The sequence below is a fragment of the Vigna radiata genome, chromosome 8 (assembly GCF_000741045.1).
Source record: "Vigna radiata var. radiata cultivar VC1973A chromosome 8, Vradiata_ver6, whole genome shotgun sequence".
NCBI classification, from domain to species: Eukaryota; Viridiplantae; Streptophyta; class Magnoliopsida; order Fabales; family Fabaceae; genus Vigna; species Vigna radiata.
In genome coordinates this window covers 34478996-34538839 of record NC_028358.1, presented here as the reverse complement: position 1 = coordinate 34538839, position 59844 = coordinate 34478996, and the positions used below count along the sequence as shown (strand labels likewise).

Sequence of the window (59844 nt, the reverse complement as noted above, 5' to 3'; positions counted from 1 at the left end):
GGGTCCTTGTCTACTTCTCGACACTGTAATTTTTTTCTGTTGCGGTTGAATAATGGGAAGTAGCCATGGACCCAGGTTCGGTTTTGGGTTGAAAGCACTAGAAGATTCAAAAGACGCAAGCTTTTTTTGTGGGGAAACTAGCGAGAGGAGAGTGTTACACAATGCTACTGAAAGCCTGGATCAAAACTGCACTAAAACACAAAATTGTTGTTAGACGTCGGTTAAAGCCATGTTCGACGTCTATAACAACATAGACGTCAGTTAGTGTCATTTTAAACCTCTTTATATATTCATGTTGACGTCGGTTTAATCATAGGTGGACGTCTATATAGAGTAATTAGACGTCGGTGTAAGTATAAGCAGACGTCTATATAGACGTCGGTGGATATTGTTAACCGACGTTTATATGGACGTCGATTTTGAGGAATTGCGACGTCCATAGACGTCACCCGTATAGACGTCGGATGTGAAAGTGACGTTAAAAGCCCAAATTAACCGACGTTAAATAGCGTTTTTGTACTAGTGAGAGGTAAAACAACGTTGTGAATTATTTTATAAATTTTATTTAAAGAAAATAGAAATCATTATTTCAAAATTTATTTTAAAGTTAAATATTAAATATAATGTTGTGCAATATATATATATATATATATATATATATATATATATATATATATATATATATATATATATATATATGGGGTTTGCTAACTTGCGTACGCCTGTTTTTCAGTTGGTACATTTTAGCAATGTGTACTGGGTTTCAGTAGACAAAAATACCCTTATATCATGAATTCTAAGTTTTAAGGTTAAGGGTATTTTAATAATTTTCATTCTTATAATTAAAAAAATAAAAAAAGAAACCCCCAAACCCATATATATATATATATATATATATATATATATATATATATATATATATATATATATATATATATATATATTATGACTTGTAATTATATATATTCATCTATATGATATCTTAATACGGGAATGTATCTAGTGTAAGCTATATATTTATGCAGAAAAATTAATAACGACTTTTGAAAACATTAAATTTTAAAAGGTGTAGTCTTTCTTGTCAATAATTGTATTATATTTCCGTCCTTTTTTTTCCACTGAATTCCGAAACAATTTATAAATCTAAAAACAATTTTTTGCACTTTCCTTTAAATTAGTTGAAAGAAGCAAATATTGTGGTATTAAAAGAAAGTAAAATTTATTCTTTTGTGGAGTTAGCCCAAGCAGAACACAACCTGCAAGACTGAAATACATGTCAATCTAAAAAATCTATGACTAATTAGTAATGACCACGTAGTCAATAACATACTGCTGTTTAAACTATATAAAAGAAATTGTTAGCAATATTCTGAATATCCAGGAAACATCCAAATGCATTAACAACTGCATTTATGATATGTCGGTTGAGTCATAGAAACCTCAATTTCAACGTGACGAGGGAGGAAGCTACCGTGAACCATTTTAAAAAATCCTCTATCGTGTAACACTTTCATCCACCGTAGGATACAGTGAAGCAAAATCTCATCATGATATCAATCCCACCTGCTAAGTGGTCCATTTTTCATTTTACTATTTATTATAACCTTTCGGAGAATATAGCAAGAATGCATTTAATATGAAAATAAAATTAGATTAATTGAAAATTTAATAAAATGTATTTTTTTTTAAAAAAAGGAGAAATTAAGTATATTCTGTGGACGATGAATTGAAGTAGTAAAGCGATGTATTGTAATTTGCAAACACGAATTGTCATGATTGATTAATTGAAAAGATTTGAAAATAATAGTCCAACATGGGAGGACAGTTTTGATAGACATGTCTGTTTCTTTGGAAATCTCATTAAAATCTATAATATATTTATCATCTATATGCCCTTTTCACCAAACCTAGTCACCACACTCCTTATTATATATATAGATAGATAGACGAGTTTCTCTTAGAGCCCTGTGTACTAAAAACTTAATTAGTGTTGTTAATGGTGCTTAAAATTTCATCTTTATATCCAACTATTTATCATTTTGTATTATTTCATTCTCAAAACCTACTCACTTGTCAACTATTTCAAATATAACAAACCCACTCTAGTTATTTAATAATTTAAATAGGTTTTGATTTAAAATGCAGTAAGAGTAAAACCATTTTATACTATTTTTTGAAAATATTCGATGATTTTATCATGTTATACGAAAATACATTAAATCTGTGTTATATATTTACATACAAATATTTGTATAAATTACTCTCCTGAGTCAACAATATGAATGAGACTAACGTGGAGTATATATATACGTTTATAAACTTTGTCTATTTAAACGCGGATTTATTTAGCTCACTTGATCAACTCGTATTCATTCATTGAAATCAGAGACGAAGAAGATAAGTGTGTTGAGTAAACAATTTTTCCAAATTTTAAGTACATCTCCATTGTACTTTGAACTGGAATTTCAATTATCATTCAAAAGCAAGCTATTAAATTTATTTTTTATAAAGAAAAAATAGGAAAAATAAAAGAAAGGGAAAGAACGCACGAATGGGATAGAGACCAAAAGGACAAAGAAACAGAAACAAAGTGGGTTGGGTGTTGGAATTGGGTAAGTGTGTGTCTCTTTCTGTACCTCACTTTCATTCTTTTCACTCATCACATTGCTTTTACATTAAAACAATTACATTGCTAATAATATTTTATTTTATAAAAATTCATCAAGAACACAAAATAAAAAACTAAAAACAATATTAATTAATTTTGCACATTATTTATTTATTTAAATTTCGGAATTGAATAATCGAAGGAAGGAAGGGTAAAGGGTTTTGTGTAAAACAAAATGGTGGGATCAGTCTCTCGGAAATGTCATTAGTCATTTTGGTCGAATATCATATCATTATGAAATTATTGCTATGTCTCCAACACTGTTAGTTTCAAACCCATTTCAATCACCTAATCCAATGCATTTCCCACTTGCATAACATTCATTGAATCCTAATTCCAAATACACCACCTTTACACTATCAAAAAAATTCACATTTTCCTCCCATATATTTCCACCTTAAAATATAATTTCTATTATTATAATAGTTATATTAAAAAAAATAAAACAATTAAAATAAAGGTAACAATAAAAAAATGGTTTAAAAATAAATAAATAATATTAGAATTTTTATTAAATTAAATTAAATAATTATTAAATTTTACGTAAAAAAATAAATTAAAATTAAAAATTTAGTAGATATCGAAATCCGTTAACATATTTTAACAGATAACGGATTTCGATATCTGAGCAAATTTTCTTAAAATTTAGTTTTTATTTAAAATTTAATGATTATTTAATTTAACTTAATATTTTGGTATAATTTAATATATTAATTCAAATTTTAAATATTATTTTTATTTTGAATATTTTATTTTTATATTTTAATATAATTATTATTATAATATAAATCATACTTTAATAATTATTAAATATAAGAATATGTTAAATAAAATTAAAATTTTAATTAAAGTAAATAATTATAAAATTTTAATTAAAAAATAAAATTTAGAAAAAATTGTTTATTAGAAATCCGTTAACATATGTTAACGAATTTGGATATTGGATTAACATTTTTTTATATAAAATTAAATAATTATTTAATTTTAATTTAATAAGTAATGTAATTTAAAATATATAAATATATTTAATCAGATTCTATATTATTGTTTTATAATATTAGAATTTTAAATTAAATTAAATTGTATAATATTAAAATTTTAAATTAAATTTGATTATTATTAATTTTAAATCTAAAAATGAAATTTAAAAAATTTATGAATTGAATTTTAAAATTGGTATAGATTTAAAAATCTATTAAAAGGGTGAAGGGTGACAGAAAGAGAAAAAATTAAAAAAAAAAATATTGGTTAAGGTTAAAATGAAATTTTTGGAGATAAAAAGATACAGTATGAAATATTCACTAATTCATTAATTACAAATTTTTGTTTTAAATCTAAAAGAAATTACAATTTCTTTGTAATTTATATCTAAATAAATTTTACACTAAAATATATTAAACTAAAGACAATTCAAAAAAAAAAAAAGCCATGCAATCCAAACATAATGCAAAAGCAAATACAAAAAGTGAACTAATAAGTTTTTAATATTAATCATTTTTGTGTTATTTATTCATTTATAATATCATAGTCTTGAATGGATAAATCTATAATTTTTTTTCTCTTTTGAAACATTTTTTTTTCTTTATCTCCATCTACAATACCATAAAAAATATATGTTAACTAATATTGAAACACAAAGTAATAAATAATTAAATTAAATTAGGTGAATTGGTGAATCAACTCGACTCACTACAGATTCAGCTCAGATGAACCGAGTTTAAGTAAACCAAGTTAAAATTGATCAGTATAAAAAATTACATTTTTTTTCAAACTTAATCTTACTCAAAGTTGTCATAAACCGAATGGAGTTATTGATTCTAATCTATTTGGAGAACAGTATTATTTTGCCGTTTTATTTTAGAAAAAATAAATTATGCATTTATATTGTGGTTTAATTTCACCATAATTTATAACTTTTACATTTATTATCTATAGAGTCACGTGACAGATTATTTTTTACTTATTAATGCATAATTATAAAAGTGTTATTTTTTATGACATAAAGTTTTAAGATATATAATTTTAGTGTGTGTATATGATGCCGTTTTGTAGCATTAACTGCAGAAGTACTTGGATCTAATGGAGCCACGATGTCATCTTGGTTATCATTAGTTTTTGTTCTGAAAGTTCTACAAATAATGTTGTTTTGAATTGAAGTTTATTACTATTAAACATCACCTTCGTTTTAATTAATTTTGTCTCTTGTCTCCAAAGTTAGTGACTTAAGCCGTTAGGCGACCATTATCAATTATGAATTTCCCAACATGTTTGACTTAATTCCGGTCCCATATATGTTTCATGTTTATACGAGAAACACAACCGATTCATGCACGCATATTCAACAAACACACAGATAAGATAATTAATATCTACCACTTAGATAAAGAAAAATATTTATCAACTAATTATAATTAAGTGCTTAACTATGACACATGTCCATGTATTAACTAACAAAATATAAGAAAATAGTGGAAAAAAATATCTTATTCAGAGATTAGTCAAACTTCTTGCAAGATCGATTATAGATAAAATTTTAGAAGATTCCTTTATAACATATTTTGTGTTTGTTTTTCTTGTTTTGAGACGAACATTTTTAATCTGTTAAATATATTATCTTTATCTTTTATCTTTATTAGTTAGTTTGTTGTTATTTCTTATTTGTATTTTGGACTTACCCCATATTTGTTCTCTTATAAATAAAGGACCCTATGTGTGTATTGAACACAAGAGTTTTCACTCTATTCAACTTGGTATCAGAGCGGGTCGATCCCGCTCTGGTTTCTGTCTCGTATCTATCTGGTGTTGGTGTCTGCTGTCGGCCACCGACGCCGACACCGTCTTCGGCCACCGCTACCGGCCGTCCGTCGTCGCCAGCCGTTCGTTGTCGTCGGCCACCGTCGCCGACAACCGTCTCCGGCCACCACCGTCGACCGTCCGCCGTCACCGGCCACCATCGTTGGCCACGATGGTATCTTACATCAATCTACTTGTCCTCATACACCACAACAAAATGGTATAGCAGAACGGAAAAATAAACACTTGGTTGAAACTACTCGTACCCTTTTGCTTGGTGCTCATATTCCTGTCCATCATTGGGGGATGCCATACTAACTGCATGTTATCTTATTAATAGGATGCCCTCCTTCTCTCTTGATAATAAAGTCCCCTTCTCCATTCTCTTTCCTAATGATCCTCTTTTTCATACATCTCTCTGAGTGTTTGGTTGTGTATGTTTTGTTCATGACATGTCTCCAGGTCTAGAGAAACTTTCCGCTTGCGCTCTCAAATGTGTCTTCTTAGGCTATTCTTGACTCCAAAATGGATATCGGTGTTACTCTCCTGAAACTAAGAAGTATTACATGTCTGCCAATGTCACATTCTTTGAACAAACTCCTTACTTTTCTCCATCTGTTCAGGATGTTTCTATCCTTCACCAAGTCCTTCCTATTCCGGTCATTCCAAGTGTTGATCCCAATCCTCCTGCACCTGTCTCTGTCATTCCAAGTCTCGATCCCAATCCTCCTGCACCCGTTTCTCCACATAATGCGATCATTCCGCATAGGGCTCCAATGAATAGTCCACCTCCCCAAGACAATGGTGAATCTCCTACTTCAAATTCTTCTCCCTCGTCACCTTCTCCCACGCCTCCTGGTGTAAATGATTCAGCATGGCCTATTGCCCTCAGAAAAGGTACTCGTTCCACTCGAAACCCTCATCCTATTTATAATTTTCTTAGCTATCATCGAGTGTCGCCCTCCTATTTTTCTCTTTTATCCTCAGTATCTTTTGTTGCTATACCCAAGAATGTACAGAAAGCACTTGATCACCCTGGATGGCGACAAGCTATGATTGCAGAAATGCAGGCTCTTGACCATAATAATACTTGGTAGCTGGTGCCCCTTCCCCCAAGCAAAAAGGTGGTTGGTTGTCGATGGGTATATGCAGTTAAAGTCGGTCCTGATGGCAAAATTGATCAGCTCAAAGCCCGACTTGTTGCAAAGGGTTACACTCAGATTTATGGTCTTGATTATTGTGATACTTTCTCTTCTGTAGCCAAGATGACTACTATTCGCCTCTTCTTTGCCATGGCAACCATTCATCATTGGCTACTTCATCAATTGGATATCAAGAATGCCTTCCTACATGGTGATCTTGAGGAAGAAGTTTATATGGAGCAACCTCCTGGATTTGTTGCTCAGGGAGAGTCTGGTATGGTATGCAAATTGCATCGGTCTCTATATGGCCTCAAGCAATCACCACGTGCTTGGTTTGGAAAGTTTAGCTCTATTGTTCAAAATTTGGGCTAAAGCGCAGTGAAGCAGACCATTCGGTTTTTTATCGTCATTCTTCTGGGAAATGTGTTTACTTAATAGTATATGTTGATGATATTGTCATTACAGGAAATGATGTTGTAGAAATATCTCAACTGAAAGAGTACTTGGGTAGACATGTTCAAACTAAGGATCTTGGAGGTCTCAAATACTTCTTAGGCATTGAAGTAGCACAATCAAAAGATGGAGTTGTAATATCCCAAAGGAAGTATGCTCTTGATATATTACAAGAAACAAACATGATTGGTTATAGACCGGTAGACAATCCATGGACCCAAACCAGAAATTAAGGACAGAAGAAGGTGGGTTATTCTCTGATCCAGAGAAGTATAGGAGGCTGGTTGGAAAACTGATTTATCTCACTATTACAAGGCCAGATCTATCCTTTGCAGTTGGAATGGTTAGTCCGTTCATGCAGACTCCTTGTGTTGACCATTGGAATGCTCTCATTCGCATTCTAAGGTATATCAAAAAGGCTCCTGGGCAAGGATTGTTATATGAAGATAAAGGAAGCACTCAGGTCTCTGGGTATTGTGATGCAGATTTGGCAGGTTCGCCTATTGATAGACGGTTTACTCCAGGCTATTGTGTTTTTCTGGGAGGAAACATTATTTCATGCAAAAGTAAGAAACAAAATGTAGTAGCTCGATCAACAGCTGAAGCCGAGTATAGGGCGATGGCATCACTCACATGTGAACTCATATGGGTGAAACAATTTCTTCAAGAGCTTAACTTCTGTGACATCCATACTATGAAGATGTATTGTGATAATCAAGCTGCTCTCCAAATTGCATCAAATTCAGTGTTTCATGAGAGGACTAAAATATAGAAATTGATTGTCATTTTGTTCGTGAAAAGTTGTTGACTAAAGAAGTATGTCTGAGTTTGTTGGGTCCAACGATCAACTCACAGATGTGTTGGCTAAGTCACTAAAGGGTCCTTGGATTGAGTTTATTTGTTCCAAGCTTGGTACATACAATCTGTATGTTCCAGTTTGAGGGGAAGTGTTAAATATATTATCTATATCTTTTATCTTTATTAGTTAGTTTGTTGTTATTTCTTATTTAGTTTGTTGTTATTTCTTATTTGTATTTTGGGCTTAACCCATATTTATTCTATTATAAATAAAGGATTCTATGTGTGTATTGAACACAAGGAAGTTTTCACTCTATTCAACTTAGTCTTATTCCTTTATTGTCTCTCTTCTTCTTCTTGTATATATAAACTCATCGAGAAATATTTTTCTTTTTTTTGTATTCCATCAGCAACAAACATATTAAACATCTGGTTTTCCATTTTGAAAATGACCTCATTCCTCACTCACTACAAATACTCTTTCAAGCTAAGTTCCGTTTTTTGCTCAAATTAGAAAAGTTATGTTCCCTAATCATCTATTGCAAGAATTCCATACTAGACTCAGAATTGGACATTTTACACATAGGATTTCCCACACTGCGAAGATTATCTTCCGTTGTGACTCTATCTAGGCCCAATCATCATGTGAAATGAATTGCATTTGGCATCACATGTCATCTCCCATATTTCACTGAAAACCAAATGAATATTTGGGATGCTCTGAACCATTTACAAAATATATATTTATATATATTGTTGTTTCACATCTGCATCACATATTTAATATTTTTATCGAAAACTCAATAACATGTTACTTGTTGACAAATATAGAGCATATTTTTTTTTTTACTACATGTCTTTCAAAAACTTGGTTAATTGTTCAATGTTTGCATCAATAGGTTTCTCTTTGTACGTTGCATCTGTGATGGCATGCTGATCAATTTTCATGTGTCTTCCTGGTCAATATTACGCGAATTCTGCTTTCCTAGATGCAGTTTTCAACTTTTAAATCCTAATCCTTTCACTAAAAAAATACCATACTACCAATTGAAGAAAAAAGTTCGTAAAATAACATTTATCAATAAATTCTACCTATTGAAAAAAAAAACATTTGTAAAAGAAATTTTTCATATGAATTTTAGAATTTTAATTACCAAGAGATATTTCTATAGATAATGATGCATCGCCATTGATAAAATCTATTGATAATATAAAATTTTTATTACTCACGAATATATCTATCAATAATTTTTGTTGATAAAATAAATGGGAAAGTTTTCACTTTTACTTTGATCATGTCGTGATAAAAGTCATTAAAAAATCATTGACAATTTCATTAAATATTTCAATAATTTGTTGTTAATTAAATGTGTTGAAAATCCAATATGTTAATGATTGAATTTTTGAAAATTTATTGATAATTATATTTTTTAAAATCCATTAATAATTTCAGAGTAAATGAGTGTCAATTATTTCATTAAATTTGATAACATGTGTTTTAAATTAAATGTAGATGAGTGAGAGAAGGAGAAGAAAAAGAATGCGAAAGACAAACTAGAGAAAGAAGAAGCTATTGTAATGACGGGTAGCATCGATGATGGAGGTGACACTAGTAGTGACAATGACATAAAAGATGAAAAAGAAAAAGAAAGAGAAGAAAGAGGAGGAGGAAGAGGAAGAGGAAGGGGAGAGAAGAAGGAAGGTAGGAGGAAGAAGAAGAGAAGGATAAGGAGTCAGAAGTTATGATCAATGGTGACTTCAATGACATCAATAAAGAAAGAAGAGAAAGAAAGAGTAAGATGAATAAGATGAGAAAGAGTAAGAAAAAAAAAACAAAATATGATACTTACTGATCAATTTTATAGATGAAATTTTTTTATCCATAATTATAATAGATGATTGTAGACGGATTTAAACTATTGATAATTATCCATAATAATGTTAACGAATTTTTAAACATTTATAATTACTACAAATTTTTTATCCATTAAAATTTATCAACAAATATTTCATTGAGGCATTTTTTATCATCAATAATTTTGTTTTATGGATAATTTTTTTTCTTTACTGACAAATGTTGTCAATGTATTTTAAATGACATTCATATATTAACAAATTAAATTACTTATATTGAGTTAATATAAATGCAACTAATTAATATAAATCTTAATATAATATATTATCCACACTAATAAATATAAAACCTTGAAATCTCGTGTAAGGATAATATACCTCCAACAACATTGTAAATTAAACTAATTATCTTCAAATACCTTTTAGTAAAATTTGGGCAAAAAGAAGAGAAAAGTGGTATCAATTTATTTCTTAAAAAGCTGATGTAATATACACTTTACATTATTTTGAAATTTTCACTTTCAAAAACAAAGTATAATATTTTATGAATTTTGTTGAGATGATAGGAATGATGAGTGACAGTGGATCATGTTTAATGTGGGTATAATTTTTTTAGTATTTAATTTAAAGTGTGACCCAGTTGATTTTGGAAGAAAACACAGCATGGCAATGAGTCACCGACTCGTGACTTTTACTTGTAACCAACAAATACAGCTGAAACATTCTGTACAGTGGGTTCCTGGGCTTGTAATACCAGGACTTTGTTCTTTTGGTTTCATTAAACAACAACACCTACCTAAACATTTGTCATCTTTGTCCCAGACGCTAAGCTTACATTCTTATTTTCTTTATTCACTCAATCACTATACTGCTTATAGTTCCATCCATCCATCCATACTGTTTCGCTATTTTGGAATGCACTTCCAAGAACAACAAATTTTACAATTAATAAATTATACTTCATATGTCCTGTCCTCTCTATCAAGAAACTAAGGAAATCTTTCTCTATATAATTGGATGATTTAGCTGCTTTTTTTACTTCTCTTAGTACCAAAATTAAATGAGACATATTATATTTTGTTGTAATTTCGAACATTTTAAATAAGAGACTTTTGTGTGTGATTTTTATAGTACAAAAGTTATTCTCAATGTTTAGTTTTAATGTTAGGTTTGAAACAAATTGAATCCTTCTGATTGTAGTAGTGTCCACATATACCTTTTGGGTTTCTTTCATGGTGAACATATCAATTATCCCTTATTTACTGGCTAGGATATAACCTCCTTCTCCTTCATTGGATTCCTATAATTGTTTTATGATTATGTACCCCTATATATATATATATATATATATATATATATATATATATATATATATATATATATATATATATATAAATATTAATGCTTAGTATTCTATTAATGCATATACATATATTATACTAACTATTTATGGTAGACACGACATATTATTAACATAATAGTATTATATAGTTAGCAATTAAATACTTTGTATAAATTATTAAATCTAAGAGTTGGTAATGTGAGTTAATTTGTTTTGTTTGGACTTGTTTCATATTTGAAATGCTACAAATAAATCAACAATTGACTTACAATTCTATACTTACATTTAGAATAATTGTAAGTTTAAAGACCTACAAATTGTTTTTTTATTTAAAATTATAACAAAGTTCTCTATGATTTTTTTAAACCCAAATTTAAATATCTTATAAAAAAGATAATTTTATACAAATATAAACACTATAAGAAACACTTAAAGATAAGTTATTTACTTATAATTATTAAATACTGAATATTACTAAATATTTTTATTTATTATTTTACCAAATAAGAATATAAATTTTATTATTTAAAAAATCTTGCGGATGTAGATGAAATTAATTTTACATTCATACTTATAAATATATAATATTTATAGCATAAGGAATAAAAAATATTTAATTATATTCAACGTTATACATCAATAAAAAGTTAAAAAGAAAAAGAAAATGTAAATTGTGGCACATTTTGGCTAGTACAAAACTCGTTCCACAGTTTCATCTCTAATCAAATTCCAAAATTTGTATAAAAGATATATTGAGATTCTATCCATATATTTTATAATTTTTTTACAAAGATTGGATATCCCATATAAGTCTCTGGATCCAAAAGTTTGAGGAATACTGACAAAAATAATAATATTGAAGAATGTTGGCAATGATAATACTAGTCATCACAGGAAATGATATTTTAATGATAATAGGTTTAGGCCTAACTCAACCTCACAAAATCAATTTGTAAGATGAAGTCTGCACTTCACTTATATATTATAAATTAGTTTTATCTCTAATCGATGTAAGACTTCCAACAAATATTAGTCACGAGTAATGATATTTTAATAATAATTTTTTTACATTCATTTTATATTATTTTTTATTACATATATTTTTTTAATAAATATAAACATTTACATTTTTGTGTTATCTCTCCAATATATTATAAATTGAATGTAATGTGTCTGAAATTATCCTTAATGCAACGAAGGACAAGACTATTTCATGTGAGATAGATGTTCCAATCCTTCATTTTCTGGAAGTTTGTAAGCTGCCAAACACAATAAATTAGAATATTTGTTAGCCACCAGTATTGCATTGCAAGGCATTACTCATTAAACCTAGCTATCGCACAAACCAAACAATTTGAGATGAACATGGTCATAGTCCTAGACATTAATTTTCCAACTACTATTATATATGATAGTATCTTAAATAGAGATATTTTATTATTCCAGACATTCCCTTTTCACATTCCGTGGTGGTAATGCCTTCCTCAGCTCTCATAATAAATTCATAATAAACTGATACACTAAAAATATGTGCAGGCGAAAGTAACATTGATTTGTGGAATGCAGAAAATGATGGAAGAAGCAAGGTATATGAGTGATTGGAATCATTAGTTGAGCATCACTATCTGAGTTCTGTTTTGAATTGTTCATATGCCAAGTGCCAAACACCACACGTCCTGTAGATATATTGCCAGCTTAGTACACAGCCATGTTGTTGGATTTCATGCCACAAATTCTAGCTTCATTCATTAATCAGCGACAGTGACAAAAATCCGACACACCCAGCACCGAGAGCGAAATAACTATCATCACTCCTTCACGGCAACCAATGTTACAGATTCGATATAACCGATGTATGAGATTTTGTTCATCACATGATATAATATGCTTAAGAAAGTGGATCTTTGTGATCATGTTATTGTAAATGAAAGATTAGGAGATGAATGGTAATAAAGATAAGAGTGTGAATGTGAAATGGCCCCATTCTGCTGATTTTCTGACACCTTTTGGTTTTGATTTTGTAAGGGAGAGTTAGTGGTCCTCTCATCTGAGCCATTGTCGATGTGGGACTCATCTCAAAGTCTCCATAAGCAGTAGTGGCGAAGCATGAAATGGTCCTCCAGTCGAACTGTAAAAGGGTTTCGCCCGCTTTGCCTAGACATTCCAAAATTTCTATCAAATTAATTTCTTCTTTGTTTTTTTTTTTTTTACTTATTTTCTATTTATTGTTAATCATTCTCTATTTATTATTTTCCATCGCATTTAATTTTAACCTCATTAGAATGCTTCATACAAGTCAAAACAAAAATAGAATTCCGTCACTTCAAAAATCTTATTATGATTAACAAAGTGAATCAATATATCAATGCTTCTTCTGGTATGTGACTTTCTATAAATATCTTTTTTATAGTCACTTATATTTTATTTATGACAGTGAATTGTATCTTGATAAGGATTAAGTAATTATGTTGAGAATAGGAAAAAAAAATCATATTTCTGGATATTTATTGGTAAAATTTGAGATGAATATTAAATAGATGTTTTTAATGAATACTTGATAATAATGAATATAAGTATTTAATTACTCATTTATTTATGGAACGAATACGAATATCATGCTATAAAACTTGCGGTTACCAGTTTATAATTATTAATAATTCTTTTTCGCATCTAAATAAAATTATTAATGAAAACAATATTAATAATAATGGAATGATTGTTTAAAAATTCAACTTCATATATTTTTATTTCTTTCATTAAAAGAAACAAGTATTTCTAATATGTATATCAGAAAAAAAAAAATTATCTCTTTTGTGCGTGCAAGATGTAAAAAATGGCACGTGTGAGCATGTGTTTTTCGGGTTAGAATGAATCCAATGGTATAAGTCATCATTGCTTTGAATTCCCATGGGATGAAAACTGAAAGGTTATATATGTTTGCAGGAGTTTAAATTTACATTAATGATATACAAATTTGAATGAATGTTACCTTAAACAATAACAATTAAAATTTAAAACAATCTAAAATATTTTAGAAAATTATAAATAAAAAAATTACATTTTTAATAAAACAATTATGAAAATAGAAAGAAAAAATATATATAAACTTTAATATGATTAATTTTTTCTGATAAAAATGTTGTCTCTCTGTATATGCTAAAAAATAATTGATGGGGAAGGCCCCCCTGTTCCTGCTGTACGTGTCAATAATTTAAATAATAAGTACGCCATGTTTAGTCAATTAATAAATACCATAAATATTTTAATCAACTTCTCCTTTTCTATTTTCATACAGAGTACTTGGTCTTGTAAACTTAAATAATATATATATAAGACAACCAAACCTGTTTTGTTATCTTTTAATGAATAAGAAAGAGATTAAAATTTACAAAAATTAATAATTGGAGTAAGTAAAATTGTTTATGAATTTGAAACTTGAAAATATACATTGATATTTATACATCAAAAATAATATTAGTTTATCATTTAAAAAGAAATTTTTAAGGTCATTTATAAAATTGTTTTACAGAACAAAATCTTACTTTGAAATTCTTAAAATAAACTTTACCAAAAAATGAATGAAATGGATCCGTACAATTAACCATCGCGGACTTGACCGTTGAAAAAAGTTTGACTTTTCCCATTTTTATTGTTTGAATATCACTTAAATTCATCAAATTTTAATCTGAATAGAAAAAAAAAGTTTCCAGAAATTTTGTCTGACCATAATGAATTAATGGTGTCAGCCATTTTTGAATGCGAGTTTTTGAGAATTATTTGTATTTCAATAATTTTACTGGTTCAATGTTCATGCCTCTGTTATATGCTATTTATCAATAATCGTAACACACAATCTTGCAGCTATTTTTCTTTTCTGATTGTTGTTCAACTTTAACGCAGCAAAATGCCTTAGATTCAGCTCCAGACTTCTTCACAACAAATTATTACATGATATTGGCCCATCACCTAATTTATAATGTCTTTCAATACACAGACATTAATTATTTTTTCACCATTAAAATCACTATTTAAACTTCATTTAATATATCTTTCATTTTATAATAAAAAACTACTTTTTCTCAAATTATTATTCAAAATATTATTATATTTAAATATAAAAGTCTTTTAAAATAATAGCATCAATAGAATTTACAAAATTGAACTTGGTTTGGATTTACGTTTAAAAATATTTTTTTTTTATATTTGGTTTAGAAAATAGAGGATAGGTTCACTAATATGTTTTAGTTTGAATTTGAGTGAAAAAAAAAACAAAAACAGAAAAAAAAAAGAGTGACAAATGAAATTATTTCAATTATAAGAGAGTAAAAAAGTTTGAATGTTTATAAGTGATTGTGATTGATTTAAAATAAAAAAGAAAAAAATAAGATGGTTGAATCATTTATTCAATTATCACAACATATATTACGTGGCACGACATAAAATTAATAAAACACAACATTACCACATGTTTATAGTAAATGAGATGCAACACGAGAAAAATAATCAATTAAATGATTGATTATTAGTAATTACATCATCATTTACTAGGCAAACCAGTTGCGTTTTGGTTATGCGTGATCTATTATAACTTCAAAAAATTGATTATCTAGTTATTTCTTCTTTACTCACTCTAATGATAAACACCACAAAAAGTTAAAATGAGAAGAAACTTGATTATTTACTAATATAGCTACTAGAATTGTAGTCACACTTGTAAATTTAGAAGCTTTTCACAAGTAAACCAAGGGAAAAATGATTGTCTTGTGAGTTGAGAAGTTCTGAGACAATAATTGTTCGGGTTAAACATAAATAATCTATATGATTCCCAACAAAAAGTTCTACTATGTGTTAGATTTATTGGATATATCATATATGTTAAAAAAAATATTCAAAGTATTTTAAAATTTGAGAATATCTGTAATATTTATAAAAAGATATTTTAATTTTTTTAAAATAAAATCTAAATAAAATTACAAAATAATATAAAATATAATATAAATTAAAATTTAATTTTAATTTAATTTAACTTGATAAAAATATAAATTAATTTTAACCAAATTTAACTTACTCATAGTTAATGTTTATGAGTATAAATAATATGATATTACACTCAATTTATTTATAAATGAATATTAAAATACATATTATTTACTAATATAAGTGAATTTTATTCATAAACATAAAAAGCATAAATATATTTATCATCTCTTTCTTAACAAGTTATTTAAGTTGATAGTTGCAAAAGAAAAATTATACTTTTACAACTTCACACTACTGAGATGCAACTTTTTAATAATAAAAATGTATGACAATGGATTCTGAGTAAAAAAATATAAAAGTTCTTGTAAAAATTTTAAACATAATAAGAAGCGAATTGACTTTATTCTGAAATCTTAGTTATTGAGACAAAAGAGTTAGTGGTTGATGTAACTTGCCTTGTATTTGAGCTTCAATCTTGACGATCCTGCAGTTAATCTCTTCTCATTCTTCTTACATATGCAATAAAACTAAAATATATTTAACTTTTATAATTTAAAATAAAATGATTAATAATGTGAAAAGATATTACTAGATGGATGTTAGAAGTTGGAAGAAGAAGAAGGTTGAGATGTAATGAGGATGGAGAATTAAAAAAATGAGAGAGGCAGATGGGTATGGAAGCTCATGAGTTCACATGGGTATGTCCCCTTTGCCTTTCCTTAAAGCCAACGCTCCTCATTTATCTCCCAAAACTCTCTTCCCTTATGGGACACTCACCCTGTCCCACCCTTGTCCTCCATTTGTGGGGACATCTTGCTTTAAACTTGCTGCTCCTGCTACCGACACCTTACCCTGTCTTTCTCCATAATTTATTATTTCCTTTTTTTTTTCTTTTTTTCTTTTTATTCTCATTCATATCATTCCCCATACCACTACTTCTTTATCTTCCCATGTCCCTATAAAACATACCTTCCTACACTTGCATCACATCTCAAGTCTTATCATCATCATCATCATCATCTCTCAAGCTACCTACGTACAAAGAGAAGAACAGACCAACCAGCCACTTCCTTGTATTTTTCAGTTCAGTTGTTGAATAAGAAACCTCTGGCAATATTGGCATATAGGCTGTTTTGGATAATAGACTCTACTAGGAAGAGATGGAAAGCAGTGTCACCTATGAGACCGATCTCAACCTCAAGGCAACTGAGCTTAGATTGGGCCTCCCAGGAACAGAAGAAACTGTTAGAATTACCAACAAAAGACCATTGACTGAAACTTCTGAGGAGACTGTTTCTAATGCTCAAAAAAATGTGGAAGCTGAGGCAGCCCCTCCAGCCAAGTAAGTTTCATTATTATTATTATTATTATTACTAATTAAAACTCAAAGGCCTTTTTTGATTGAAGGTGTTGACATGTATGACAGGGCAAAGATAGTGGGGTGGCCACCAATCAGATCCTATAGGAAAAACAGCCTTCATGAGAATGAGGGTGCTGGGATTTATGTGAAAGTAAGCATGGATGGAGCCCCTTACCTTAGGAAGATTGACCTCAAGGTATATGGAGGCTACACACAACTTCTCAAAGCTCTAGAAAACATGTTCAAGTTGACCATAGGTAAGAAGAGTTTTATTGAGATGATGAGATCAATAAAATGTTATGATATTATGAAAATGACCTGGGTTCTGTTATGGGTTTTCAGGTGAGTACTCTGAAAAAGAAGGTTACAAGGGATCTGACTATGCACCAACTTATGAAGACAAGGACGGTGACTGGATGTTAGTTGGAGATGTTCCATGGGAGTAAGTCTTACATCTCTGATCTCTCTCATCATTAGGTTTGTATGAGTTGAACTAAATCTGACAGAACCGTACTTTTCTGCAGCATGTTTGTGACTTCCTGCAAAAGGCTGAGGATCATGAAAGGATCAGAGGCTCGGGGTTTGGGTTGTGGTGTATGAGAAAGAAAGGGTCTGAGCTGAAAAAAAAAAGTGTTTTGGGGTTTGGGAAACCATGGTTTGAGCTTGGGTTCTCGGATCTAAAGGGTTCTGACTTTTGAATCACTCTAGCTTATGCAGTTTGTTGGCTGGAGTCATAACTCTGAAGGAGGAGATGAAAGACATAGTGAAGTTTGGCAACTTTTATGGTGGGATGCTATGCTATTCCGTGTTCTTCTTTCCACTGATCCTTTTTCAAGTTTCAGAATGACAAATCTCATTGAGATTGCAAATGAAACTTTGTGTAGAACAAATATAGAAAAGTTTATATGTAATATTAATTGTTTCCTCCATGTTTTTTCTCTTTTATCTTCATACAACAATACACTGTAATATACAGTTTTCGTATGTGTCTGTGTTATTCAATGGAGCGCTTCATTATTAATATCTCTCTTTTACAGTTGTCTGCCTTAATTTAGATACAATCATATTTAACAGATTCAATATCAAATGGTTAAGGCCTTAATTTCAGGATAAAATAAAATAAAACAAACTAAATTCTTTATACTATTATCATCTCTTTCTTATACTTTATTTCATTTTTTATGTTCCTTCTTACAAAATGTTGCATAAAATTATTCAACTCTATTTATCGTTTTCCATGGCTATGCGGGTGCCATATTGTTGAAGGAAAAAAACTGCAGAACTCTCTAAATTTTTTAACACCCTTCCAAAACACCGATTACAAAAATAATATTTTTTACCTTTTTTTCGTTGTTTCATCTTAAATCATTTCATATTTTAACATAAAAGTATTATTTTGTTTGGGTAAAACAAAAAACAACACCAAAGAAACATATAATAGTGAGTAAAATGCAATAGAACTAAAAGAGTAATATTATTAAAATATTCATTCCACTATTTAAATACTTTATAACAGAGGAACGATAGGTTGAGATTATACTCAACATCATTTTTACAATAGAAAAATTAAAAATAACATGTCAAATGAACGTAATCCATGTTCAAATATATTTTCTCGTTAAAATAACATAAATAAAAAAGGATTGTTTCATCCGATGCTCTAAAAGTAGAGGGATATGTAACGAAATAAAAAACATTTAATCATATATATATATATATATAATTAAATATGTTTTTAATTTTTAAATTTAAAAAATAATATTCATTTATTTTTTAAGTTTAGAAATTAAAATGTATTTATGTTTTTGAGATGAGAAAAAGTTTTAATTTTATATATAAATTTAAGAACTACAAAACATATGTAAATATTTATTTTCATATTATTATTTTTATTGTAATCATTGTATACTATTCCAATATTTATTTTTGTTATTTTTCACCATAAACTTTAAGATATTCATATTGGTAGATGATAACTTTTTATATTATACTTGCCTTAAACTATTATATATTAACCTAATGAAAACACCATATCTACCTAAACCTACGGTATTCTATTTTATTTTAAATCTGACTAAAAATAGTCTAAATATAACCAAACATAGTAGAATATATGATCTAAAAATAAATAATAATTGAAAAAGGTATGTGATTAATTATTATATATAAAAAATTATAAAAGTTTCAGGCCCTTTTGATGTTAGTAGTGGTTTTATTTTGAGAATAAAATTTTTATTATTTTTTTTCACGTAATTTATTTATTTGCTCAAATATTATTTTGTAAATATGAAATGTTTGTGGAGAAACATATTCTAGAAATAGCTCCTGAACCCATCTTATTTTTAATACTATGAAAGAGTTAAAGTGGTTGGAACTAAAATAGTGAATGATGGAAACTATCACATGGCACATGAAAAGGAAGAGGATAAGATCCAACTTAAAATACAACTTACCCATCAACACAAAAATCAACGGGAAACAAGGGTATCCAAATAATGACGTTAGTGCACTCAAATATACGAATTAATATGTAATAACTTGTTATTTTATTTTTATAAAATTATTATATAATTTATTAATACCCTTCAATCACCAAATCTTTTAGCAAATCATAAGTATATACTTGATTGAATATCAAACAAACTCTGAATAAGAGTATATTAATCTTAATATTGATCTATAATTAATTTAAACTATAATTAAAAGTTTATCTCAAAACCTATAAATTGAGGTTTAAAAAGTAAAAAGATAGATTAGAACATTTATTATTACATTAATTGCTAATGGTTAATAATTAAATTAATTTTAATATCAGAATGTCTTTTACAAATATCCTCGTAACACTTTAGACTAACAATTTGACTTAAAAAAACATTTGGATTTCGAACTACACAAAACAAGCAACCCAAACTAATGATCTTGAGTCCATACATGAAACATATTCTATCTTTCATAATATATTCTCTCATTTATGCCTTTTTATTTTATTTTCTCACAGTCATTAAGAATTTACTAAAAAAACGAAACAGAAAAGTATATCAAAGAAAATGGGATGAAGAGTGGTAAATTATTGCATAATAGGAGAGTTTGAAAAGTTGGGTGTTTGACCGAATATTGTGATAAACATAACTATGATGAGAGTCAAAGATTAAAGCTTGAGATTGAGGAAGTTGTGGTTTTGAATAAAATGGGAAAAGAAGAAACATGATAGAAATGTCGTTCTATGATTTGAATTTTGGTACAAATGGGTCCTCTCTTGAATTCCACCCACAGACAATGACTACATTTCCTGCCAATTGTTCTGTCTAAGGAATCTCAATACCCTACAAATTATAGATATTCAAAGAATTAATCTCATCAAATTAATAATAATGCATTAATTAGACACTATATATCACTCTTCAAGACCTAATGCAGATATCACAAACTTTAATAACAAATTGTGTTTCTCCATAATAATGCATCATACACTCGTTAGTGATATAAGACATTAATTATATTTTTATTTTTTTTCCATGCAAGGAATCTTTCTAGTGGTAAAAAGAAAAACATAATAAAGCACGGCGAATATTAATGGCAGTAGACAGGTCTTTGCAACTAAATTATTCATATTCTGTAGTACTCATAAAGTTGATGGACCAAAAAGCAAAACTGCCAAACTTTGTTGTTAGTTTTAGAAATAAATAAGCAAAATTTGATTGCATATATATATATAATATGAATAATGAGTTATAGTTGTTGATTGGAATTTGAAAGCGTGTCTGCTTCTAACGATAACAGAGATGAAACATCACTGCTGGCCGCAATTTTATAATGTAAAACTGTTTCATTCATAGGTTCATGCATTGCATTGCAGAGATCTTAATTAAAATATCACCATTCTTACTTACAAAAAACTATAATGTAAATTTAATCAGTATTTTTTCAGAACATAAAATACTATATTAATTTCAAATTATTAAAATATTTTACTCATCATCTTCTTTTTTTGGCAGAAAGGAAGATTGTAAATATATAAGCAGAATATATATGTACATGTCTTCACTTTAGCCGTCAAGTATTAACATTCTGACGAAGAATTAAGTATTTTCTAATTAGAAAATCTTTCGATCAATGAGAAAATCTGTTAACCGTAGTAAACAATGTTTTGATTATAATTAATATTATGTTTTATTGTTCCAATAAGAAGCCTAGGCATGACAAAGAAGATGCATCACTTTTAGACTGTATCTTAGTTCGTTTGCTTTTCTAACTTGATAAGATAGAAATTAAGTTATATATGTATATTAGTGTGAACATGTTGCTTCTTTTTAGAAAAGTTTTTGGTAATTGATGTGATTATATATATAAGGATTATTAAATAATATTGAGCAGACATAAGTTGAGTTCTGTGGTACGGTTTCTGTTTTGCGAAGAAAAAAAGCATTAAGTCTAGCAATAGGAAATTATACAATGAATGTGGCTAAGTTATAGATCCCTCTTCCCGGCAAAGTTTAAGGAAAGGTTGAGTAAAGAAAAATGTATGTATAATATTTTATTGGTAGAGCAGAAAGTGTCTTATTGCAATCTGCATAAGGGAACAATGTAAAATGGCACAAGTACACAAAAATAATCTGCAGACTTTGACAGTGATGTTGACAAATGACTATATATATATACCATAAAAACAGAAAATAAATTGCTTGCATGTGCTGCAAAATAACTAGACGACACTGCTCCATGGTAGCCCACACCTGTATCAGAGATACTAAGTCTAGCAAAATGTTAAAAAAACAAATTAACTATACTTTAAATTTTTATTCTTTTTGTTTTCAATATTTGATATTGATTTTATTAAGTCTTCTTATGCATTGAATTATTCAAAAGTGATTTTATTTAGTAGCGAAGTAGTTTATGTAGTGTGAGTTTGGAAATTAGACGTGTGATATGAAGTTAAAGGACTTTTTTCCTTTTACCTTTTCATCTTTTTCAATCAAAGAACTCATTGACGTAAAGACAACATCATGTGCTGTCATAGAATATTTTGTGGAATTCTAAGTTACCTCAAACGCTCTTTTAGTAAATAAAATATTGGCGAATTTTTATATGTTAATTGGGAAGTTAAAAATATTCCCAAAGAAAAAGGTTTTTTATTTATTTATTTTTTAAAATTTAAGAATGTGTTGAAATTTCTCAAAAGCACGTTTCCAACTTGTAGCCAAAGATAGCCTCCTCCTTTACTGCAAATCTACAAACTTTACTGTTCATTGTTATTTCATTCATTTAATAGGCACTGCTGATAAAACAGAAAGGCCTGAAAATGTTATTAAAGAAAAAAAGTCAAAGTCCAAATTTAAGAGTGGTTCCTCTTGCAACTTTTTTTAGCAGATTTTAAAATTTGTTAAAATATTTAAAAAAAATTTAATAAATTTTGAAATTCGTTGAAAAAAAAATTAATAAATTTTGAAATTGGTTAAAGAAAAGAAATGTAGAATTTTTTAAAATACAAAAAATAGTTTTAAAATTTAAAAAAAAATGTGAAAATGCAGGAAGGAATGTGAGAAAGTGTAGAGAAAAACAATCTAAAATCAAACATAATACTTTGTCCAAAAAAGATTCAATGGAGACCCAAATTTATTTACTTTTTTTATATTATTTATATGGCTAAATGTCTAATTCTTCCACTATGTTCAAGTTTGATTGAGTTAAAAAAAGTTCCAAATTTTGATAGGAGTTAAAATCAAACTTGATCTATTAAAGATCCCATTCACAAACTTGTAATAGAAAAAACACATTGACGCATTTCAGTGTCTTGTTCTTTCTTTAACTTTCATTCTACTTCATTTTGAGATGTAATTTACTTAATTGTGTTTTTAGGGTTACCTTGGGGATTTACCCTTTCGTTATCTTCTATAAACTAACCAATGAAATCTTAATCCAATTGAAACTAAAATGCAAAACTACAATTCAGATTAAGATAAATGTAATAATTAAAATTTAAAGTCGCATTATAAATAAGAATGTTATGGGAAGATACGTACAACTCTTGAAAGAAAATAACTAAACTTAAAGAAGAAAGAAAACGTCACAAAATTAACTACTCAATCTTAAAAATATTCAAGTAAATGAAGAGATCATTATCATTTTGTTTATGTGTATTATTCAATCTATATTTGTAAAGTAAGATACTTCTAACCTCATAATTATATTCTAATTAGAATTATTAGATTTGAATCAAGTGATCTTAGTTTTCAGTTTATATTTGACACTATTTTGAGAAAGTGAATACCCATGCACTTTTAAAATTATTATTTATAGGTATTATATAGGGTTATATATATATATATATATATATATATATAACCCTAAACCCTATATCTATATAGGCGTATGCTTATATAATGGTTGATTGTAATTTTCAGCCATTGAAATTGCAATCTAATTTCAGGGATCCGATAATAACTATCTCATGTACATTGATTAGACCTCTGACAATAAGTTTACATGTACCTCAGGAAAAATTATACAACAAAAATAATTATATTACATTCGTTTACAAGTGGCCAATGATTAAAGGCAAGGTAATGGCTTTGCCTCCAATATCACAACAATGGAGAACTAACAGGTCAGTTCATCCATAATTTACCACTTTCAGCTCCATGCTCAATGTAACAAACAACAGCTTCCAAAGTTATCAAATGCACGCTTTCTCAATTATGGACACTAACAAAACTCAAATTTAAATTTCAGGTGAGTGAGCCTGCACAAGTTTGAGAAGTAAACCCTGTGAAGTTGAAATTATAATTTCCTTCGTCACCAATCCTTTTGCTTAACTGAGATATTGTAATTCCTACCTTGCTGGGATCAACAACTTGACTTCTAGCAGCAACAGAAGTCCCCCTCACTTTAAGTGGTACCGTCTGATTCATGTGTCTGACTATCATTACGGTCACTGCCATATTCTGGTACCAAATGGTCAGAACTCTGGCTACGAAGAACCAATACTGAATGGCTTTGCACGGTAGTTGATTCTTTCTGTTGAACTTCGTTGGTTTCATAGTCATGACGTTCATCAGTTAAATGTGCATATAATAAACCAAACTTCTGTCCATGATTTAATCCTGGGCAGAAACCCTGCAGAAATAACAAAAATACTCAACATGAAAGAACTATTCCACATTGAATTGCAAAGCAAAATAAAAAAATTCCCAGAATACAAGTGAACACAGATACACGAGAACCATTTGCTACTTATTATTGATTGTATCCATTATTTCATTATCCAGTGGCATTTACTTGTGGGTTCAAACATGATAGAGAGAAATTATACACGATATGGCTGGCACTGGGGCATTGACAAACAAAGTAATAAAAATGTCAGACCAATACTGAATTTCTCATTTCATTCCATTTGGAGTATATGGCATTATGGCGATAGATCAAAATGAATGGGACGGCAATACAGTAACCTAAGAAGTCTGATAAGGTCATAACGTCATACAAAATAAACTACTTGTTTTATTTGATTCGCTGCTGTGAGCACCTAAATACAATCTACAAGTTGTAGAACATTCACAGCCCAATGTAATCCAGAGTTGTCAAACATAGCACTAGTGGCCATAGTGATGTTTCACAGTTTTAATTTAATTTTGAACGTTGAGGAGAGAATGGATAACAGACTCTGGAATACTACATCTCCTTTTTTCTTCTAAGATGCGGAATAAGAAATAGAAAATATGCAGTGAACCTCAAATCCTAACAAAATAACTTGAATTCTAAACTTTTGTTTTAAATGAAACAAGTATCAAGAAAATTTTCCATTGCAGCCCTATAGCAACATGAATGAGGACGGAAGTAGATGTAAGTGTAATATTTGGCACAAGTAATATGCATACGGTAAAAGGAGAGAAAGAAGCCCAAGAGTGATGGAAGTAAAGACAACCAAGTACCTTAATCGAACCTGAAACGGCACTTGGCTCGAAAGTGGTGTAATCTGAAGAATATGTATCTTTAGTCCAACTATCATAAAATTTAGTATCATTGGATTCTTTCTTATCTTTCTCAGACTCTGGCACAAAGTAATTTTGTCTCAAATCACCACTTCTACAATAAGCCCCATAGTATAAACAATGTTCCCTCGCTAGGGAGATTTGAGGAGTAGCAGGCAGTAAATGACCTTCAGTGCTGAATACGTACCTGTCTCAGAAAAAACAAGTACCTTAATTTTATTGTAGAAAAAGTTCAGCCACTAAATTGTAAATGCATAAGCTCACACTCACTTGTATGGCCCATTTTCCACAAGGTTGTCAGGACCCACAGCCAAATCAAACAGCAGCCATAGATACTTGACCTAATTGTAGCATAAGGTTAGTTAGCGACATTTTTCTTTGAAATAAATTATAGATTGGGGAAGAGGATGGGGGCTGCAGATAAAATATATTGAAGGCAAGAAGACAAATGTTAATGGTTGTAAGAGGCATAGTTTATAAAAGAAAAGTATAAACTTAACAAAGTAAAATTGATATCATTCCCAGACTTTCACTTGACAACTTAAGCTTCCAAGAAACTTGGTCCTTGACATTATCAGAGCCTCATCTAAAATTATATATCCCACACAATTGTCGATCTTATTATTTATTTGGAGCCCTAAATAAAAACCAATCTACCTATCTTGACCAATGATCTTACCTAGAAAGAAAACTTTCTGATTATTTACAACAGTATGTACAATACAACATATATATAGAAAAAAAAAAATGAAGAAAATACAGAACAATAGATTTTGGGCTTCAAACAAATACATTATAAGGGAATTTAAGAAAAAATAATCCTAATAATAAGGAAATATTCTATACATAGTTGCACCAAAACAGACTTCGATAAAATACAATTGAAGAGATTATGTTCTTTTGTTAAGGTTTAGGTGTTCTCAAATTATGTCATGAATTTATTCTTACTGTCTCAGCTAAGAAGAAGCTCTCCATGTGATCTTCTTGTTTGTGATGCTCAACATCTGAAATGTGACAGTATCCACAAGGGCATCGTGTTCCATATTGCAAACTAGCAATCATGTCCCTCCCAGCATCAAGATATCTACAGAGAAACACCAAGAACAGAATCAAGTACTGTATTAAATTGTGAACGAAGTTGATAAATAAAACTTACGTCTTCAGAGAAAAGGGAGGAAAAAATATTACAAGTAGGTAACAAAGGAGAGGATTTTTAGAGACAGAAAACAGGGCTATATATAGCTGTATTAAATAATATTAAGTAACCAGACATAAGGAGCCAAATTTTACAATCATTACACAATTTAAAGGAATACATAAGCAAACCTAGGATCCCGGGTAGCTTTGTACAGCCAATAGGTGCTCTCAATTAGCTCTGGCCGCAGTGGGTAACTTTTTTGCCCATGCTGATATAATGTGAGAAAAATACATAACAGTTCATATTAGAGATAATCAACCAAATGGTTACCTAAAAAAGAACATAGCAAATATTTATATTCCCATGGAACATTTATGTTATGACTCCTGACAATCACAGGGTGTGTCTTATTACAAATAAGTTCTTTATGATTCATTCAAATGTTTTACAAGTTGCAGTATAAATATGAATTTTAGCCTAACTCAACTCCTACTAGCTCAAAGGTGGACAATTGCCAATGTCTTGTAAAAAGTGTTGTCTATATTCCTAGCCCGTGTAAGACATCTTAAAGCACACACCTTACACCTAGGACTAGACCAACTAGAGCACGAAGTGTGTAACACAGGACATCTTCAAATGTCCCAACATTAAAACCAGATAGACTCTTGTACTGTCAGAAACATAAGAAATTTTCAGCGTTAACCATCCATATTAGAAATAAAGTGGGTCTAACTCAACTTTGAAAGCTAATACATCAAAATCCGACACGCTCATATACCTAACCAAAAATCAAGTGGACCCCAAAAGCTAGCTGAAGGGAGGAAAATTATCCAAGTCTTATAAGAAGTATTTCAACCATATTCTTAGCCATGTGGGACATCTTAACACCGTCTAAGAATTGGCTTTACACTGGTGGATCGAGTTTATATTTCATTGCTTCTCTTCAGAGCCCTGCTCTTGCTTTTCCAAGAGCATCTTATTTCTTACATACAATGGACAGCATTGTCGTGTTCTGATTTTTGAAGTTCCCCTTCCATCTTTGACATTTCTATTTGAAGGATATCCCTATAGTCTTTTTCCTATTTTCTCTCTAATGAGATTTATTAACACGAACAGAGATTTTGAAATATATGTTCATTTAAGAGAACAAAATTTGGGTAAAACAAATCATCAATTACTCTACCCTAATCATGCAACTGATAGAAAGAAGGCCGATGCTATAATTAAGCATCATTTTTACAGTTACATGGCCTCCAGGCGTTAGGAATAATTATACCTGAACACTGAGACTTGCAAGATTAAAGCCCTCAGGGGTAAAACCGTATCTTCTCCAGACACTCAAGAAGGCAGCATGGGTGCGAATTGCAGGATTGATATCTCCAGCTAAAACCTTGCAAAAATACACATTTTCAATTAGCACCTCCATGATATTATTATATCCAGAGTAAAAACACTATTATATATAAAAAAACAAGCAAAATGAAACCTGAAGACCAGGCCAAAATGCCTGCAGACTATTAAATAATGGCCAGACAATAGCAGCAGAATCCATATTCACTTCTACGTACCTTGGAGCATAAACAAAAATCAGAGTTTCAAACTTAAAAGAAATACTTTTAAAAATATCCATACTGATGCATTTCAAAGAAAAATAGTAGTCAAGTATATTTACAGGGTGGCACACATAGCCAAAAGCTTTTACCAAGGATCATGGTAAAGATAATGCATAGCAGCAGCATAAGCTTCTTGGAATATATACAAGTACTCTTCGTCTCCAAATAATAAATATGCCTGAAGGTCATTTGCATGGAAAAAGAAATCAGATATGTCAACTAACAAAGTAATGCCCCAAAAGGGGAAAGTGACAAAAAAAAAAATAAGAAAAGGAATTCCAAACAAAATTAATCCACCTGGTTAATAACATTAAAATATTGGTCGACCAATTGCCACTAAAAGTCCTAGTTGAAAACATTTTAAATTTTAACCAATAATTCATCGTCCAATTTTCCTCAAAAGGGTCTTTAATTAAGCACCTTTATATGTTGTAGAATCAATGAATCAACATACACCATGTCAGTAAAAAAATAGAGCTGAAAGTGAAAATAAGTTGCCACAAACAAGGGGACTAATTTTAGAAGATGTAAACATTACAGTCCTCAATTCTCTCTCTTCTATAATGTCTTTTTGCTAAAGAAGTCCGTAGTGCATAAAAATAATTCTGGGGAAATCCTTCCAATGAATTCAAACAAGTGGAAGAATAGTAATAGGAAGAATATCATGCTGAGAAATTTTACTTGTTTGTTTACGGTAGTTTATGGTAGACACAGGAATAAATCTATTTTTTAAATATTTTTTGATAAAAGACAAACTAATTCATAGGTAAAAAAGTGTAAGTTTTTTCCTAAATCAGATATAATGCAAGGAAGCAAAAGAGAAAACGTTTACAGGTGGGAATAATATGAAATTAGATAGTAAAGCAGAAAGAGAGAAAAAAAAAAAGCAAGTGTTTTTACACAAAAACATGCAATCTAAGTATCATATGTATAGAAAAAATCATGAAATATCTCATGTAGGTTTTAGTTTATCACATTTGTTGAAAAGTTGTCTTAACTGCAGTCACTCCTACCCTGCCTCAGTCGCAGCCTCTTTGAAAGTTTCCTCAATTGCAACTTAAAGGGTGGTAATTTAGTCTCGTATCAACTAGAGAAATGATTGAAATAGAACTCATCACGTTTGGAATGTCACCTAACAATGATTCCTCTAAAGTTGAACAAAGTCCTAAGCCTTAATTCTATGATGACATCAATGTTTATTCTAAGTCTATTATTGTACCACCTGGATTGGCTACACTTTAGGCAATAGTCATAGATCTGAGGATGAGTGTTGAAAAGTGGCCTTAAGGGCAATCATCCTAAGGCTTCGTTAGTTGTAGCCTCAAGATTAGTGATTTAGTCTCATTGAATAAAGATACATCTTAAATGAAGCTTATAAAATTTATTGTTTTTATCTCAAACAGGTTTTGTACAATAGAATTAGGTCCTAAGCCCAAATTCTAAGAAAATTAAATCAACTCTTGTTATTTTGCATAATCATACGAACTTAGGAATTAACTTTCCAGAACAAATTGCTCTAGAGGCTCCTCCTTCTAAGGCTTCGTTAGTTGTAGCCTCAAGATTAGTGATTTAGTCTCATTGAATAAAGATACAACTTAAATAAAGCTTATAAAATTTATTGTTTTTATCTCAAACAGGTTTTGTACTATAGAATTAGGTCCTAAGCCCAAATTCTAAGAAAATTAAATCGACTCTTGTTATTTTGCATAATCATACGAACTTAGGAATTAACTTTCCAGTACAAATTGCTCTAGAGGCTCCTCCTTACTAAATTTCTGATACTAACCTTCAACAGATACTCATAAAAGGAGTCAATACTAGTTCCTATCCCAGCATCCTGCAAAAAGAGATAGATAGATGCAGTAGCTGTTGATAGGTACACATAAATTGGAAGAAGAATATGCGTCATTGTTGAAAAGTTAGGCATATTCAGGCAAAGAAAGGTCAGTGGGACAATGAAACACCAATGCAAAATCCGTAAACTGTAAAAGAACATTAACTTCATATTTTGCATATTTTTAGCTTCTTCACATGACAACTATACAAATTAAAGATAGGAAACAATAAATAATCATTTAACATACACAAATCAAATGCTACAATAAAAGACTAAGGCAATATCTAGTTGAGAGGCATCACAGACCCTGCAAATTAAGTAATTTACTTGCCAAAGAAATGAGTAAAAACAATAGCAAGACTTGAGAACCTGAGGAAAAGTCAACCATCATCAATAGCAACAAGCTCAACCTGAACCCTACAATCATTATGCACATTTTATAACCTTATTATCTTTTACTGCAATTTCTTCTACTTTTTTAGAGAAATATGGTCAGCTATTTTTTCCTATTTATCCCCTATTGTTGAGATTTGTCATCTTCATTTTATCATCAATCTCCTGTATTAAAGAAGAACTTCAGCCATATCTCTAGAATATTTTGAGGCAGTTTGCCTCTAACAAATAATAACATGACCGAGAAGAGAGAAACTGAAAAGTCATAGAATGAATATCTATAGGATCCTAACTTATCCACAAAATTCTAAAAGACAAACACTGTTCAGAGCATTTGTCATTCTCCTTTATCATTATTTTCTCACACCAAGGACCCTCTGGTTCCAGATAGCAGGAGAAAGTTCACTCATCAATTGCTCTAAATAATATAATACACAAGCCAAAGCTAAACCATTACTATACTCAAAGTGCAATGACTCCTATACTAGCAGAAACTAATCATCAAACCATGAAAATAGTTCCCTTGTTATTACATTATATTCTGAACACTCCCCTGATGTTGGAACCCTACTCGGGTTTTGGCTCATCAAAAAAGGATACCCGAATTAAAATAAAACCCAGGATGTATGAACTTGGTGAACGATGTTACAGTTTGTTGCAACGTCACCTAGAAGGAGGCCTTCTTCAAGTTATTGTGCCCTTGATGGGGGTACCTTGGTTTCATGAAGGATTAGGAAGCAAGGTGCGATGGCTATATTGAGTGCAGAGTCTAAGACATAGTTATTGCTCACACTACAGGGAGTTGATATGATTTTGTCAACTTGGTTAGAATATAGAGAATGGTTGTGGTGTGACAATCAAAACTCTCCACAAGGCATATTAAGACTGGTTGAGATTTGTACATAAACAACAAGACAAAGACTTATTTCTTTGTCATGTCAAATATAAGTAGCAGCATACTGATGTTTTCTCTAAATCATGTTTGTACGATACCAAACTACAAAGCCAACCACAACTCTGTAACTGTATTATTACAATGCTCAGTGACAGTATCTGTGAACAATTGAGACATCTACGTAGGAGGATATCCAACAATATATGTCTAACATACTACCACTGATGATTCACATTGATTGGTGGCAAGATGATGTTAATCATCAGTGCTAGTATGCTAAACATATATTGTTGAGTATCCTCTCACTTACATGTCTCAATTATTTCAGTCTCACACCACTAAATCAAGAAAAATTAAACTATCCAGAACGGCAACACTCCTCTAAACAGTGGAAAAAATTTGGAAAGGGAAAATATCAAAATCAATTAAGTCATGGGTTCAGCAACACAAAATCAGCTAAAACCAAACTTAAGTGGACTTCATCACACATGGCAATGCTCAACAAGTCACCTAGTCAAGTTGCACCACATTTCTACATGAGTCAAACCTCAACTCACAAATGCAAGGGAAGCTCATGCACAGCCCAGGAAATAATTGATTTACAATATATTTTAGTAGAAGGCTGAAGAAATAGGGTTTAATTCAAAGTTGACAACCCATGCCTTGAGAGTTGAAACCAGGATGACAAATAGAGAGAGAGAGAGAGAAGATTATACAGAATTCACTAACATAGCTTTAGTTTGAACTTAGGGTTTCCTTTATTTATTTAGATCAGAGGAACAGACCATGTATAAAAGCTTTACAAGGTAGTGCACATTTATATAAAACATAAACAAGAGGCACTACAATTGGTACAGAAAGTAGAGCATCCAATTCTGTGTATTTCATGGCTCTATCATTTTTAAAGAAATTGCTCTATGAAAAAGGAAATAATGCCACAAAACAAATAAGACAATGTCATTATTACACACACAAATACGTGAGTATGTATATCTATATGAATATTTCAACAAATAACATATTCTTTGTACCTTTTGTGTCCATTCACCTGTAAAAACATTAATATGAGCACCAACCAGATTAAGCTTTGAACGCCGTGCCCAAAGTCCATGCACTGCATTTTTGGTGACTTGTTCAAAAACTGCATGTCAAAGAAACAAATAGAAATGATTAATCATGTTGGCAATACACCCTTCCCCAAGGAAGTGAAGACTAGAAAAATTGACTATAGAGTTAAAAATACAAGGCTAAAATTCAAAGTATATAGTAAAACCATAATTAGAAAATGCAGAAGTAAAATGCAGCAATAGGAAAGAAAATGTCAAGAGATGGATGCCTTCTCTGCCCTTGACAGCAGCCACCCAAAACAACAAAACCGAATGTCTGCCTTCTCCACTTTCTCTCCCTGGTATCCTAGACTCTAAATGTTTGCCTTCCCACCCTCTTTATTACAAAAGCAAGGTTTGTCAAATCAAAATCGCTCATCTACCCCGTTAATCATGTTACTATTTCCCACATGATCTAGCGTATGAATGACTAACTATACTATCCACTACTCAGCACCCAAAATAGAAGAGATGAAATACAACTTCTAGACCACAATTGCTTGCTCCATGGATGAGTTAGAAGGGGATCGAGCAAAATGGCTTGAACATAATTGTCTTGCTATCAAAAGAGACAGGAGTAGGAAAAACATTTTTGCTATCAGAAGAGAGAGAGTACAAATAACTTTTTTGCTATCAGAAGAGAGAGAGTACAAATAACTTTTTGTGCTATCAAAATATAGTTGTTTGTTCCATTCTCCCTCGCTATTTTCTTTTATAGAAAAAGGAAAATGCAAGTGCAAACATACAACAACTCTGAAGAAACAATCATAAGATTGGAAAATTAAACGAAAGCCATCAATACAATCCTGTCATTTGTTGACCAAACTACTTTCATCATATTTTTACTTGTGAATATCTTTGATAACTTCTAGAGTTATTTTCACAGTGGATACCAGATTGCACTTGGTTGGTCCTTCAGTTCTTGTTTATTTAGAACTTTAGTTCGTATATCTTCTCAATGACAATAACTCACATTCCTTGGATCATGTATGCTTAGAATAGACCAAAAGGAAAATGGTAAACTTACTAGGGTCATTTGTTAGACGACTTAGAACACCAAATTCAAGAGTCAAGGTCCCACCACCTGCTGTTGAAGTTATCTAAAGCACAGAAGTACTAATTTTAACACAATACAAACTCAAATAGGTTGAAGACATATAGGATAAAGAAAACAAGATGAGAGAATTGATCTCAAGAAATATTATGTTTTTCAAAAAGAAAATAGTGGAGCAACACAGTTTCCAAACCACCTCTTTGCTAACTTTTTGCGCATTTTGCTTCACATATATCATTTGAAATTATCAGCTACTATAGTGGATCAGTGACCAGGTTCAAGACCCACATATTCTAAAATAATATGGGAAGCATAGGAGAAGGTTTTTTTACCTTACTTTCATGTTTATCAACTCCATGTAACAAATTTACAGATCCAAATGGAATTCCTGCACAAAAACATGGCACATGAAAGTCAACATAAGGTGAACTGTTATTACCCTTTGTGCAGATGACGAACGAAAATAAGGGAGAGGGTAAAATTTTGAAATTTGAATGACAGAAAGTAAGGAGGGAAAAAAAATGAAATTTATTCCTTTAAGTCTGTTTCTCTCTTTTCTGTCCCTTCAACCAAAGAACACAAGTTTTTAAATTTAAAAAAAAATATATATTTCCTTCCTGATTCCTTTCCTCTTCCAAGCACAAGGGTAGGGATCTAAAACAACATTCTCTAACAAACTAAGCTAAAGAGGGCAATTTTGCAACATGGTCAGTAAATAACTTGGATTGTGATTTAGGCTGCCTCTTCACTGCCCTTCATTTATACTGTGACTGCAGATGGTGAAAAAATCTTGATTTCATGTATGGCAAGAAGTTATGCAAGCAAAAACTTGTCCCTTTTTATCCTAAGTCAAATTCTTTATAGATAAGGATCTCATCACAGTTAGAAGAGTTGATTTGGATAAGCTGAGGGCTCAACCTTCAATTTTCTGAGTGATACCTCTCTTCTCAAAGAAGGATAGCAAAGTTTTTGTGAATGTTCAATCTTTTAGTTTGTTAAAGTTATATTAAAAACACAATATAAACTAAACAGTCTCCGGCCACCGTCTCCGCCACTTGTGCCACTGATGCACCAACACCTAGTCCTACCTCTACTGCTCCCGCTATCTTCTTCTCTATTCTGAAAGGTCTTCAAGGACAGTCAATGGTTAACGCCAAGAAATTTCAACACTAAAATTATGGGTTGAAACAATTTCACCAACCCTTTGTCAAATCTGTCAGATTTGTTTTTTGGGTGCTTTGATGAACAAGAGCTCATTATGATCTTCCACTTTCACGATCGGTCATCGATGCGCCGTCATTTCCGCCGTTTGTCGTGAGGGGGAGTATGTTTCCAGCCAGGTTTTAGGCTTTCAGACTCCACTAGTCAATGATGGCAGTCCTTGCAGTTTTATCGCTTCTAGCCACTACAGGCCCCATCAGTCAGTGATGGCAGTCCCTGTAGTTTTGTCGCTTTTAGCCACTACAGGCCCCACCAGTCAGTGATGGCAGTCCCTGTAGTTTTGATGCAAGCCCCATCCTTACTTGATGGCAATCTAGTCCCTGGAGTTTGTCATTGTTCTCCTTTGTTAAAATCATCCCACTTGAAGTTTCATGGGCTATTTGAAGTTTTGCAGTTGTCCACTACTGTCCATAAATTGTTGTTAGTTGTTCGTTGACATGTGATTGCGCATTTGTTTGCCACACACTCGTGAAGACAAATCATATATTTCAAATTGAGTTTATTTATTCCAAGCTTGGTCCATACAATCTGTATGCTCCAGCTTGAGGGGGAGTGTTAGAGATATTATATTTAGTTTATATTGTGTTTATGTTAATTAGGGAAATATAGTCCCTATATGTTTATTAGGGAAACATTGTTCTTATTTTATTTTATTTTATTCTTACATATTCATTTGTATTTGGGCTTAGCCCATATTTCTTCTATTATAAATAGAGAACCCTATGTGTGTATTTAACACAAGGGATTAATTCCAATATATAATTTTCACTATATTTAACAATTGTTAACACTGGTATGGTGGTATAAAATTCCATCAAAAGTGAGATCTTAAAAGATAATATATCTATAATTCTAAAAACATGTTATACAATTCTTTTCTGTATTGAGAAAGATGATTATGAGAGAAAAGTTACTAAAAGACAAGCATAATTATCTATGATTGAGTAATACCTGTAGGAGTATCAAATGCAGGCAACAATCTCCTGGCAAGATCTTCAGCTAAGTTTAGTAACTGATTATCATATGATGGAACTCTCATGCCCTGAAGACAACATATGTGAACATAATAGTTGAAGACTATAGAGTACTATGTACAAATATATTATAATATGAATTAGTAGGAAAAATGGGTCATGACATGAGATGCGAAATGAGCATACAGGGAATGGATAATATTACAGCAACAACAATCAAGCCTATTCCCATCAAGTGGGGTAAGCTACATAGAAATCTATAAATACATTTTCAATCGTGAATCATATCTATAAACAAATCAATGACCTCTAAAACCTCTCGATGTTAACCGTACATGTATACCTTCCATCTGATCTACTCTTTTTATTAGAGCATCTTCAGTTCTTCTCCAAACATATACAGACCACCTATGACTCCAACACTAATCCCAGACACTCTCACTTATCATTAACACTTCTTTTACCTCAAGCTTCCAAATTCTATGATAAAATCCATGAATATTTAATAGGTGACAAACTAATTACTTTCACATGAAGAAAGCAGAAAGAATCTAATAATCCAGGGTTAAAATTACCAGACCAATCTAATAAAAAAATCTTTATCAAAATAAATATCCTGAAAGCAGTTGACAATAACAGAAGAGCAAAGTAAATATTTATGACAGAGTTGACATCCAACTTCAAATCAGAGGTGAGAAAGCAAAGCATAACCTCATCTGATCCTTCTATAGAAGGTTCCTATCAACAACATCCAACTGAGAACAACATCAACCTAAGGTGTCCATACCAATAACTTTTAAAATTTTACAAAATTTAAGATAAGCATGAATTGTAAATGCAATCATGTGTATTGTACAAAAATTGACACACTAACCGTAGCATAATCAGAGGCAATAAGATGAGCCGAAAGTAATCCTCCCAGAACCCTGATAGTGGTCTCAAACACAGAAACAGTTTTATTCTGCAGCCCAACCAAAATTAAATCATAAGCAAATAAAAACATTATATGAAAACTTTCTCGCTAAGTGGAATGGCAACTGTTAGCATTTGCCTAAAAAAACAAAGCTGGCATTTGATTGGATGGGGTGAATACTCACTATATCAAAGCGAAGATTTTTACCAAGCCATTCAACGGAGGTGGCGAAGCGTTGGCGGTCACCAAGTAAAGCCAAAGTGTCTAAGGAATCAATCTGATGAATGCATTAGAATTAGAATCGGAAAAATGAAGAATAAGGAAGAGGATAAGGAACTTGATTAGCATTTGAATGGGAATAGGAACCAATGTTAAGGCATAGCCACCGAGGGTATCCTCTCCTGCGCATGAAAGGGGCCTCAATTCGTCGAGGGGAAAAGCGTGGTCCATGTAGCCATTAAAAGCGTGATAAAACATTTCACGAGCCTCATCTCGCAGTTGTTTCGCCTCTTCCGGAAAAACGCCATCGGCGAGATAGGCATAGACTGCTAAGGATAATAATACCCATAGCAACACTGAACGGATCTGAGTCCCTCCCATTTCCCCTCCCTCCTAAACTATGTTATGCTAAGCTAAGCTAACAGCACTTCAATCAATTCAATTCTATCATCAAATACATCTACCAACTTCATTCTTCTCTTCCTAACTAGTTTAGTACTAACTATTGTTCACCTTCTCTTTCTCCCTTCCCTTTTCTACTCAATTTCATACTCTTTTTTGCTAAATATAAGCCTCCTTCCGTAATCAATTACAGATCAATACATACCTCTTTTGTTAACATCAAAATTTGTCATTGAATCAGGTCAAATTCACATCCTTTTAATGCAGGATATAAATTATAGAATGCACCTTATTTTATTATAAAATTAATTAGAAATAAGTACATAATTAAATTTGTATTATTAATTAATTACAATAATCATGATAAAAAAACACTTTCAATTTTCCTAGGTAACTCTTTTAGATAAAAACTAAAAGTTGATGAATAGATATAAAGAAACATTTGATTTATATATATATATACACACACATAATTAAATTTGTATTATTAATTAATTACCATAAACATGATAAAAAAAACACTTTCAATTTTCATAGGTAACTCTTTTAGATAAAAACTAAAAGTTGATGAATAGATATAAAGAAACATTTGATTTATATATATATATATATATATATATATATATATATATATATATATATATATAATGTTAAGAAATTCATTCCCTATTTATTAATTATATAGATACTAGTAAAATGTTTTTTATAATAATAACATTATTATTATTGTTATTATTATAATAATTATAAAATTAAATTAAATAATTTTTATAATTTTCCTGTAAAAATTAAATTTCATAATAAAAAAATGATTAAATTTAAAAAACCAGTCAAATGAAAGAAAAGGTTATCACTTAAAGAATAAAATTGATAAAATAACTATTTTAATTTTAAAAAAATTTTATCTAAAGAATGAAACTGAAAAATAAAGGTGAATAAAGAAAATATCGTTCATATATAAGTATAGATTAAACTTATTTAAAAATAATTATAATTAATTATGTACTTAAAATACATGTATGTTAGAAAAATACATGTTATATTTGATGTAATGTTAAAATCAATATATTATGTTAATGATGGGTAACTTATCAATTAATAACATATTAGTATGTAAAAGAGTAAAGGTGATAACGGAAACCCATTAACCTGACTAAATAAAGAAGAGACAGGAAACCCATTAACCCATTAACCTGACTAAATAAAGTTTTGAAAAAGTTAGAGGTGCAGATGAAGCTTTGGAGGTGCAGGTTGAAACACCCAATATTTTTTAACTCGGCCCATATGTGGTTCACTAACCTTGCAGTTCACTAACCCATCGGCCCACGTGTGGAATAGGATAAGCCTCTTTACACATTAAATAGGTTTACATGTTTCTGTTCTTTTAGATAGTTTGAAAGCAGTGAGTGTGAACATCGGAAGAATGTCATTATCACGAAAATATGATCGTCACAAGACTATAAAAGGGACCAATTCAAGCTTCATGCTAATCAATTTAAGCTTCATGTGACTTATAAATATGCTAATCAATTACACATTAACATATAATTGGACAAATTCAATTTTCAGCTCATATTTTTTTTTTTTACCAACCCAACCCAATTTTAACAGATCAGGAACCTGAACCAATTTTCAAATTAACCCGCTTTGTTATCTGAAAAGGAATTTAAATTTCCATAAAACAGTTTTACCTAAAACCATGACTGTTGGCATACTTATGTCGATTATTCCAATCCAAATTTCACTCAATCCATAAAACTATATTAAAAAATATTATTTTTAGTCAGTATTTACATTGCAACATAACAAATAAAAACAAATTATATTTTAAACCTAAAACTATCATTATCCTTGAATCAATTATGTTTTTGCGCCATCTTTGCCAGAAAAGGTAAAATATTATCCCACAGATAAATGAGTAGTTCAATTTAATTTACAGTAAGCCATGGTTAAATATGAAGAGCTCATATCATAAGACAATCTACAATAACAATTCTTCATCTAACCTAACAAGTCAATACATATATGATCATTATATTGACCAGTGTGATCTCACCACCAGATAAGAACGAATTAATGTGATGACAAATCCAATTGCCTATGGTGATGCTCACCTCATCTACAGCTGAAAAAAACAAAAAACACTACTTATAAGTATTAGAGAGAAAGGAAGACAAAACAAAGTAAATATTGCAAAATTAATTGATGATCAAGAAACTACTTGCACAAGACATCATTCGTACACAATGACATTAAGATGCATAATTGTATTATCCTATACTTATTTGATAGAAACAGAATGGTCAAAAATGTTATTCTAAAAGCATTAATCTAGAAATGTTCAAAAAATGAAAACTATCACAATTAAAAGCATATTCTCATTTATTGTAAAAATGTAATGATTTATACAAACAACCACCATCAATCTAGAACAAGACTAAGTAGTTAACAACAACAGAAGTCAAGGAGCATAAAAAAAGAGAGGGAAGGAATAGAGGTAGAAACTAATGAGGGGAAAAAGAATAAAATCATGGGCTCAAAATTATTGAGCTGTGGCATTCACAACACAAAAACTGAAATTCCTATGAATTAGACCTACAGCCGATAAGGGAGCAGAGAACAACTATGGTCAGAAACAAACTAGTCTGATAGTGTGTGAATAAAGAGAGGGTGAAAATCCGAGGGTTGCAGCCTGCAGATACTCTGAAAATTATCTGAACAAAAAATGCTCATACAGCCAGATAATTAGAGGCCAAAGAAAAATGTCATCCGAGGCCAAAAGAGGATGCCAAGCAGATGATTGGATAAGTGGAGTCGACCACAAAACCACTGGCGCACATTAGAAGCTCACACAGCCAGAAGACCACCCTGCAGGTAGAATTAGGAGGGGTTTTCTGCTGGAAGTTCAAAACTGAGGCGGAGATATTGTTTTTGGTCAAGGAACATATAGCAGATAGATCAACAAAGTGAGAATTTTACGCCCCAAATTGATGCAATACTGCAATTTCCTGTAATTCATGCCTACTCCATCATAACAGAATTTGGGGAGAGGGATCTGTGCAACTCGCAGTGGCAGTGTGATAGCACCATAATTGACCACTATGAACCGACTTAGTGCTCAATATGTGCAAGGAAGAAACTAAATAAGCATGAACAGACTAAAGTGCGTGTGTAAAGATGCCTCAAAACCTACCTATCAGCAATAGAATAGGAGGCTAATTTTCTATAAATGACCAAGGTTAATAAAACTCAAGAGCAAAGGTAATAAACCTGCTTCTTTTTCTTCTTAGGTCTTCTCTTCCTGCGAGGCTTGTGAGCATCAGAGTTGGAGCTTAAACTACTTCCATGGCCTGTTCCTGATCTCGAGGGTCCCCTTACTTTGAAGTCTGAGCTGCTTTTGCTATTTGACGTGTTGCTCGATGTGGAAATATCAGATCTTTGTATGGATGAATGTTGGCCAGAAGATGACCCAAACCTTGACAATTTCATATTTGAAGGGCGAGGAGGAGGCATCAAAGCTCTAGCAGAAATCTGCCTCTATAAAAAAGTGGCAGAGATATTCAAAATTTGAAAATATTCTGTAACTATCTATTTCATGGTATTGCAAATTAAAACAGACAAAACTGCTACTCTTACTACAGACCTGGTTTTTTTCATCACTGGACATGCCAGACACACCTTTCCCAGAAGCACTAGAAGCCTGCTCTCTGCAACCAACAAAAAAAATTTAATACTGGTAGATTTCATCAAGATAAAACATGCTAGCAGCATCTTAATCGTTAGTTCCAAATTCCCGGGCACAATGCTGGACAAATGCCGGAGTTTTCACAGCAGAAAACCTGGTTTCCTGTTCACCATTACCAAGACGAACATCACAAACAACAAATGTTGATGCTACTACTCTCCTTTTAACATTCTGATTCCCCTTAATGCACACAGTGTATATATGAAATTCTCGTTGATATGATTGCAAAAGTAGTAAAACATCTTCCCTCGACTGACCTTGCACTTTTGTCTGTCCATTCATCATCTGCATCTGCTTCATCACTAGAACTCCCAGCAAGGAAAAAATCATCATCACTCAGATCCAACAGACCGTCATCCTCACTGCCAGTCTCTGCTACAGCAGCACGAAATCTTGTTGATATTTGATCGAACACAGATTTGGCATAAATAAAAGGCATATTTAAAAGTATACAGCAGAGCTTCAACCTAGTTTTCCTTATTTTATTGACAACTCGTATCAACAAGGTCTCACACAGCAAAAATAAGCTCTTGAAGAGCACCGACATTCTAAATTCATAATTGATGAGTATTATAAAAATTCACAATTAATGAACCTTCTAAATCCTTGCCACTTGCAGCAGCTGCAATCAACCTATCTTCAATCTGTTTGCGCAACCCATTCCTCCTGTCAACTATCTCTGAATCATCACCGCCGGTAAACAAAGGGACATATTTTTCATTCTTTGGAAAGTACTGCAAATTGAAATTGATTTTGAATAATAACAAGGTTTTTTTTCGGTCAATATTCGTCGTAATGTCAACGCAAGAAAAAAAGAAAACAAAAGAAAAGAGCGCGGGACACGAACCATGACATATTGAAGATCTTGTTTTAGAGCGGAAAGCTGGTCAGAGTAAGGTTGGGCAGAAGAAGAAGATGAAGAAGAAGAGGCACGGTGCAGTTTCTCGAGGCGTCTGATTCGCCTTTCAATTTTCCTCCTCTCGAAGAACTTGATCTTCCGGTCACGTAAAAAAATCTTGCGTTCCGCAGCGAGGCGCGTGTGAATCTCTTGCTGCTTCTTCAGTGCTTCTAACTTTTGCTCTTGCGCCTCTCTCGCCTCGGGAGGCAGATTCTGCTTCACCAATTCCGATAATGAATAGAAACGAATCGACAAGATGGAATAGGGATAGGAATAGGGTTAGGGTTACCTTTCGGAGCATACGCTCTAAGGATCGAATCTGGTTTTTGAGGGAAACGGAGGGCTTGGGTTTCTTGGCAACACCGAGAGGCTTCGAGTTCGAACGGCGCGTTGCACTCACGCGCCGCTTGCTATAAGCGCCGTGAGCCATCTCTCTTTTCTTGTGTATTGTTTTTGTTGTTCTGTACTCTCGCTCGCCTCTTATTTTACACGCCCAAAACCCCTTGGAGGGATTCGGTCTGAAATTTGAGATTGAATATTATTCGTAACCTTTTTAAAATTTAATATTTCTTTTTCAACCTATTATGTTTTTGGTTTTCAACGGAGAAACTGTTATTACTAATTAAATTTTATTAAAAATTTTAAATGAATTTAAAATTGAGTTTTCTTATTTTTTAAATAAATTGTGTTTGAATGGTTTTAAACTAATTTAACTTACTTTATAGAGATGAAAAAATAATTTAGGCTGCAAAAAAACTTATAATCCTAGATTTTCAACTGAATATTCATTTTTTTTCCACTCTCAACATATATCTCACTTGAATTCGCTCAATTACATAAGATTACACTTCAAATTAAATATAGATTTTTTTTAAGTCAATTTCAAGCATGAGCCAATTTAGACTAATCACATAAAAATTTTAATTTTTGCCATTTGTTTTTCCTTACAGTGAAAAAGTCTTACATTATTTTAGTAAACTTTCATAATTAAAATTTAAAATTTACAATAAGTTTTAAAATCAAACAAAAAAAAACTACAAATAAAAAGTTAAAAGCAGTTTTCTTTAAAAAAAAAAAAAAACTAAAGTTCATCTTAAACAAAACCTACATTAAAGCAATAATTCTAGATTTTTTTAATATTATAAAATTTAGACTTCAATTCAAGTTTATCCCTCCGATTTGGATATTTTCCCAATATTTAAATTTACTTTTTGAATTCTTGAACTTTGGAAATTATCCTTTTTAATAATCCTAAGTAGATAGTTACTACATTTAATAGCTAGAATTTAATTTTTTATTTAAATACAAATTCATTTAAAATCTCTAGAAATAATTAAAAAAAAAAGAGGGAGAATTTTATATTAGAGACCAAATGTAAAAACAAAAAGTAGAAACAGCAGAGGAACAATGTGACCAGCAAGACTTGACACAATTGGTAGATAATAGATAAATAAATTCCCAGAACGTGTTATTAAAAGTCAAATCCAAGAACACATTAATATTGAATCATCCTGATTTGCAATCAATCACCTGGATGCAATCATCAAATCGATGGCCCCAAATTTTGGGGATCAGAATTTTCAAAACAAAAAATCTTGACATGATTCAGCTTTACAAAACAACTGGTTGCTCTCCTTCAAGTTCAGATATGACTATCAAGGAGTCAGTCATTTCAAGAGAGAGAGATTCAGACTTGGGAACAGGGTTGATAACCTGAAATGGAAAAGGGTTTTGTGAGTACCATATTGATTCAAATGAAATACTAAAATTAAATTTGTACTATTGATGCCATACATTCTTTTTGTTCTTCACATATCCTATGGCTACTTCTCTCCTCAAATATGCTCTCTCAGAAAGCTCAGAAAATGATGGATTCTCTCCTTCTTTCATGTATAGACCAATATTCTGCAATGAAAAAGCAAGAGTCAACTGCACTGCTACAACAGCATTGTTTTTGTTTGTATTTTATAGAGTGGGTTGATGCTTATATTCTAATTCAAAAGCCAGAAAATTTTATAATAAAATGTCTATCTCATATCACACAGGTTGATGCTGTAAGCAAACTGGGACAAAATCAATTTATACCATTTACTCATTTCGCAAGTTGCATTATTTCAAAAGGAATGTCCGGCGATAAAGGAAGGAAGTTCAAAGAAAGCATGACACTAAAGTAACACACATATTACCTTTCTTGTGGGGAATGTTTACAGAAAAGAAGTATCACAAGATGAACAAACATTTTACCTTGACATATATTTCGTCTCCATCTGCATCTAGTACGTCTTTCCAAACATCATTTAGTTCGCTGTTCTCGGCCACTGATTTCAAGTTTGAAAAATAAATTTAACATTGATACATATATTCAAACAAGACCAAGAAGAGATTAAAGATTAATGACCTTGTGCGGTTACAAGGCTCATTATTTCCTCTGCTGCAATGTATGTCACTGATGGCTTGATTCTACTAATCTGCAGCATTTTATATAATCTCATAATCAAAAGTTACCACAATATAAAATTTGAAAGGTTGAACAAAACAAAAGAATTACTTGTTTCCCCAGTTTTGAATCAACAATTTCCGCAACTAGATTATGCACCTGCAAAACATCCAATTCAATCCAACTATGTTTTATCATCTTGTAAGAATAACTAATATTTCAAAATGAATATTTTCTATCAGCGCAAGAAATAGAAGGTAAAAATATCACCTTTACTCCAAGTTTGTTGCAGATATTTTCAGCAAGGAGAAGAGAGTAAGCAGACAGTTTGTCTGCCTTAGATGGATCTGAAAAAAAAAAAAAAAGTCATATTGGTCAATCAAAGGCCATTTCCAGTCACAAGATTTTACGCATAATTACCTCCAAGAAGCCATTCTCTGTCAGATATGACAGCAACTGATAAAGGAAGATCCTCGTTCTTTAAAGAATTCTGAATATTCATAATGGTTTCCTTTAAGGTGTCATAGTCCATGGGATTCCCAATCTACCAAAATTGAAAAAAGTGAAAGATCTCATAAAAAACAGCACCTTCCTGAAAAAATTTTGAATACATTAATTGACTACAAAAGAAAATACCCTGTGAGAAACTTGAACATTCTTGAGTTTGTTATGACCATTGGTGTTGCAAGCCTTAGCGATCCTGTCATCTAATGGTGTGTCTGATAACACTTCCTGCATTTATTTGTAGTCAGAAATGATGAGTATTGAACTTTCAAGTGAATTCATAAATAATGTAGAAAGAGGAAAACTTAAACATAACACCACAAACAGTATCTTACACCCTAAACCATCTACAATGTTGTGACTTCTGCTGGTAGTTGTTAAGAAGAGGGCTTTAAGTTTAATTCAATCTTACAAAATTTATCTATAAGATAAGGTTTGCACCCACAATTCCTTTATTATAAATGAAGTAATCTATGTGTATTTTTTACACAAGAAAGATTAATCTCATACATAATTTTTCACTACATTCAATAGTAGTTCAAACTCAAGATGAATACACATCAGTAGCACAAGTATATAGTTTGGAGGGATAATGGATTTTAGATTAACATAAATATAGTAGCAGTAAACCAGCTTAGATCCTTTAAAGTGATAGTCCAACTTGATTCACAACATAAATGTGCAACACATGCAGCATTTGGCAGATATGTTAGAGTGGGATTGGAACATATTACATGGGTTATATTATATGGTTTTTTGAAAGGGACATACTAGAATCAAATATAAGTAGATATTATATATAACCAATTATTCTCTTTTCTTTATTGTTCAGCTTGTTCCTACATTACTATTATTATATATAGCCCTCTCTTCTTTGCAAAGATACATCTTGATTCAATGAATTTTTTTTTTCTCTTTCCCCCCGAACGGACATTAGCAGGACCAAAGGTTGGAAATTACAACTGTTTAGTTCTACCAAAAGGGTGCAATAGAAGAGAATAAATTAAAATGTTCCATTCCGTTCTATGTGCCAAACACCACCTTAGAATCACACGGTCTAAATTGGCCCACGGTGAGGTTACAAGAACTTACTAGCAAGTGGGGAATGATTGAGATTCATTCACCAACTTGAGAGGTTGTCGTAAATAGGCATTGATTTAGGATGGACTATTCATGGTATATATTCAAAATTTCAAATCATATTTGTTATTATCAGGATAGATTTTATGTTTGTATTTTTCTTTTTTCCTTAAATAAATTTAGCCTATCAGTATGGATTAGAGCCTGTACTGGAAATATTATAGATTTGTATTCAGTTTTCTTCTCCAAGTAAGAGATTCAAATATATGGAACTTACCAAAACATTCCAGGACCAATCGAGATTAGTCATTAATTATTACTGTTATTATTATTTGAGGGGGTGGGGGTAAGGGGAAGAACATTTTATTTTTCTCCCCAATTAGAAAAAAAAAGTATATATCAACAAAGATTCTCAGATATTCAAGGACGTACCAAAACACTTCCAGGACCAAGATAGTTATCATACTCTTGGATCATTTCTATGGCATCCGGGCGCCATCCAAGTAACAGAACGCATTCTTTTGGGCCAACATTCCCTTCTGATGCCTACATGATTATAACCAATCGAGGTTAACATTTCAAATAGAACACAAGGTATCATGCTCAATCAAAACATGTATACAACAGAGAAATGGAAGTGCCATACCTTGGAACCTGATCTAGTAGGACGTTTTACAATATTAGCAAGCCTAACTTTACTCATTTTGACGGCATGTTCCACATCCTTTTCAGGTATGTGTTCATTATGAATTACATGTGTTCCTTCTTTCCCATTTAGGGTTACTTCTGGATTTTTAGCACTCTGAAGGGATCCAATAAACAATACCTAAAAAGGAAAGGTAAGCAGTATCAAAACGTATTCTTGTAAGCTCTCACAATTGACTAAAGTAAAATAAAATTTATTCAACATGTCATTGTCCTGTTAGTGGACTGGACAGTCCCTGGCAGTGATCAGGTTTGATCCCACCATTGTCAATTTCTCCCATACAGAGTCTCTCCTCCCTATCTCCTTCCCTGATTCCCATTCAGTATTTCGGATAAGCAACAGCTAAGTTTGAAAATAGTATTTGTAACACACATCCTTGCCCAGGAAATCAATATAGATTACTATTCCAATTGGACCTACAAGAATCTAGTGAACTAAGATGCAACATAAATCAATGAAGATTTAAGTAAAATAAATTTATGATAAGCTCATTTATTTTCACTTTTACACGACTTAATATACTGAAAAAAGAAAAATTATGGTAAAATATGACATGAAGCTCACAAAAATACTTTTCTAAAACCCAAAGACAGACTAGGGTTTAAATTTTCATGCATAGAATAATTTAGGCATAATTAGAATTTGGCTCCTTCTAGTTTCGAAATTTAAACATTGATCGATTTGGATCGGAACAATTTGAAAAATTTAATCATAATATGTAAATGATTCAACACTCTCACTATTTATAATATATAAATAGAGCAAAGTTAATTTGTAATAAAAATGCCAGCCTATGCTCTATTTGAAGAAAGCAAAAGTGTGGCAGTGGGAAAGGATATGTTTGAAAGTAGTTATAATTCTTGCATAATGTTTTTAAGAGAAATAATTTGCTTATTGTTTTCTCATAATTAAATTTAGTAGTTTCAGAAAAAGTATCAGAGTCACATTTAAGCTTTAATAACAAATGGACCATTAACCAAGAAACTCTCATAAATTTCATTCCAAAAAAGGTAAAAAGGAAAGATATCTATACACATATCTATATATCTATACATCTATACATATTAATAAACATCTATACATGTTAATAAAGAGGATTCTCTTTGTAACAATTTTATAACCACCATTTTTAGTGTGCAAAATTTACTAACAATTTTACCCTTATCAATATATCTCATTTTATTGTTTTACCTTTGAGGTTTTACAACTATTTTTTAAAACTCAATTAACTGATTATAATAAAAAACTATCTATGATAAAATTATAAAAATTATTTATTTCATAACGACTTCTTATGAACATATTTCTTTTAAAATCTAATAATGTTTTTTATTTTAATAATTATGATAAGAACTAATTTTCTATTTTTTATTATCATAATAGAAAAGTGGATACACATGAACATAGGCACATGTGTTTCCACTAGTCATATATGGAAGAATTAGACTAAGTTATGTATTAGTCTACATACTTTGTCAGTTTTCTGCAGAATTTCACCATCGTTTGGGTGAAAGTTTAATTTCCCACTCCGGTAAAGACCACATACAACGACCTGAAATAGTATCAAGGTAGAAAGCATTAAAAAGTCTATAATGCAATTACTTCAGATAAGAAATTACATTTGAATAAAGTAATTACTTCTTGAAATTTATGTCTTATTTGCCCGTAAGTCATTCCTTCTAGGTTAGGCAAGCTACGAAGATTGAATACATTTTCTGCAAGTAGAACTAAAATTAGAATTTGAGATTATGTAAAAATATCATAGAAGGTTTAACCATTTTTGAAATTTAAGGAAAATATCTGAGTCTACTTTAGTGTAATACCAAGTACACTAGGAAATGGAACTCCAAAGCAAATTAGAGGATAAAAGAAATGAAAAACACTTTAATATGTTCATATTATCTTAGAATTTGAAACTAGAGTCAAAATCAATTTTCAAAACCAACTTATACAAAACAAGGACTGTTCAAGCTTTATAAGCTCTATTTAAGTCGTATATCTTAGTAAACACCCCCCTTGAGACTGCAATTAAGGTACTCAAAGAAACCACAATTAACACAACACTTCATGTTAGAATATCCTCTTAGAAGCTGGGGAATAGCAATATGAGTGGCAATGGATCTAATATTGACTCTAACATCATCATAGAATTTGGGCTTAAAGCTTAACTCCGTAAAATCAGAAAACAAGGTGATAATCGCTTAAAATGTATACACTCTATTTAAGTCATATCTCTAAGCAGTTTTAGACTAAACAAATCCCTTCGAAAATGCAATTAAAGCAATCCCCAAAGATACCACAATTTAGGCAGAATAAGGGTACCAACAATTAAGGAAATTTTCCAACAGTTCATTATCATTGATAACAACTAATTAAAATATAGAAACCTGCTAAATGTATAATTTGGTACCTGCTAGGTCCAATTCACAAACTATCAAGAAAGAATTAATTTATATAAAAATCTATTCTGAATTATTTTGGCAGAACATAAAACAAACATTAAAGAAATAGGAAAACAAGCAATCTGTATGAACATGACATGCATGAAATGTACAGAGCATAATTGCAGTACTTCGATAATTTAGCAAGTGCCTGTAGATCTTTATAAGTCCCTTCTGCCGAGAGCACTGAACAAATAGTTTGGATGCAACATTTTCTACTGGCTCTACTTTCAATGCTGATATTGACTTCATCAACTCACATGTCCTGGAACTTGAAACCTACATTCATTAATTAATAAATTTTCTGCTCTTTTAGTTTCACACAAAGCTGCTCGTAAGTAACAAACCTCAACTATAGTGGGGACAGAATCCATGTTTGGAATTGGTTGAAGGGCTAAAACAGAAAGAAATGCATCTGTGTCAATTTCGTACCTAACATACAAACAATATGAAATCCATTAGCTTCGTTAAAGTGAAATTCAGCACATGACACAAGCCAAATTAATTAAAAAGTAGTTAGTCTACTAATATGGTGCCATCTATATGAACAAATGAAATTTGTGTGGCTTGTAATATGTCTGCATTGAATAGATGAAAAGTCAGAGAAAAAGCTCCACTACAACAAATGTTAACCAGTTTATCCATTTGAAGAAAAGTGTGCACAATAGAAAGGGGAATAGAATTTCCAAATGCAGGATGCATAACTTGATATTAATGTGAGTAGTGTCTTGCAGTTAGTACAAGTCTAGGTAAATAAGTAAAACACAATTAACATAATTATCTAACAAAACAAATTTACAAACTGTTCAATTCTCAATATTTTCTCTTTGATTAAAGTCATTAAATCCTTGGACAAACTCCTCGACAAAATTTGTATCTGTAGCTGAAGATGAAGAACAAATAACATGCTGATGTCACATTGTTGAAATGGTTTGATAACAGTTTGTGAGATACCAACAAAACCACGTGAAATTTACAGCAGATAATAAGACAACTTAGTGACCCAAAGAAATACAGGAGGTTTAAGGAAAATTTGAGTAATTTGATAGGTTAGACACTATTTTCCCAGTGACTTTTAGAAGCCATACATATTCACCATAGACAACCCAATCAAAGGCTCTAACTCTAATAACATATCCTATGCACCAAAAATATCAGTACTCGGTACAGTGCTGAAGCTGAATATCATACTTTGGCAAAAACAACTTGTGAGCTGATGTTGGTTCATTTTCTGCCAAACACCTTACAAGTGTAATTATGCAGTGATAATCAGGCTGCTAAGCATGTCTTGTAATCAAGCAACTGAAAAATTTGTTTACAAAGTCTTGCTCTGGAATTAGAATTAGTTTAGATGTAACAAGCAGTGCTTGACCAACATTTGTGATCTAGCTTGAGAAGAAGTGTTCAAATTAGTCTCTGATTAATCAGGACATGCGCTGGGCATATAAATAACTAGTGACTCTAGCTTTATGCATAAAGAAAGACATACCCATAGTGCCTAATCATTCAAATTAGCTATTATTCCCTCTTCTAGATGTCTCTCTCTCTCCCTCGGATCTTTCTCACCCTTTCCCCTATAATAACTTTAGCAATCACTAATAATTGAAATTCAAACCAGTAACCACTATGCCTAAGATAATTATAGTAAAATTACAAAATAGCAATTTTCTCTAACATCAATATCTAACCAAATGCTTTTCAATAATAAATTGTGGAAAAAAGTCTACTGATTTCAATTTAAGTTTCTCTATAACCACCTGACGATAACAAGCTAAGTAGATCAACTCTTACCGATCCCCTTTTGTTGGTAGTATAATTATTGCACGTGCCTTGTTGGCTGCTGCTCTTTCAAATGATTTTGTTAAACTAAGACTGCAACTGTAAAGCCCAAAACATTCAAATTAGACCTCAAAAAATTTATGTGAAAAGGAAAAAGATGCAATCCAAGACTTAGAAAGCCCGAAATATAGCCTTTGTGCTTTATTTGCCTTTAGGTAGTTATTTAGGAAGTTAGGAGCCTAAATAACTAAAGTTTCTGTAGTATATCTTTGGGCACTGTTCTAGAAATGTGGTCTACAAACCATATTATTCTAGTAAAATTTAACCATTATGGTGTGTTATTAAGTCTAATTAACATTTGAGACATAAAATAAAATAAGTTTCAAATCAACTCAACATACGAGAATGACTCATGACTTTTGCTTTTACACAACAGTAATAAACACTAACAAATATACGTAGTTCTGTAACCAAGTGTGGGCAAAATTGAGAGTTTTTCTAAATGTTGGGTTTGTGAAGTGTCCAATGAATTGTTTAGTGCAGTCATTAATTCTTATTAACTTTGAAAGGCTTGGAAGGGTCAGAAAAAGGAAAGTTCCATGATGGTGTAGTGTTTCTGTGGTGTATATGATTATAGCAGACTGCTTGGATTTTCTAGGGTACATCGTTACTCTTACTGTTGTGATGAGATATAATAATGTTAATAGTTTCTTTTTGTTGCTCTAATCTCTCAGTCGGATATCAGTGGAAGTGCAGGGCTGAATATTATTGTGTCGATGACCTGACTTCTATAATTGAAAATTGAAGCTAAAGGAACTAAGTTGCTCTCATAATAAAATGGAATTAAACACAAATAATAATCTTATAATCTTAAGACACTCACTTTCCAACTCTATTTTACATGCTCTAAAAGGAACATTTACCAAGATCAATCAAATGGAGCAGAAAGTCTCTGGCTGGCTTAAGAGTAGAAACAAATCATAATTCTACAAAAAGGTCTTTCCATGATTAAAATAGGAAATTACCCAGCATTGATACCTCTTGCTAAGGACATCAATATGATTTAAATCTTTTGCAATATTGTCAGCTATCCTATCAATCTGTTTTCTCGGAAGATCAGACATAAGAAGGACTCTCTGCCTCCTGCATAGAGATGAAAAACCATATTGCAGAAGCCAGCAATGAGGACACAAGATAAAGGCAATGACAACTACCTTGTCTGAACCATTTACCTAGCAGTAGCTGTGCCTAAGCGAACAGCAAACTCATGATACTTATTTAACTGCTTTAATATGAAAGGAAGATGGCTATTCATCCCACAGATAATGATATGATCAGTCTCCAGAACTTGCATTTGGGCACCCTCCCTGAGCTTTTGCATATTACTCTGTTAAGATGACTGAAAATTAATAGCACACAAAGAAAATATTGCTTAATGAATGCTTAATGCTTCAGAATTTACCCTAAATTGTTCAGTCATCGTACTTAGAAGTCGAGAGTAAAACAATATGCCCCATATTGCTAGAAGTAAACCAACAACACGCTCAACACGTGTTGATTGCTGTAGATCAACAAAAAGTATGATTTTGTTACACGGTAAATGCTTATAAACAATGTAAAAGGGATGAATAAAAACCCAGATTATAAAGTCCACAACAAAACCAACATACTTTTAAATGAGTAGATGATGAACACAGACATGCCCAGGCTTCCCAGAGACAATCTTCCAGAGAATTTTTATTACCCCTGGATAATTTAAAATGATCTAGATTAACAAATATAGATAAGAACAACAGATAATAGTTGTTGGCAAAGGAGAGAAATAAAAATTGAACTTGGAAGTCAGAACACTCTTAAAACAGTGACCTAACTATGATTACCTTAACTTGAAGAACATAACACCACCAATAATAACAAATGAGAAGCATGCCACTATGAGCACCACAAGGAACCTGAAAGAGTCCATATGATTGTTTCAGAAAAGTATGCATAAATCATTAGTTTTTTTAAATAACTAGTAGTTGGTAATATAAACAAGACCCACTAGCTCTATTCATAGAATGAAGCCGCTCATTTTACATACTCTAGAAAGTGTTCAGAAAATTTTCAGTTAGCCTTCTTGGCCACAAATAAGTAACCTCCGTAGTCCTTTGGAATTGCTGCAATAAAGTAGTGCAGATGCTCGAAAGCAAAGCACCCAAGGAAGAAATGCAAAATTTCCTACCCAGAGAGATTTTTGAAGAATGGATGGTTCCTGCAACACTTTTGTGTTCCTCTCCATCCCTAACCATATGCACTAAATCCCTGAAAAATAGTCATGTTCCTCGAGAATAATCCAGTAGTCTTCCCTAGGAGCTCAATAGTTTTACCAAAAGCTGCTAAGAAACTTTCTTATAATATAAAATAAACTAGCAATTTCAGATCCACCAAGATTAACAATTAATGCAAGAATAGATGACTGTAAATCCCAAAAGCTTTAACAAACAAAGTTGGATTCTGTTTAGAGTAAATTCGTGAACATTATAGCCTTAGTTACTTGGTGTAAAATAAACCAGTTTAGAAAGACAACGCACTAAAAGTGCACACTAATGCCAATCATTTGCAAGATGACATATATAACATATCATTTGCCTCAGAACCATGTCATAACATATTAATGCTGCTATACATGTGTGTATAATCATCTTATACCGAGACAAACACAACAAAATATGTAATCAATGCTAGTAATAGGCTTTAATAAAGTGAGGAGCATTAAATTTATTAACCAGTAAACAGAAAAAATTCAAAGACAAATATATGAAACGATTGACTTACGTGGCAACATTACGTTCAAGCTGGATGTTAAATAAGTATAACAGCCGTGCTAAGCTCCATCTAATATCATGAAAAGAAGGCAAGGACACATCTAAATTAAGAGGCTTAGGTTTATTCAAGGCATTAGAAACACAAGCAAGAGGCAAGCTTGTTGCGATATGAGTCTGACACAAGTATGGAAGAAGTGCCTGGCCAGCTTTTATCACCAGATCACACAACTGCTTACGGGTCAATCTCAGTATGATGTAAAAAGACATAACTTGTACCATGCTTCCAGCCTGTTGACCCTGCAGCACATATTGCATTTTGAGAGATTTAGTTAGCACGAAGTGCTGCAAAGTCTAGCAAGCCAAATTCAATAATACATCAACTTATCCAACATAATTGAGCATGATACAACCATGATATTGACTTAGCAAAGAATCTGTAGAAAACATTTCAAAAATCCTTAGTTGCACCAAGAAACAGTGATTCATGGAATACAAGGATTTTCTTTTAACCAATACAACCATCATTGATTTTACTTACCCCATTATCAAACATTATTGACAGGAACAGTGTAAAGGACTTTTAGTGACTAAATTATAGTAGTTCTCATGCACAACATGCTTCAAAATAAGGAAAGGGAGAAAATACAGTAATATTAACACTTTAACAATAAATAACATTCATCATCAAATACAACCTTGAACTGCATGTTTGAAAAGAAAATTAAAAAAGGTATATATGAAACATAAACAGAAGGAAGAACGTGCACTTAGTCAAATGAAAATAACACAGTTACTATAACAAATTCATACCATTTTCCAAGTTTTATCATAAATTTCTCACCTGAGAACTTCTATTATTTTTCTTCATCCAAAAAAACTTGGTGCCCAAATTTTCTGGGACATGTTTGTAAGTGTTCGAACTTGACTTAACTTCTGACATGTTAGAATCAACCTCCCGTCTCCCTACATGGATTTCATCCTTTCACCTTTAGTTCTAGGTAAGAACAGCCAACAAAATTAATCCACAATTTTTTTCAAATAAAAAAAAAAGAGAATAGATCACAGGAAACAGAAAGATGGATGATGAAAAGGAAAATATTTAAATATGAATCAACAAAATTAAGTTCTTCCAAAAGAAAAGAAGGGTTAAAAAATAAACATACCTTATTAGAGATAAAAAAAAAAAAAAAAAAAAAAAAAAAAAACCTCCCCTAAGACAGTGTTGAAATTCATGGAAAGAACATTCTAGAAAAAACGATTTAAACTTGTAAAAAAGTAGACAGATATCAATCTATAACCATCTTGAAAAATCCACTAAGATCTACACACAAAAAATAAATATAAATAGCCCAATATATGATGGAAATGAAGGTTTATGGTACTGGCAATGTGAATCACTAATCTTTTCATACTTGCATGAGTTTCTTGGTGTGTGATATGTATATATCATGAGCCCAATCTGAAAGCAAGTGGAAGTGATCTCCTTTCTTTTTTATGAAGCTAGCATTGTAAGCAAAAAGATAAAGGCTCAAACAGGAGATTTCAATAACAGTAAAAACAGCAAAAACATGTGTGTCTCATCATAAACGGACAAAAAAACCACAACAAACTAAAGCTTAAAGTAGAACATAGTTGACGACTCAATTGAAACCATTGATAGAATAAAAATAAGAGATGGAAGTACGACTACACGATTTAATAGATTTAAACAATTAAAGAATTGTGACCCCAGTTGGGTCACTTGTTTTATAGTTTCACAAACATGAGAAGAGAAGAGAACAGTGCAATACATCAGAACTAGTCACAGAACAAGTAACTACTTATCAAATCACATGCAAAAGCCTTCACAAAAAAATATAGAGGTCGAATAAGAAGCACGTAAGAAGAAAAGTAATAAAGTACTACCTCTGCTTCAGACTAAATTCAATAATTTGACTTGGTTCTGTCCTATGGCATACAAATATTAGACTTAACTCTATCCTACGAATTTTAATATTAGACTTGACTCAGTCCTATGCTATTCAATTATTAGGCTTGACTCTATCCCTTTAAGTCACATGACATATTATCTACTTCACATGATGACAATTAATGTCTTTTTAGTCTCAAATGTTTGAAAACACTGGAAAGCTGAAGCCATCCTCCTAAATGAAATATGAAATTATGAATATCACAACTATCAGTTGTCAAAAAAGATATGTATTCATGGAACTAAAAGGTCTATATAAATATTTGTTGACAAAAGAAGAGAAGAGCAGAGGAAGAAAACTATGTGTAGCGGCAGGTTAGAGAGTTAAAAGCCGACCCCAGAAGCAGAACAGGGTTAAAGAAAGTGAAAGAAAGAATCTCATCAGCCATTTACAAGAAACACCAATGATTAGGAAATGAGTAACACAATACCAAGTCAAACACTAAGTTTATAAGTTTGAGACAGAGCAGTAACTCGTAAAGTGGCAGAAATGATTAGGAAAAATGAATTAGGCCAATTTAGATATACAAAATTGAACTAGAGCTTTTTGTTTGAGTGAAATTTAGTGCCACAAATAACATTTTTAAGTAGGAACATAAACCTCCATTCAGTTTAACGGGCAAACAAGTCAATAACATCTTACCCTACAGAAACTTAACACTGATAAGTTTAAGATCTTGTACACTCAATAAAGCAGCAGTTGATTCACGAGGCTCACCTCCAGCGAGCGCTCTAGGACCACGCATGTGTAATGCTGAGGATTTGATCCAGCTGAAGTGACAGGGCATATACCTCCTGTGAAGCATGACAAGCAATTAAACAGAAAACTCTCCATATAGCACACTCATCTAAAACCCATATGACCAATTCTAAGGTAATCTACTTTGAGGACATGCAAATCCATTTTTAGATATGTATGGTGTGTATGGAGAGAAAGAGAGAACATAAGGGTGTGCCTGGAATTGCAAGTGATTGAAGAGAGATGGGTGTAAGTTGGTGGTAAAATCCACGGCTGGCAGCTTTGCAGGTGAAGGAGAAGCATTGTTCCCTGTTCCACTGGGAGAGATCAGAAGGGTCTGACAAAACGAACAGAGGAAAACGTTGAACGTCGGATAGTTAGTAAAAGGAAGAAAGGACTGAGGGAGTGAAATACTATGTAATAATTAATTATTTAATTAATAATATATGAAGAAAATCTGACACGAAAATAAAAGGAGGAGGAAGAGTGTGGTGGGGTAGTAAAGTAGCGCGGTACCAAAATTAAAAACAGGGAATTGAAAACAAGGACCTCACGAAATAACAAAAATTTGTGATAGAAACATCAACAATCCCTTTCTGGATTTGGACATAATGGTCCAGCCTACTGTTTCCTTTGGTGTTATGTAACAACTTCCAAACTCAATAGCTGTATTTTGTAACTAACCAATTTCAATATAATATCTTCTTACATATTTAATATGTATTTGTTTATGTGCTCTATTTACCGATAATAATAACACAACTAATTATTCACACATTAGACAAAATTAATTGATTATAATCAGTTAAACATTTTAACATATTAAAAATAAGATTAAAGAGAAATTAGATCGTGATTATATTGATTTTAATTAAAAATATATAAAAAACTATAAATATAAATTTATTTATTATTGTATTAATTGTTTTATCAATTGAAGTTAAACTGATTTTAATAAATTCGAATGATATTGTTACTCAAACATTAAATAAATACTATTAAACTTTATCAACTTACACTATAACAACTTATTATTGTTAAGGTCAAAGTTAATCATAAATTTTTTTTTTAAATGAATATGAAATTCATTTCTAACAAATTAATTTTTATAAAAATTAAATAAGAAATTAGTCATACAAAATAAAAATGAATAAAAGATTAAATGACAAAATAATAATAATAAAAATAAATAAAATTAAAAAAGATAAAAATAGATTGATTTGATTACTTTTTTTATAATGAGATTTTTCACTGATAAGGTAAGAATATCGTTTAATTAATTATTATTTTAAAATTTTAAATTAATCAATATAAAATAAATTTTAATTAATTTATTGGTGATTAAATAGAGTATTATTATTTAAAAGAATCAAAATACGTTTTTAATTAAATATTATTATCATATATTTTTTTTACTTTTTGTATAATTAATTAACAGAGTATATTTTTGATTAATTATGATTAAAGTTTTATCTTTTAATTAAAATACATTTTTAATTATTAACAATAACTCATTCAATCACATAAATTTTTTTAAATTTAATACAAAATACATTTTCAACTAAAATAAAAAATCATTTAGACTTATATAATTGATATACTATGTAGATTTAACATATAATGTAAAAATCATTACATAGAAAAGAAAAAAAAAATCATAACAAGATTCAATTTCTTCCTCCAACTTCATAATTCAATCAAGAAATTATAATAGAATCAATCAAAAGGTTTAAAACTCTATTGAAAATGTAAAAATAAAAAAAAAAAAAAAAAGTATAAAACGTGAAAGACAAGAAAAATGACAAAATTAAGTCCCACAGGGATTTCTAAGCTTCCCTTAAGATATTTTTCTAACTTTTTTTACAGAAATTAAATTAGATTTTATTTTGATATTTTATGTTATTGTAATTTTTTTTTATAATGTAATTTCTTTAATTTATCTTTCAAAAGATATTGAAAGATTAAAAACATTTGATAAAACACACGTAATAATCACTAAAAACATGACAAGTGATGTTATGTTAGAATAAATTGCAGACAATCAAATAAACTGAAAAAAGATTCGAGATAAACAAAATACAAAAAGATCAAGATATTCCGAACCGAGAATTCAATCATCTAAAAAAACGTGACAAAAACAACTTATCCAAACACAAAAAGAAAAACATAAAAACAAATGAAAAAAATAGAAAATTGTTTAAGTAAATGTGTTGGACTTACACCCAAAACAATTTACAAGTGAATATTACTGACAAAATGTTTATATAAAAAAAATATAATCACAGAGATAAAGATCGAAATATATTCAAAAGGAAAAAAGAATTTTGAATAGGAGAAAAATAGTTGTTGGAGTTCAAAAGAAGAATGGTAATTATGAGGTGAATCCCCACACGTGCCATCACATTGAAACTTCAGTGTCATGTTCGACCCTACCATCTACACTTTTCTGGGTGTGCTTTTCAGTGTTCGTGTTGGTGTGCTTTTACCACCACCACCCAACGTGCTTTGCAAAGTCAACACTAACCACTACACTAGGATAACAATGGGACGGTGTCTCCCGCAATCCATCAAATAAAACTGTACCGTCTGATATCCGTTTAAAAATACTTACACATATTTTAAAATTTACTAATACCTATAAAAGAAATATATTTTACATATTTTAAAATAAAATTTAAAAAATATATATAATATAATAAAAATTAAATTAAATATAAATTAAAATTTAATTAAATTAAATTTAACCTAATAAAATATTATTTTATTTTATTTCTAATTAAATTTAATTAAAAATATATATAAATTAATTCTTTTTATTATTTTTTGCCAGAATACACGTGGATCGTGTAATATATTATCCGTATCTAATCCGCAGAAGGGGGTTACTCCCTGTACCTCCCCAATTCCAACCCCCACCCCCCAATTTTTTTGGATATTTTTTAAATACAAAATTAACCTTTATGTATTTTTTATTTTTACCGTTTTACCTCTATTTACTAAATTTAATCTACCCTACTTCTTTTAAAACACACAGAGATTCCTCTCCTTTGTATTCCCACCCCCACCCCCACCAAAGCTTTCATTTTTGAAAAGCTTTCATTTTTGAAATGCTCTCTGCAGGCGCGGAGGGTGCTGGTGCGGCGGGTGTTGCGGCGGTGCGGTGGTTCTTGCTTCGATAGGTTAGTTTCTTTTAATTTTTTTTTTTAAACGTATGTAATGTGTAGGATTGGGTAGCTTTATTTGTTGATATCTGGTTGGTATGTTTGTTGAGATTGGTCTGCTGTTGAGTTCAGTTAAGTTTTGTGTCATCTCTGCGCTGTGTGCATTGAGGAAGAGGAAGAAGACAGGCACCGAAACGGATGTCAATATCTAATAAAAACAAATCTTAGAAAATAAGACTAATAAAATAAAAATCTAATAAAAACAAATCCTAAAAAATAAAACTAATAAAAACAAATCTTAAAATATAAATCTTAAAAAAATATAACTAATAAAAACAAATCCTAAAAAATGAAACTAATAAAAACAAATCTTAAAAAGGTAAACTAATAAAAACAAATCTTAAAAAATAAAACTAATAAAATAAAAATCTAATA

General features: G+C 31.0%; 4 protein-coding genes across 6 annotated transcripts; 1 reads left to right on the top strand and 3 right to left on the bottom strand.

Moving 5' to 3' along the window:
* Window positions 1-17002: 17002 nt before the first annotated feature.
* LOC106770755 (auxin-induced protein 22B) lies at window positions 17003-18413 on the top strand. Its single transcript, XM_014656549.2, has 4 exons — window positions 17003-17372; window positions 17457-17647; window positions 17733-17832; window positions 17915-18413. Exons 1-4 carry the CDS (start codon window positions 17191-17193, stop codon window positions 17988-17990), a joined length of 549 nt encoding a protein of 182 aa, XP_014512035.1. The 5' UTR covers window positions 17003-17190; the 3' UTR covers window positions 17991-18413.
* A 5350-nt stretch (window positions 18414-23763) lies between these two features.
* LOC106772258 (alpha-mannosidase I MNS4) lies at window positions 23764-37385 on the bottom strand. Of its 2 annotated transcripts, XR_001376567.2 has the most exons (17): window positions 36889-37385; window positions 36707-36799; window positions 36484-36570; window positions 35587-35677; window positions 33747-33802; window positions 33388-33460; window positions 32286-32395; window positions 29916-29966; window positions 28219-28307; window positions 28003-28084; window positions 27793-27906; window positions 26705-26784; window positions 26327-26462; window positions 25649-25719; window positions 25319-25565; window positions 24224-24503; window positions 23764-24129 (listed from the first exon to the last, which is right to left on the bottom strand). XR_001376567.2 is itself a non-coding variant. In XM_014658539.2 (16 exons), the coding sequence occupies exons 1-16, from the start codon at window positions 37120-37122 to the stop codon at window positions 24276-24278; spliced, it is 1842 nt and encodes a 613-aa protein (XP_014514025.1). In that variant the 5' UTR covers window positions 37123-37385; the 3' UTR covers window positions 23764-24275. The 2 variants fall into 2 exon arrangements, 1 of the variants encoding a protein (XP_014514025.1); XM_014658539.2 differs by having other exon boundaries at window positions 23764-24503.
* A 1618-nt stretch (window positions 37386-39003) lies between these two features.
* LOC106769893 (rRNA-processing protein EFG1-like) lies at window positions 39004-42307 on the bottom strand. 2 transcript variants are annotated; one of them, XM_014655689.2, is made up of 7 exons: window positions 42076-42307; window positions 41736-41999; window positions 41484-41622; window positions 41146-41260; window positions 40787-40850; window positions 40414-40674; window positions 39004-39268 (listed from the first exon to the last, which is right to left on the bottom strand). In XM_014655689.2, the coding sequence occupies exons 1-7, from the start codon at window positions 42214-42216 to the stop codon at window positions 39263-39265; spliced, it is 990 nt and encodes a 329-aa protein (XP_014511175.1). In that variant the 5' UTR covers window positions 42217-42307; the 3' UTR covers window positions 39004-39262. The 2 variants fall into 2 exon arrangements, with proteins under 2 accessions (XP_014511175.1, XP_014511174.1); XM_014655688.2 differs by having other exon boundaries at window positions 40414-40680; window positions 42076-42305.
* Window positions 42308-43209: 902 nt separating this feature from the next.
* On the bottom strand, window positions 43210-56661 carry LOC106772709 (putative ion channel POLLUX-like 2). The gene is made up of 24 exons (XM_014659264.2): window positions 56466-56661; window positions 56228-56304; window positions 54382-54503; window positions 53551-53837; window positions 52614-52685; window positions 52404-52479; window positions 52196-52294; window positions 51966-52120; window positions 51772-51876; window positions 50746-50832; window positions 49302-49386; window positions 49086-49233; window positions 48152-48228; window positions 47985-48065; window positions 46454-46633; window positions 46240-46353; window positions 44860-44955; window positions 44644-44767; window positions 44494-44570; window positions 44335-44382; window positions 44185-44254; window positions 44031-44104; window positions 43581-43691; window positions 43210-43499 (listed from the first exon to the last, which is right to left on the bottom strand). Exons 1-24 carry the CDS (start codon window positions 56549-56551, stop codon window positions 43398-43400), a joined length of 2553 nt encoding a protein of 850 aa, XP_014514750.1. The 5' UTR covers window positions 56552-56661; the 3' UTR covers window positions 43210-43397.
* Between the last annotated feature and the right edge of the window lie 3183 nt (window positions 56662-59844).

Excerpts from the sequence above, each read along its gene's own strand:
- LOC106769893 (XM_014655688.2), bottom strand. The coding sequence starts at position 42,216 with ATGGCTCACGGCGCTTATAGCAAGCGGCGCGTGAGTGCAACGCGCCGT. Across the intron at positions 42,000-42,075 it reads TAGAGCGTATGCTCCGAAAG|AATCTGCCTCCCGAGGCGAG; the intron begins GTAACCCTAACC and ends TTGGTGAAGCAG. Across the intron at positions 41,623-41,735 it reads AAGATCTTCAATATGTCATG|TACTTTCCAAAGAATGAAAA; the intron begins GTTCGTGTCCCG and ends TTCAATTTGCAG.
- LOC106772258 (XM_014658539.2), bottom strand. The coding sequence starts at position 37,122 with ATGGGAGGGACTCAGATCCGTTCAGTGTTGCTATGGGTATTATTATCC. Across the intron at positions 27,907-28,002 it reads CATTTTGGCCTGGTCTTCAG|GTTTTAGCTGGAGATATCAA; the intron begins GTTTCATTTTGC and ends TATTTTTGCAAG. Across the intron at positions 25,720-26,326 it reads GCTTCTTCTTAGCTGAGACA|GTCAAGTATCTATGGCTGCT; the intron begins GTAAGAATAAAT and ends TGCTACAATTAG.
- LOC106772709 (XM_014659264.2), bottom strand. The coding sequence starts at position 56,551 with ATGCTTCTCCTTCACCTGCAAAGCTGCCAGCCGTGGATTTTACCACCA. Across the intron at positions 56,305-56,465 it reads TCAATCACTTGCAATTCCAG|GAGGTATATGCCCTGTCACT; the intron begins GCACACCCTTAT and ends CATGCTTCACAG. Across the intron at positions 49,387-50,745 it reads CTACCAACAAAAGGGGATCG|GTACGAAATTGACACAGATG; the intron begins GTAAGAGTTGAT and ends TTTGTATGTTAG.
- LOC106770755 (XM_014656549.2), top strand. The coding sequence starts at position 17,191 with ATGGAAAGCAGTGTCACCTATGAGACCGATCTCAACCTCAAGGCAACT. Across the intron at positions 17,373-17,456 it reads GAGGCAGCCCCTCCAGCCAA|GGCAAAGATAGTGGGGTGGC; the intron begins GTAAGTTTCATT and ends CATGTATGACAG. Across the intron at positions 17,833-17,914 it reads GTTGGAGATGTTCCATGGGA|CATGTTTGTGACTTCCTGCA; the intron begins GTAAGTCTTACA and ends ACTTTTCTGCAG.